The sequence below is a fragment of the Syzygium oleosum genome, unplaced genomic scaffold (assembly GCF_021117445.2).
Source record: "Syzygium oleosum isolate NSW1041296 unplaced genomic scaffold, Sole_v2.1 Sole_v2.06, whole genome shotgun sequence".
NCBI lineage: Eukaryota > Viridiplantae > Streptophyta > Magnoliopsida > Myrtales > Myrtaceae > Syzygium > Syzygium oleosum.
In genome coordinates, this window is record NW_026607490.1 from 3,023,761 (window position 1) to 3,094,414 (window position 70,654).

Below are 70,654 nucleotides of genomic sequence, written 5' to 3' on the forward strand. Positions count from 1 at the left end.
TTAGAATTAGGTCATGTAGGATAAATATCATTGTTTTTCTGCGTCATTGCATTTCGATTAAGTTCATATCGTGTGCATTTCATATATCTTAGCTTTCATTTAGATAAGAGAAAACCCAAAAAGAGTTTATTGGAATTTTCTGATAATTAGAAACCATATTTAGGTTGAATATGTGCTTTTAATTAACACTTGTCACGGATGCTTGCGTTGCTTCGAGGTAAATAAATTCCTCTCTATCCTTACAATTTATTTATTGCTTTGTTTATTGACTATTCGTTAATGTCTGTGTACTCGCATGATCACCTCACATGTTAGTAGCTAGATTAAAATAAATCCAAGCTACCTGCCAAAGATATTTTTCATGAAAAGACAAAGTATCGAAATAGCGTTAGAATAATTTAGCGTAATCAAGTCCCCGAATCCATTTAATCTCTACTTCATAAAAGTAAAGTAATCTCCTATACTTTACTTGGGTTTCTAAATCGACCTACCGTAAACTAATTAGTATCGACTCCAAATTGAAAATCATTTGCATGTTAAATATTTGAACCATAAGTTGTGATTGGCAAGGATCCAAGAGAGTCCGAGTTAAGTTTAGGCTTAATAATACATTAGCCAACCTCTAAGGTGGTTCACCGTTTAGGAGAGGTCGCGACAAGCCGAGCATACATGCAAGGAATTTATTGCAAGTTCAAACAAAATCAAAAAGACGGTTGAATTTTGTTTATTTAGTCAGACTTGCTTTGGACCGTGGTTAATCAATGGGCTCAAACTCAAGATATAATTTTAACAATTCTTAACCTTGACTTGATGTTTGTATCCAAGTTATAGTGCTCATTTTATGATGGCTCTCCCTGTAACATCCTGAAATTCGACTCTTTTCGAGATATATGAAATGGTTATTTCATCGATGCATTGTTAGTTAGATTTCGCTATAAATTGATTACTCATGAGAGGACTAACTAATGGGGAAATGCTATTGAGGAATTAAGTGCGCACGACCTAAGAACTCGACCATGGATTTCTGACGAGGAACAATTTTGAGCCATTATAGATCGATCAAGGGATGGTTATAGAATGATTAGCTAATAGTATACAATCGGATCGTGAGTAATTCCGCCTGACCATTGTATGGATTGCGAACGACCCTAAATCAATTCCTAATGATCGTGTATTTCGGAACTAGCGATTGACCCTCGCAATTACATGACAACCGAGGTCACTCATAACTTAAGAAAGCTCAAACGTGAATTGACATTGAATCAACCACGGATCGAATATACGTAACTCCTAAAAGTTGCCCATTAGTTTGGGATATACTAAAGTTGCAATTAATTGATTTTAACCATGAATTGGAGTCCGAATTTGGGTATCGAACTTTCAAGGATTTCAAGACTAAATTATTGGACATCGCCTCATTAAGCCACCTATTTATCGGTTTGCTCAAAATTCTTGGAAAAAGTGAAATTCAGACTGGAATTGGAAAAAGACCTTTTAACCCCAAGTCTTTTTGGATTCCTTTGATTTATTGAAGGGTCAAATGGTCTTTATGCCCCTCCATGATTGGCTGGCCCTACATGGTGGAAAATGACCAAATTGCCCCTCTTATCTTTTCTTTATTACATTTTTGTCCCTAGATATTTTGTGAAGCTTATCTTGGAAGATTCAATCCTAGCCCTTGGATCTTGGCCCTCCATTTTTTTGAGTGTCTTGCCAAGACTCTTTCTCTCCCTTGATCACTCTCTCACCTTGACTCTCCCTCTCATTCTCTTGGATAACTATCTCTCTCTCACTCTCTTGTTCGACCACCACCAGCCTTCACCGCCAACCACCACCAGCCACCGTCGTTGCTGTGATCACCGCCATCTGCCGCTGTGATCGCCGCCGTGACCAGCCACCGTCACCGTCACCATTTTCTCTCTCTTCCCCATTCTCCTTGTTCGGTCACCACTCTCACTACCACCATCTCGCCACCGTCTCAGCCGCCTCCACACCATCCCCGTCGTTGCCGTGATTGCCGCTTCGCCGCCGCCGCTTCGCCGTTGCACGCCGTCCACCGTCGCGGTTGGTTGTTGCCACTTTGCTTGGCTTTTACTTAGGTTTAAAAGTAAGTTACTCTCTAAACCTTGATTAGGGTGATAGGTTGTTGTCATACTTGATTTAGGGGCTGATTAGGGTGATTAATGGGTGGATTAGATTATAGCCTATCTTGATTAGTGATAGCTTATCATGTTTAGTTTGATAGCTTATCTTGAGTTTAGTGATAACTTATCATGCACATTTGTCTTATATGGTAATAAGTTATTATGGGACAAGGTTGAGTTTGTACATGTTTTATGAGGTTAGAAGCTTGTTATGCCATGTTTTATGTGTTGTATGGGGCAAGGATGTTTTAAAATGAGAGTGTGCAAAGTTTGACGGGTTAATTATATGTGCACAATCACGTGTGATTATTTTATTGCATTTTTACATGTGAAAGTCGTAATATTTTGACGAACAAGCACGGATCATGTTTGCATTGGCTAATTGAGAAAGATAAGAATTGGGACTTAAGTGAGTGCTGTGTGTGCATATTCACCTAAAAGTCCCATTTGTGCCCAGTTATACCGAAAGACCGTCAATCCTAATGGTTGTGCCGTGGCCTTGAAGGTCATGCCCAATTTTGGTAATTGGATGCCGTCGCGGAGGCAGGGTGAGACGAAATCGTTTGTGAATCGAATTCGAGACGAACCCATTTATGGGATTTCGTCATTGGCGTGGAAGAGATGATACCGTAGCCGACGTAGGGGAACGATGCCCAGTCATGCCGGAAGACCGCCATCCGTGGGATGTGCCATGGCCTGAGAGGTCATTAATAATCTTGACTATCACGAGTGCGAATTACATCGATGAGTGCTATGTGCCTGAGGGTGATGAATGAGTATGTCTGGATTATTAAATAGTCGATGTGCATATTTATGCCATGATATATGTTGTATGTGATTCTTGGACATATGCGTTGTGATCCCGATGTGTGCTTGTTGGAACGTCCGCATGTTTAGGGCGATCCAAAGGCAACGTATTCTCATAGGCGAGGTTTAGGGAGTTTACTTGCTGAGTTGTTCTTATTGTTGTTGTTTAACTATTTTCAGACCCCCGACTTTGAACCGACCTCCCACTTGTTTTGGAGTGCCCATGGACATGGACACAGTTATATCAGAGTATCCGGTTGGATCGGGTAAAGCCTATCAAAAGCATGCGACCACCGTTTGGGTGGATGAGGGATTGGCGATGTGGAAGCCACATGAGTTCATAGCTTGGTTCATTAGAGAAGGTGATGGGCTGTTCGAGCCTATTAGGGGTTTTGATGGACCACCTAATGGTGGTGTCGGAGACGAGGTGTGGGATCCCGTGGACATCGACCCGCCGGATGGGGAAGTTACGGATCCGAAGTCCGATCCGGACGAAGTGGAGTCCGACCCGGAGCTTCCTCTCGATTATGGCCAGCTTTGGTGATGGGTTTTGGAATGCACAACCTTTTGACTACCTTTTTGGTTAAAGCAGTTAGGTTAACCCGATCACCCCATCTCTTTTTATATGCGTGGTCTTGGTAGGAAGTGGCCTAGTAATAGGCTTGTAATTATGTATCTTCCCAAGGTTAACCAAATGTTTATAATATGGCTTGGTTGTTTCCTATCTTAAATCGTTTTTCCTTGTTATCCCGTTTTGATGATTGTTGATTGGGAGATTTGTGTTCGTTTCCGCATGCATTTAATCGTAAGTTAATTAAATGGGTCGGCGACGCGTCCTGGGACGTCGCAACTAAATGATCAAAGAAGGATGTTGGCGCGCTCGTGGGTTCGGGGCGTGACACTCCTAATGCCCCAACGGGTGATTTTTCTCTACAAACGCCATTTGAGCTCTAGAAAAGCTCGAGCTTCACTAGAAGAACAAATTTCGTTATCATATCTACCAAGTTCTCTGTTGTTGCAATTTTCTTTACGACAACTTTTCCCTTTGCTATGCTATCTTGGATAAAATGGTACATGATATCAATAGGCTTGGTTCTCTCATGATAAATTTGATTACAGGCCAGATATATTGCACATTGGTTGTCACAGTGAATTGTAACGCTTTTCTGGTCCAACTCAAGATCTAAGAGCAAACCCTCCAATCATACTGCCTCCTTCGTCACAAAAGTCAGTGCTATGTACTCTGCTTCACTTGAAAACAAGGCAATATCATCTTGTAAGGACACATTTCAACTCACTACACCACTTGCTAGTGAAAACACATACCCTGCTAATGATCTGCGGCCATCTAAGTTACTAGCGTGATCTGAATCCATATAACCAAACTCGTGGTCTCCCCACCATTACCATCCCTTCAGTACACTATACTTACGTCTACTATCCCATTTAAATATTTGAGCTTCCACTTCACAAATTCCCAATGAGACTTGTTTGGGCACTTGTAATAGCTAACAACGCTCAAAACTTGCGAAATGTTAGCCCTAGTATATACTATAACATACGTAATACTACCCATTGCACTAGAATAATGAACACATGATATATGCTCCTTATTTTCCTCAGTCTATCATGATAATTTATCAGAAAATTTAAAGTGTGAGGTTAAATGTGTACTTATAGATTTCGCCGACTGCAAATTAAAAAGTGCCTCGATCTTATCTATATATTTCTTTTGAGATAGACGTAAAACTTTTGTAGCACTATCACGCAAAATCTCCATACCCTTTATTTAGCAGCACCTAAATCTTTCATTTCAAATGCAAACATATACTTAGCTGTTATCATCATGTCATCAACATATAATAACAAACAAATCAAGATCAATCCTCCAATCTCCTAATATAAACACAGCTATCAAACTGACTTTTTGAATAATCTTGACTAGTCATAAAAGTATCAAGACACTTATACTACTACTTAGATGATTGTTTTTGGCCATATAAAGATTTTTTTTTATTGAGCAAATATGGTCTTCCTTACTTAAAATAGCAAATCCTTCTAGCTATCTCATGTAAATATGCTCCTCCAACTCACCATGAAGAGACATTGTTTTCACATCTAACTGCTTCAGCTCAAGATCTTGTGCAGCAACTAAAGCAAGTAATACACGGATAAGTATGTATTACTATAAGAGATAACACCTCGTTTCAGTTGATGTCCTCCCGCTGGATATACCTCTTCGCAACAAGTCTCGCCTTGCACCACGTTGCCTCGATACTGGGAATGCCTCCTGTTTGTAAGCCCATTTTGCACCCAACAATCTTCTAGGTTTGGATACTTTGACTAGCTCTCATGTCTGATTCCAATGGTGTGACTCTATCCATTCACTAATAATCTCTAGCTGTTGCTACGACTTAACACTAGCCATTGCTACAAAATAAGACGAAGGCTCATCTATCTCCACTTCATCATTTATAATCAATACATAAGCAATATCAACAGAAACGAAATTCCCATTAATACTTAATTTGAACATTCCGTTACAAGCGTACCCTTTCCCAACAAATATTTCATACTTAGACAGAATAAGCTTATCAACCTCTAACACACCCTTGATTCCATTCTTGCACAACAAATTTGCTGATACGAGATTCTTACGAATATCAGGAACATACAGCATATTGATCAAAGTCAATTTCTTTCCAAAAGTGAATTGCAATTCAACTATGCATGTTCCTAGAACAATTGCAGTATTGTTCCCATCAACACTTGTTGCTCCTTCTCCTACACAAATGTATAAGATTTGAATTGCTTCTTATCATTGTAGACATACACGGTTGCACTAAAATCAAACCACCAATCATTTAAATCATTCATAGTTGCCATGTTCAATTCAATCACCATCCCTATTTGCAATTCAGAGAACATAGCAACTAATCCATTGGTGTTTTATTCCACAATATTTACTGTCGTGTCAATCTTTTGCTTTTTCCTGTAGCAACACTCCTTCTTGTAGTAGCATTTTTTACCACAATAAAAGAAAGACTTATCCTTCTTGAATGTGTTGTTGCTAGGTTTGTTGGAGTTGGGGCTCGATTTGTTTGAGGGCTATGACATCCTTCGGCTAGTTTGAAATTGGTCGCCGGCGTCAGGGCTGGCCATGACAAGAGTTGAGGAATGGTGCTCAGCTCGGGCAAGGAGGTGTCGCGGTAGAGCGGTCGGGGGCGGCTGAATCGGGTTAGGTTTGGCGGCTGCTAAGCAAGAGGAATGGGCTGGCTAAGTGTTAGGTTTTCTTAGGAAGTTCTGGGCCGGGCTGGTGTTGAATTGGCTTAGGTTTTTTCTTCTTTTTTCTAGAATTTCTGGGCCGGGCTCGAGGCACGATTTTAACGGGCAACACATTTGTAAATGGATTTGAGTTACAGAATGCGCGCCCCATTAGCCAGCCAGTTGTTTTCTTCTGTCCGTGGAATTAGAAAGGCAAAAATGAAAAGAAAAAGACAAGCGAAAAGTAAGAGTTGTCGTGTCATGGCTTGGACATGGATAGAGGGGGTGATGGTGATGGTGATGGTGATGGTCCGCCACCACTCCTCGTCCGTACGTTTCCATGCCACTCGACCTCAGCCTCAACTTGACGATAACATCAGCTTCTGGTCCACTGTCACTTGTCATGTCTACGACTCTGTTCTATACATAACCAGACTTTCAATTCCTTCTCTGAGTGAGAGAGAGAGAGAGAGAGAGAGAGTGAGAAGCTTCAATGGCATTGATAGGTTTCTTGGAGATATTCTTGGCCGGGGTTTGCTTCGTGGTCCTTCGTCTCCTCGGCAAAAGCGACGATGGGCTCCCCAAGAACTGGCCGCTCGTGGGGATGCTACCGGCGCTCTTCCTCAACCTGAGCCGCGTCCACGACTGGGCCACCGGCATTCTGGAGCGGAGCCGCTGCAACTTCCTCTTCCGGTTCCTCTGGTTTTCCGGCATGGACATGCTGGTCACCGCCGATCCCGCCAACGTCCACTACATCATGAGCACCAACTTCGGGAACTTCCCAAAAGGGCCCGAGTTCAAGAGGGTGTTCGACGTTTTGGGTGACGGGATCTTCAACTCCGACTCCGATCTGTGGAGAACGCAGAGAAGGGTCGCTCAGGTGTTAATGAACGACCCTCGGTTCCACCGGTTCTTGGCGACGACGACAAGGGACAAGGTGGAGAATGGCCTGCTCAAGGTGTTCGGCGAACTGTCTCAGAGAGGTGTTACGGTGGATTTGCAGAATTTGTTCCAGAGGTTCACCTTTGATTCTGCTTGCAGATTCGTCACTGGGTTCGACCCCGGCAGCTTATCCGTCGAATTCCCCGAAGTCCCGTTTTCCAAGGCATTGGATGATGCCGAGGAGGTGATTTTCTATCGCCACTTGTACCCCGCGTGGTTCGGTACTCTGCAGAGGTTGTTGGGGATTGGAGTGGAGGAGAAACTGAGAAGAGCTTGGGAAGATATGGACCAAATTGTAGGGAATTACATAGAGATGAAGAGAGTTGAACTGAGAGAAGGAACCAGTAAAGTGAAGGGAGATGAAACTGGTGCAGATTTATTGACATCATATATGGTGGAAAATGAGACATTGGGTGCTTTAGAATGCAATGACAAGTTCCTCAGGGACACGATTTTGAATTTCATGATTGCCGGGAAAGATACCACTAGTTCGGCTCTCACGTGGTTTTTCTGGGCTCTTTCCACGAACCCGTCTGTTGAAATGAAAATCAGAGAGGAAATCAGATCTATAATCCCGGAAGAAGAACAAAATCATAGGGTTTTCAAGATTGGTGAGCATATGCACAAGATGGTTTATTTACATGGCGCGCTGTGCGAATCTTTGAGGTTGTACCCGTCGGTTCCATTCCAGCACAAGTGTCCTGTAAAGCCTGACGTCCTTCCTAGCGGGCACAAAGTCGATCCCAGCACGAAAATACTCTTCCATATGTATGCAATGGGGAGGATGAAATCAGTATGGGGAGAGGATTGCTTGGAATTTAGACCGGAGAGGTGGATTTCGGAGAGAGGGGGAATTAGGCACGAGCCGTCATACAAGTTCTTGGCATTTAATGCCGGACCGAGAACTTGTCTGGGAAAAGAAGTGGCTTTCACTCAGATGAAAACAGTTGCAGCCGCTGTAATTCATAACTACGAAGTTCATGTTGTGGAAGGTCACCCTGTGAGACCTTCTAATTCTATCATACTTCACATGAAACATGGATTGAGGGTGAAGCTTGCTAGGCGAAGGCTTTCAGTGGACAAATGACCGGGAACATTACCTACAAACTGTAAATCTATGTACACCGAACATATGCGTGTATGTCTTCTGCTTGTTTTTATATTTCCTATCGTATACTGTTATTTGCAATACAACAAAAGTTACAGCTTTACCAAGTCATGCAGCATACATGACCCCCTTCTTTCTTTGCTGGAGAAATTTGTGATCAAAATCAATCACCATAGAGATGAAAAATGGAACTGTAATATATTGTATATGCTTGTATATGCTTGTGGCACACTTTGATGTCTCCTCGCAAAGTTTATAACAGGATCAGTCAAAAATAAGCTCTCAAAAAGATAATTGTGCACCCAAACATGAGCAAAAGAGTTTCCTTTTCAGAGAGCTTTCTTGCGCATTGTGGTAATATCAAGTGCATTTCGCATATATGTCTCAATTCATCTCCTTCTGAGAATATCTAGGGTACCCACCACCTTCTCTTCAGTCAAATCTTTCGATTCACTTTATCAAAAGCACCATATCAGAGAGATCCCAGAACTTACCCAATCAGTATTTAAATGCATTACTGTTGCAAAAATCAATGTATCTGATCTGGACACCCAGATTTTACTCCACGAGAATAGGGGCCATGTGTTGGTGAGGCCGTGTAATGAGATATATAATCAAGTAGAGCTTGTTCCAATGATTTCTCACATTGTACTAACACAGCTTCCTCAGCAACAATCCAGTCCCCACTTCTGAACTCTGCGTTTTGCGAGTCATAACAGCTCTGAGGAATGCAAGGAGCAACAATTACACACACACATTATATATGAGCTTAATGAGTATAAAAAAACTTGCAAAAGTGATTATGCTCGTAAGACTTAGTTATATATCTTTAGTGGAGCAGTTTGGAACCAAAAATCGAAATGAGAAGGGCCAAACCTTTTCCAAATGAAGACTTGAAAGTAGGTGTTTCCTAAGAGCAGCTAGCCTTATAATAAGGATAGTGAAAGCGAACAAAACATGGGGTGTCAAAAGGTAATGAAACTTTTGGGTTTCACTAGAAAAATCCAAAATCAAAAGAAATCCACAAATCTCATCCAACCAAAATAGCGAATCTAGAAAAGAGGTTCTTTCTTTTATAAGGAAAACCATGAATCCCCCAAGTCTCTTTTTTTCATAGACCAGATTGTAGAAAAGAGTGTAAATCCGACATCTATCACTAAGAGTTCGTCACCGCTCTAAGTCATTGTGCTTACAAAACAACATCCAGAAAAACAGCATCCATGCACAACGTTTTGAGGAGGTTGTTTGTACCTCGGAACAAGTATATATAATTGCTGTCATCCAGTTCCAATTCTCCAGTGCATCTTTCTGAGAATCATCAGCAGCTTCATGCAGAAAATAAAACAACGGCGGCATAAGCTGCATCTCAAGTTGTCTTGGACCACCACAGAGCTTGCATCTCCCAGGATCTCCTATCTCTTTACTAGCCAACAGTGGCTTCCCTCCATTTGAATATCTAAACATTCAGTCACGGCAAGGGTATGGCATATCATTTACTTGGACTTTAGATGGATAAGGGTACAATCTTTCCACAAATTTTGAATTCCAAATATACAACAATTATATTGACTGAATTTATGTTTCTGTGCTTACTCCAGAATGTTAGATCTTCCTTTCTCCAAGAAACATCAACTTCCAAAGACGCGGAAAAAAAAATTCCTCTAGATGAAAAACTCGAGTGGTGTTTGGGCTATATATACAGGCCTATTTCTGCTATCAATCAACATGAATTAGATTTATGTCAACTAAAATAAAAAACTAAAACTTTTGTTTAGCAAGATTTCACTGTATCTATTCTACAGAGTCTTCATATTGAAGATGAATTACGCCTTTCGAGGTAAATTGTTCATCATCATACTAGAATTATAAAGCATAAATTCACGAGATTGATTCATAATCTGCCACCTAAGCCAAATCTTCCAAAACAATAACACTGTAAAAAAGATGAGGTGTAATTGGTCTGTAAAATCCAAAGATCCAAGAAGCTCCAAGAGTCCTCATTTTTGGCTAACTTTATATAACACATAGATCGTCAAAAACCCAATCCTATTTATCATAATTTATATGCAACTACAGTTGTTTCTGGCAAGACCAAAACAACAAATTGAATTTTACTTGTTTTAGCCATGTCTCACTTAGTAGAGATGAGCACCTGAAACACTGTTCCGGATTAGCATCCAACCGTTTCTTAAACTTTAAGTAAGTCCGGTCAGCCATTACAGCTCTATCATACTCGTAGTGTTCCTCATCCAATACTTCTTCCTGTACATGATTGTCGACATTGATGGAAAGAGACGAACAGTTCAAACAAACAGATGTGACATCCTTCGAATAAGGCTCTTCCAAGGTATAAATATAAAAGCAAGGCATCACTGCAATCAGCAGATAGGTTATTTCAATTAAGCCATCAGGTGGATAACAATAGCAGCAAAGCCGGTACCATTATAGACTACTTTCATGCGAAATCTGTACCAGGTATAGAATCATCTGCTTGTCTTGATATTGACCTTGAAGGTGACCATTTCGCTACTTTCTCAGAATTCTCATGCCTATTTGGTTTCTTCGAGTTGGAAGTAACAGTTGCAGCTTCTGCAAGTGCCCTTCCTAGGTCCTCTAAATCCACGTCTTCATCATTCTCATCCAAATCATTCCACCAGTCATGTTCCCCGGCTGAAACAGAGCCTGAGGCAGCCATTACCGCATCGCAACAAGTGGAGTTTGATTGTTCGTCTTCACAAGATCTCTGAATACGAATTGCTCGCCAGCTACAAGTCATTTTGCTTAGCGTTGAGAACCACTCAGAGTTTTTTCTTAAAACCAATACTCAAGCAAAGAAATTGCCAGAAATTTAGAGGAGACCTCAAGGGACTGCTCCCACATTTCGGAGCTATGCAACCGAAGATGTAAAGCACACGGTCTTCGACTATCAACTTTCCACTGGTTATAGGAGCAGGAACCTACAAGCACACATGATCTCTCGCTCACAACACACTTCCTCAGCATAATTGTCCTTATAGATGACAGATAAAAATGAAACCTGTCCGACGAGACAAAGTTTATTTCCACATATGCTGCACTTGAGATAATCTAATCCCCAGGCCATCAATGGAGAAGGCCAGTCCTGTGACAGACAAAAAGAATCATACACTTCAAACAGAACATCATGTGACAAACAACAAAATCGTACGAGAAAATCAGAAGTTACTAACAGGTAATCCACCGATTTTCGCCGTATAATGGTCAGATGCTTCGCGATTGTCATCGGCCCATGGTCCTGGCAAGCCAAGAAAGACTCTGCCCATCGCTCACTACAGCACCAAAAAACAGAAAACATACAACTCCCCGGAAAAACACATTCCACAAGCTGCACTGTAGTAGTACAAGGTGATGCATATCAACTTTTCAATATCTCCCATAGAAACAAAATTTGAGAGCCAGGACAATCCAAGAACCAAGTTTTTTTTCTGTGCCACCACAAGACTCTGTCAAGAACAGCCTAACTACACAAGTAACACGCTCAAAATATCAAATATCCTATCACAGAAGAATTCATCAAAAGGGAACATCAAAAAGGAAGAAAGGAAGAATTTTCTTGGTGGGTTCAGAAGAAGCGGGGCAGAACTGTACAGGCACACCCCGCACAAAATCAATGACTTCTTCGGTTGAACAGGAAGAGGGCACACAGCATGAAGACGATTCAAGAAAGCCATGAACCGAGAAGAATCAGATGGATACCTGCTGGGAAGATTGTGGGTGCGCAGCTCTTCGATGTACAAAGCAAGTTGCTTTCTGCTTTCGCTGGGTCTGTCTAGCCCGCGCTGGAAGTATTCCAGCAGCAGAGCAAGACGGTGAAGAGATTTTGATGAGTGTTCTCTCGGAGGAACCCTTCGAAGTGATAAAAAAGAACAATATTTTTTCGGTATACATTAGGTGTGAAATTTCTTTTTGTTCTGACTAAAGATGAAAAAGAAGAATTATATTTTTCAATAGATCTCGCACGATGTTGACCATTTGACCCCTTATTAACTGGAATGAGAATCTTACTAATGACAATGGGCGACACATTAATATACATTTATTTACATGACATGTTATTAATTGAAGCGAGAATTTACTTATTATAATTATCGGGATTTACAATTGCGCGTGAAAATTTACCGAGCACGAAGTATGTAGTAATTTTTAGGGAAAATGATACAAATAGTCCCTGAATTTTGATTTAATGTGCAATGTAATCCCTCAACTTTTAATTTGGTCAATCTAGTCCTTAAATTTAAGCCCAATGTGCAATGTGGTTCCTGAACTTTTAATTTATTCAACGTCATCCTTGAAATTTTGGTACATGTTCAATTTAGTCCATGAAATTTATGAAAATATTCAATATAGTCCTTCCATTAATTCAAGGCTAGGGACTACAATGAACATTTTCATATAATTCAAGGACTACATTGAACATGTACCAAAAGTTTAAGGACCACATTAAACAAATTAAAAGTCCAGGAATCGCATTTAACATTAAGCTAAAGTTTAGGGACTACATTGAACAAATTAAAAATTCATGAATCAAATTGCACGTTTGACCAAAGTTCATGGACTTTTTGTGTCTTAATCCCTAATTTTTAATAAGCAAAGATTGGCCTGTCCATAAAATTTATTAGTATCACTATCACACAGTGTGACCAAAGTCACCTAGTCGAAATCCTTTTTAGAAGTTGCCGATTATGGCAAGGCTTCGGAAATATATCCTAGAGCAATTCCTAAGGTACGATAAAGCTATATTAATGTTATCTAATTAATTCGCTTTTTTATTAAATAGAGCCATCAAGACTTGACAGATAAAAGTGTACCATACGGTACAAGTATCCGATCTCCTAGTCCTTCGCTACTATTGGATGTGCAACCGCCTTTGTGGGAGAATCGAGCACCCAGAGGACCCTAAAAGGGTCGAGTTAAGGGCTAGGCAGTAATTTCAAAACCATTCTATATTTGATAATTACTTGAATACTTTTTCAATATTCACCAAGCACGGTTAATTCATCCTAAAAAAATTAAATTTTACTGGTCGCAGTAGATGAAAAGCTAACTATTTACAGCAGAAATCTACTCGTAGTGACTCTTCGTATGGAAATTCATCCTTGAATATCTCAACTCCTCTTTATCTAGTTACCATTTTAGTAGCTTTCCATATTGAAAAAATATTCAGAATCCAATACCGGTGCTGTACTGCCAGTTTCATGATCACTAGACACTCAGACAGGGAATTATCATCATCTTGTATCATAAAAAAATGGCAATGGCAAAGCCTCCATCACATTGATGACCACTGAACGAACAGCCTCGCCAAGACAATTTACAAACTTAAGCTAATAGATAGAGAGAGGACGTAACGTAAGTTTAAAGCTAACTCCAGTTGAACTAATCAACTACTCAAAATTGCATGCATCCCACTATTTCCTGGTCCAACATAACTGGTTCGCGACAGACATCAGATCAGCACCAGCTGCTACTCCGCACCGAATCATCTGTCAAGGGTTCCCAAAGATTCCCCTACCGTGAAAGTTACACCTTCTTGATGATCTGAACGACGTCTTCATCTTCAAGTTCATGCTCCTAATCCATGGAAAGCATCACCAAACATTTTAATTAGCCACAGCAACTAACTCCTTTTGAAATAAAAGGAAGGGAGAATGAAGTCAAAGATTCACGATTGAGTTGAGAAGTGAAGGTTCACCTTGCCAACTCTCTGAGGCTTGTGTTTGACACTTGAACCCCAGACTAGAGCGCTGCGTATTTAAGCAAAGTAAAAGCTCACATAAGCAGTAGCAAGAAGGCTGAGAAAATCAAATTGAATTTTATACCAAAATGAAGATAAATGTGGGAATCGTCAGAATTTGCACCTAATGAGTTCACATATCAACAAAAGGTTTAAGGATGAAGCTGAAGCCACGGTTTCTACTTACTACTTGAACTGTTTGACCATATCCTTGTGTATCCGGGTGCAGAAATCCTCAATTGTCCTCTTCCTTGATGATAGAATCACGGGGTCTTCATAGTCTGGATTCATTCCTTTTGGCTTTGTATATATACGAGTTAAATCCAAATACTCCCATATTTTCTCCAACAGACCATCAAGATTCCATTCAAGGTGAGCACTGCAATGTCAACCATGAAGCAGTATATGATCAGTTGAAAGAACAAACTAATTTACTATTGGGCAACCTATACACTGACATCAGACAACAGGAGGAAGGGACACACAGAATAACCAAAGAAATAGCTTACAACCATGCAAGTGATTACTATAATCTCCAAAAACTACCCATTCCAAACAAACTTGAACAACTAATCCTTGGTTGGTAAAGTATGAATTGAGGACAATAATCAAAAGTCAAAAAGGACCAGCATAAGAGAATATTTGAGCTACCTGACCGGACAGTAATGAGGAAGTTTGTCCAAAATTTCTAGCTCTTCTAGTGTGATTTGATCAATCTTGTTTATGACATAGATGCATGGAATATATTTCCTACTGCCCTCAATAACATCTATAAGGTCATCTGCAGTCGCATCACATCTAAGAGTGATATCAGCATTATGTATCCGATATTCACTGCAGATGGCCTTCACAGTTTCAAGATCCAGATGAGTGTTTGCCACTGTTGATGTGAAATTAATGCCACCTTTATCTTTCTTCCTGAACGTTAGATTAGGTGGCTCCTTGTTCAGCCTGCAAAGAAGAATAAAGAAAGTAGTTCTCATTTCTATTTATAAACACATAAAAGTCAAGACCGCAACAGCAAAAAAATCTGTGTGATCATCCACAGTTTTAAAAATATATGCACGGCGAATCACCTCTGCAGTAAAAAAAAATGCAGGATGTTCGAACCATATATTGAAGGACATAAATCAATTATTCATCTAAAATTAGCGAGAATGCTCCTGTAAATTTCAATTTGCAACACTGACATAACATAAAGCGTTTCAAAGCATAAGTTCAAACAATTCAGTTCTTATATCAGCATAAGGGCCAATATTCATGTGATTATGTCATCGTGCAAACCCCAAAAAATCCACAAAAAGTACATTCTTTTTAGACTGAACTCACTGACACCTGAATATGACATTATAGAATAAATCCCCACTTGTCAAACTATAAACTCAACCTCACCAGTGATGTAAGTTCCACCATTTTTCCTACTGAAACCAATTTCAAGTACAAGTAACCTTGATTGTCAATCTCCATACATAGGAAAATTTATTAACTCACACGATCTGGTCGTTCAACAAATATTCTTGAGAGGCATACCAGTTAGTCCACCAAATCACATAGATGTACTTACGATAGAAGCGGGACATAAATCATGTTAGTGTCTCATACACATGCTAATTGCCAAAGTATTAATGCATCTCGTGAAACGAGTTTTACTTGCCTTGCGGGAGGGGCAGGACGGGATGGCAAAAGTAGACCCCCTGCAGGCCAGGGAAGAGGAATGCAACCCCCGGCTCCGTCCCGCCCCTTGGACATCTCTAATTATAAAGACTATAAATGAGGGAGACTATTCACAGGAGAAGGAAGTACGCTTGGACATTGAGTACACCTAATAATCTTCATATGGCTACCATGATGGAGGAAGTACCTGTAGCTACTATACTAAAGAACAGGACATTTGCTTCTGTACCCTCCAAAGATGTGAAAGCTTCTAATTTTACTGTTACTTGTGTGGTTACTGTCAAGCACACAAATTTTAACCACATACATACCTGATTCCAAATCCCTCAAGCTCTTTCTCTATCAGACGCTTGTGAGTAATTGGCTTTATCGCATCAAGAACAATCAAAATGCAGTTGCATGTTCTGGCAGTGCTGATAACCTGGAAAGATGAAAGAGCAACTTGTAGTCAAAAACCTAGAAAAGGAATAATAACTAACAAATTAAATGCATTGCCAGCACAAGGAAGACATATTACCTGTCTGCCTCTACCCTTTCCATCCTTGGCACCCTCAATAATTCCAGGAAGATCTAGTAACTGCCAATTACAATAAAACACAAGTATTTAGTATTATGATAGACAATCTCTATGGGAAATCAAGATGATTTCACTGATTCTCAGAAAGGGGAATCTTAATGATCCATGGAAAGAAAATGAGTTAACATCAAAATGTGCATAACAGGTGACCTACATACAGAGAGCATCCATGGCTCATATACATTTTGCAACACCCCAAAACCGGGACTAGTGTTGTTTAATCAACTAATTTAAAGAACATTCACTACAAGGTAAAGTATTGCAATATCTTGAATCAATAAACCATGAAGAGAGATGCCTCCTGAAACACACCGCTATTATCTCATAGTTTTGGTTTTGCAATACCTTATTGTTGAGAAACTCCTAAATATGAAATGGAAAGAAGTTTACCTGAATTTTAGCTCCACGGTACGTGATCACTCCAGGGATACAAGTCAGAGTTGTAAATTCATATGAAGCAACCTTCAAGCCAAAAAGAGTAAAAAATCAGCAAGGATTTCACTGTAACTGCAAGCACCATTGGCTCTAGCAGAAGTTGTAGGGGAAAAACAACCACACTAAGGACAAAGTAACTATGATGTTGACAAAAATATTAACTCGGATGATAATCAAATCTATATAGAGACAACTCATTTAATGTTATCAACATAAGTCTTTACGCACAATCCCTTGAGTAGAGATAAACAATGAAACTGCAAAAGCTCACAGCTATAATGCTAAGTGTACGATTAAAATCATATTACGCATAGAAACAGTCATAAAGAAGACTAGAAAATATATAGGTGCATATTCCCCTAGCCCAAACACATAACAAAAGAATTATTCAGTGCAAGCCTACATGGTTTTAACATATTTTCTAGCAAATTGAGAGATAGCAATTAAGAATTTCAGCTTACAAAATGTTCTTATTCTGCTATCAGATCATTCCCATGATTCATAGCTTTGCTAGAGGCAATGATTTCGTCAAACTGGCAGAATTAAAATTGTAATCATCAAAAATGGAAATAAACCCTGATTCACAGCTTATTATGATAATGGTACAGGAAACTAAGGCCCAACAGTAGGATGATTGAACAAGTAACTCCACACTTCCTCTAGTTCTGACGAGTACGCTGCAAGCTCATAAGTAGTTTGACAATTTGCCAGATGAGATGTCATGCAAACGCAGACACACGCACCCACAGGATTAACCCTCCTCAGCCTCTTGAGCTTCACTTGCCCGCAAATGACTGTGCATGTCCGTGCGTGCACGCGCTTGTGTGTGTGTGTGTGTGTGTGAGAGAGAGAGAGAGAGAGAGGCAGAGGTTGGGGTAATGATCATGGAACATACAAGATGCAACTGCCAAAGAAACATCTAAAATAAAAAATGAAATATACATAACCAATTATTACAACTCCTTGCAAGCTGTTTCTTTGAATTTCAGATAGCATATTACAAACCCTGGTTCATTTTATTTGATCCTTTAGTTAAGTGTCCAAATATATGCAGAATCATCCCATTAAACTAGGAGGAAAGAATCGAGCCAACAACTCTACTTCTACTGTAAAACAGTCAACCAGAGATCAGCACCTCTAGATTCTTCGGAACATGTACCATTGTTATCTGTAGATCTTTCAACTACTGGGAGAAACTGGCACAAAAGCAATTAAAATGATTGTACAGAACTATCATTAATAGGTTATTATCTTTCCTCTTTGATCAGCACCTCTAGATTCTTGAACATGTACCATTGTTATCTGTAGATCTTTCAACTACTGGGAGAAACTGGCACAAAAGCAATTAAAATGATTGTACAGAACTATCATTAATAGGTTATTATCTTTCCTCTTTGATGACCACACGGAGTGCAACAATAGTGATAGACTTAACAAAATAGTAGATTATACATCAAGTGGAAACAAGGCAATAAAACCTTGACATACCTCTGAAAACGTCCCAGTCAGCTTATTCAACAGAGTAGACTTCCCAACTGAGGGGAAACCCACCAAACCAACTCTAGCATCTCCGCTTTTGGTGACATCGAAACCTTCACCAGCACCCCCGCCTCCCTTAGAAGAAGGTTCAAGGAGTTCCCTCCGTAGCTTTGCAAGTTTAGCCTGACAAGACATACTCTCAGAGTTAGCTGTCTCAAAAGATTTAATTACATAGGTACTTAAAGCAGTTTAAAAAAAATGCCCCACGAGACATATACTGTATTCCACAGGCTATCTTTTGGAAATATATTCTCAGAAATAATGCGCAGTATCAAGCAATCAAGGATCATATGCAATTTGAAAAAACAAGTGTACCTTAAGCAAACCCAAATGATGGGCAGTAGCCTTGTTCTTTTGAGTCCTAGCCATCTGCAGTACACAAAAAGCGTTATCCAAACTGTTAGTTGGTTCAAGCTATTCACATGAACGTCTTTTAACTACAAAGATTTACAGAGGACATCCTCTCAAAATATATCCATAATGATTACAGCTGCAGAATTTGTACACAATATCAACTAAAATCGTTGACTGTATAAATCCTTTTCAGTTCAGAAGCAGGTGAAAGTCACGGCACTATAGATCACACCATCTTCTCAGAAGCAATTCCAAGAAAGGTATCAAAACTCGTTACTCAATTGCATTTTTCAAATTAATCAACACATACCCAAGTAGAGGGAGAGAATTTGCAGCAGCACATAGAGTTTTGAGAAATCGTTCGCATTCAAGACTTTATACATAACAATTTCATAATTTAAACAGATCGTTTTTTTTTAATTAAGGACTTAGAAGTACTAAGTATTTAAATCTTTTTTCATTAATTCCTAGTATATAATGAACTGGAGATATATTAAGGAACAAATTATCAAGACCGAAATCAAATCAAATTACCCAAGTTACAGATTTTCTTCTTGCTGTAATGCTTTTTCTAAGTCACGGGTTTTTATAACGATGTAATAAATGTAATCAAATTTGATGAAATGGGTGACGACTGATAATTCTAAATCCTACTCCAACGAGTGAAAAAAGAACCCGAAGTGGCAACCTCTATGCAAGTACAAACTCAATATCAATCTTGTATCTACAAATGCTTAATACTAGACCACCAATGAAGAGTATCCAACCATCTATTCTGCCATTCTTCCTTCATTAATGCGATAGACTGTTTCACTATCGCGCAAAACAACACCTAGGAAGCCTTGCGTTTCAAACTCTACATACATAAGTTCCATTCCAACTTGTAGGGTAGACTTTGTGGACCAATAGAATGTATCAAACCAATCCCATTTATCCGAGACAATTGCTATGCAAATGACTCTAACATCTAAATCAGGGATTACTATGAGAGAGAAAGTAGCCACAAATTTTAGCATCCCTATTTAATCAGAACCAATCAAACCCAAAGGGGCTTCAGTTAAGAACCCTCCACAAAAAATTTTCAAACCTACAACCATCCCTAGCACGGAAAATAAAAGGTGAAGCTCGACAAAAATCGATAGGACTCTGATTTCATTGGTATTGATTTCATCTTACAGATAGGAAAAGATTTCCCTTCACACAGAACCAGCCCTATTACCAGATGGATTGCGCTAAAAGCACTGAAGGGCACAAACAACTAAGAAATCATCACTAAAAGAACTCATGGAAGCCTCACATCTACAAATTGCCATCCCTGTACAATGACAGGAAGGTTTCACGCTCTCGACCCGTTCCATTCTATATAATAGGAGACCCCACATATATCCACGAAACTCGTGCAGTACAAGCACGGATGATGACAATTTCTGCGTCAAAGCCTAGGAGCCATGGTAAATCAAGGATCTTTATCAAACAACATCCGCAAATCCAACCCACAAGGGCAAAAGAACAAGAAAGCATCCGACAAACAAAAAAGGCGATTCATAGCCAAGTAAGTGCGGAGGCCTAAATCGCACAATCAAGCAACATTTGTTCACACAACCACCACAACTAGCCGCGATTTCCGAGACACGGAAACCCCATTCGTATCAATCGGCAATCATCTCCATCAACTGGAAACCGTACGGACAACCATTACCGAGACCTGAAAGTTCTCGAACCACAAAAAAAAAGCACAAAAAAAAAACAAGAACAGAAAACCGGTTCGATGGCAGCTGCGATTGAGCGGGCGATGTAATGAAAGCACCTCATCTTCGATGTCCTTGATTTTCTGCATCACAGTCGCCATTGTTAGAGATGAAGTTATCGGTCAGACGGACGGAGCTCGAGCTATTGGCGGCAGCGCACCGACGACCTCGATGTTCAAGAAGAAGAAGAAGAAGACGGAGCAGAGTGTTGAACGCAGAGGGAGGGAAGAGAGGGGTTTTGCGTCATTGCACGAGGTCTTGATGGGCTTTTCTGATGGGCCTAACCATCCTCTTCGCGTAAGGCCCATCATTAAGCTTACAAGGACGATCCTTTCTACGGTCTGGGCCGTGTCCCGGCCCACCCGAACTCAAGGAAATGCAACGATATGGGCTCAACCACGGATACAAACACAACAAAAGTCGACCCAAGCGATAAAATTTGGAAAAATTAGGTTTCCTTTGTTCCGTGAAAAACGAATATTTTTGGAAAATGTTTTTCCTAGACACGATCACTTAAATTGGTTATGGATATTGAGTGAATAAAAAATATTTTCATCGTCTACGAAAATATTTTTCGGGAAAATGTTTTTCCAAATTATTTATTTTCCGCGAAACAAACGGAGTCAGTGGATACACCGTTAGAGTAAAAAATATTCTACACCATACATCATTTATTCGACCTTGATTTAAGGATTATATGAATCTACGCACTCTTTTTAGATAGAGGATACACGAGGATTGCTTATTGTGAGATTTTTTTTTTTACACCGGCATTATATGCTGTAATGACTAGTAACATTGCAGGCTCTAGACTAAAAAATATTTGTTATAGCGATTTCTCGTGCTTGTTTCACACGAAGGCGTATATAAAGGGCAAAAGGGAAATGGCTTTTGAAGAACGGTCTCTTTCACAGTTCGTGGGCATGCCATTTCACCACCGTGCCGCCAAAATTCCTCTCTTGCGGCCGGGCAGATGCCAACCTCCTTTTGGTCTTGTCGACGATGTACACACTAATCGTATCTAATAAATAAATATTTCAATTTTCAACGTATCGATTATAGGGTTAATTTTTTTTAAAAAGCACCAAATTTAGGTCAAGGGACAATTTTGGCCCGAACTTTTTTTTGTTCCATAAAAAAGCATCAACTTTAGGTCGAGGGACAATTATGGCCCGAAATTTTTTTTGTCCCGTAAAAAAGCACCAATTTTAGGTCGAGGGACAATTCTGGCCCGAACCTTTTTTTGTCTCGTAAAAAAGTACCAACTTTCATTTAAATCCTAAATTTGGCCCCTCATTGACTTTCTGTCTGAAGTTACCCTTGTTTGAGAAAAAAAGTTACGGTGGTGAGCCTGACGAATCTCTTCCATGACGTCTATCGACGGACGGTGGTCTACAGCTTCAGATTACGACAAAACGACGAAGTTTGGCCAGAAAGATTCAATCTGGAGATATTTTTGACTTGCCGATGAAGTGAAAGAAACGAACATTTTCACCGTTATTCTTCAAGCTGTGGTTCAGAGAATAAGACAATGAATAATGCTTTAAATCCAGTCCACAAGTCACGTGGATTTTATTGCTAAGGTGAAATAGTCAAGTTGAAAAATCAATGGTTTTAAGTCAATAAGGGCCATATTTGGGATTTAAGCGAAAGTTGGTGCTTTTTTACGAGACAAAAAAAGGTTCGGGCCAGAATTGTCCCTCGACCTAAAATTGGTACTTTTTTATGGGACAAAAACAAGTTCGGGCCATAAGTTGGTGCTTTTTTATGAAAAAAAAAAAGTTTGGATCAGAATTATCCCTCGATTTAAAGTTGATATTTTTTTTTTTGAATTAACCCATCGATTACATGTAACATGAAAGAATTTGAATATGGTGCGTTCTATTTATTTTAATGTTCGGCAGGTGCTGTGAAGGTACTTGTTGACAAAATCCGTCTCGTTATGGGTTGAATCAAATTAATAAAAAAATAAAAACAAAAGAACATCTTAGTAGGTTACCGCATGTTAATTTAGGAAAACGACAAGAGGAAACATCGTCATCTGGGCCCACGTGCTCACCTGAGCCCCCTGTCCGTGCGATGTCTGCATGTCAAGAGCTAGCCACGAATCCCAATAACAAATATATATTTGTTATTGGGATTCGTGGCATATATATATATATATATATATACACACAAATATATGCACACACATATATACTCTCACATTAATCCCTATATATGTACAAATATGGCGCACACACATATACTCTCACATTAATGCAGACGCAAGCCTTCACATAAGTTGTAGACACATGAAAACAAAAAAGAAATGATTGGATGACAGTCTTTAGTCTTTACTCTACTATAAAAATAACACTCTATTATGGATCACAAATAAATAAATAATAAATTATTATGAAATTTACTTCTTCAAAAATTTATAACTCACAATATATTGTTACTCTCATAATGACCAAAAAATTGTTTTGCTAGCAAAGTCCAAAATAGAATTGCTTCATTTGGCAATTGATATGTGCCTCTCATTAAAACATGAAATAGATCACAAAATATTAACTATGTCATTGTAGGGAAAAAGTTGGATTCTTATTTCATATCTTTCAAGATCCATCGTACTACATGGGGTCGTTCGGCAGCATATCAAGAAATTTCGACGATTTTTGTGAGTACGATCGATGTTTGGTGAACAAATCACTTCCGGGATATATTTAAGCTGTCTCCAATAATTCAATCTCTTTTCGTGAAAACACATGAGGAATGAAATGTAAGGAAATCAACGTTTGCACCAAATCCAAATTTTTGGTAAACAAAAGGAATATTTACACTCCGTTAGATAAATGATGTAGAAAACATTTTCCTAAGAATGATCGCTTGAATTGCTTATAAAAATGAATAAACAACAATATTTCCATCGTTCGCCAAAATATTTAGGCATAAATTGCTATCGATAACGAAAATGGTTTTCATGGAATAATTTTTTCAAGAGATATAAGCGATCATTTTCAGAAAAGAATATCTTCCATAGCATTTATTTTTCGCGAAACAAATAGTGCCCGAGTCTTCTGGAGACAATCATAGTTAATCATAAGGTCATTTGATACTCACGGTGTCAACCAATCATGCTTGTCCTTTCCTTTTATTGCAATGTTTTTCCACATCTTGCTGGTCCAGAAGAAGGGAGATCCTGTTTTGGTCCTCAAGCCGCGTCCTGCTAAGCAGCTGCAGCTATTTGCCTTGCGAGGACGGATGGTCGAGCGGGCGGGAGATGTTCATAACTTCATATGAAGAAACCCTAGTGCCGAGAAGGGAAGCAGCCCCCGATCCCAACTCAGCACCACCCGGTGGCCATCCCTATGGACGGAGAACAAAGAGCCGGATAGTTCATCTCCTATTGCTTAATCGGAAAAGTATGTACATGGCCATGAAATGGATACTAAGAGAGATGATGTTGATAGCGTCCATTATTTCAACTAATGTATCACTCTTTTGAAATCTCATATGTACGAAGCCACATAAATAGGTCACGACTTCAATATGTGCCTCCTATCCCTTAAGGTTGATGTAATTGATTATCGCGTCACAAGATTTTTAGCCCCACGAATTATATGTGCCCTTTTCGAATCCCGCCAAAATTGCACAAAAACTACTTTGTGTGAAGCGCTTCGACCGGTTCACGAGATTTGCGGGGATTTATGGGCCATCAAGCGATCGAATTTGTGCGTTCACATCTACTGGTTATTGAAAAAAAGTCAATACATGAAAATTCTTCTAGCGCACGCAAAGTATATATGATTAAATGACTCATGAGAAGTGAAATGGAGAGGTCCGCACCAAGGAGATGATCGGTTGACGGTGGAGTCAACTTGGACATGATGAACCATGCTCATGGTTGCAGATAAAAACAAAAGGATGGATGATGGGACGTAACTCGCGACAGGAACCTGAGGGAGGCACTCGCGACAGCAACTTGAGGGAGGTACAGTGAATAATTGCCATTTTCACGTGGTTTTGCTCTCCTCTTCGAACTCCGGGCTCTCCTCCTCCATTTCCATGCACTCGCATCTGACACAAAGGCGACATAACAACGACCCCACAGAGCAAAGGCCTTCGCCCGGTACAGGTACACTATATAGTACACAAACCCACTGTGTTGGAAAAACAAACCATTTTTCACGCGGATAGAATCGAGACCAAACCGGGAATTTGACGATTCGTAGATTCCGTGCTCCAGGTCACGATGTTCTTTTCACTGTGCTATGTGTAATGCGAGCAGGAGAAGAACAGCAAATTACGTGATTCGATTGATGTGATTTGCAACTATGGACTGTATCGGGGATTGAATATGTCAATGATGCGAACACTGACAACCTCATCCGAGCTAGCGATTAGAGCAGACAGCATCGCATTGGCCGAGGGCTCGACTTTGGGTTGCCTTTGACTCGCTATTATTTAGAGCCGAAATGGACTCGTTGCTTGCTAGATGTGTCTTCGATGGCACATTGCTCGACTTTTGGTTATTGCTCTAGCAAGAGATAAGTTCCATACAAACTCAAATTATAGCATGATGCCTTTGGATGCATGTGAGCTACCCACGACTACAGGTTGGAGAAAATCTTTAGGAAAATACAAAGGAAATAATGTTTGGTAAATTGTCATTTGAAAATGCATTGAAAGCAATTTTGATTTAAATAGCGTTTGGAAAACCACACTTTTATAAAAAAAAAAAGTGTACTGATTTAAAAAAAAAAATCTCAAAACTAGCAAAGGGTTCAATGGCTAGCGAGGCCAAATCTGGCATTGGTAGCCTCAGCGAAGCGACGTAAGGTCGCGCGACCCACGGCAATAGTCCACCTTACCTAAGGTCAATCTGGCTTGCTGCAACTAGATCTAGCTTCGCCGGTGGCCCCTGGTTGTTGAGCCCTGGTGATGTATCACGGGCTGACACTTGAGATTGCGAACCATGGGGCAATTAGGCTCTTGCTTGGATGCCTAAGCTCAACCTTCGCTCAACTCGCTAACTAGCTCACTCGGAATGTAGAGAGAGAAGCTTTGAGAGAAAATGCACTTTGATTGTTCAAATGTTGGATGATACAAATGAGGGATATCCTATATATATAATAGCTCGTCTAACTACAACTGTTAATCTTACCTCTAATCTAATGGTAGAGATCTATTTTCACGAGTTAATCCCACCTACCAATCTAACGGTGGCGAATCACTCCCACCTGTTGATCTAACGGTAGAGATGTTCAATCCTCAATTCAACCAATTCGATGATAGAGTTACATCTTGGTGGGCATCAATCCTTGTCTCACGATACAATGGTGTAGATTGAGTCCCACCAGCCGATCTAACAATTCTTGTCTCTTTGGATTGATGACGTGGCAATCCGTCTATGACAAAGATCATGCAAGGTGAGAACATTTCCAAAATTACGAAAGTTTAGCGAGGGCAAAGTTGAAAGAAAAAAAAATGTATTAGCATTTCAGAAATGTTCAAAGCCCAAAATACCTCCAAACCTACATTGGACTAAAGGCTTTTGGAAATAAAATTGCATCTCCCCAAAACTCTTTAAAAAATTTACCAAATAATACTTGCATTTGCATAAGGGACTTTAGAGCCCAAAGTCCCTTGGAAAAGCGGTTCCCAAATGCACCAACATGGACCTCTTGAAAAAATTGAGCAATATTAACATGATGGTGCTGTTATCGATTGAAAATGATGGTGCAATTGCAAGCGCTTAATTGTTATGAAAGGCTGGAGTGTTACAAAGTTCAAAGAATACTAAGAAACATTGTAGATTGTGATTTGACCAGTAGTGACATTCGCAACCGCGCGGGCAATGATCGGCAATGTCGACCATCAGCGATCAACGACCAACAGAGGTGGTCAAAAGAATTGTGTTTTTAATAGTTTTGTGGTTATAGAAATGCGAAAATGGAATTGTGTACTAAGTAAAGATAGGTAATAGAATATATCATATCTAATAAAAAATTGCTGATTATAATTACAGTTAACACATAATGTATAACGTGTCAATTAAATCAAGTTTATAGTACGCGTGTTAAGAATATGTTTGTATTTTTTAATATGAGAATATGCTTATTAATTATAGAATTAACTAAAGCTAGATAATTTAATTGCAAAACTAAACAAGAATGCATTTTATGACATCACGTGTACTTGATTATGATCAAACATGATAAATCTTCACAGAATTTCCAAAAGTCAAGGAAGATATATTTTAAATGTTATGTATTTGATCATATCCTAACATAACAAATTCGGAAAATTTGATTTTTTTTTATTTTACATCCATGACTCTAAAATGCATCATGCTAGTTGGTAAAAAATCAATGACACATTTGGTGTCCAACTTGGGTTCATTAAAATTTTATGAAATCTATTTACGTTATCCCGATACCTCCATATAGAATATTCAAATGGAGTATAGTAATTTGACGCAATTCCAATATCATCTGTAAAAACAACTTTTGTATACTTTCAATATATCCAAGTTTTGATTACTTATTTTGTCTTCATCTTTTGTTCTCTTGTTATTTTGTACTTTTTTTTGGTCCAACTGTGCATTTTTTTTTCCCATTTAAACTTCACCACCTTGGAAAAACCATCAAGTGGGATTTTTAGGATCAATAGTGTTTAAACTAAGAGATCTTTCCATGGAAATCGGATACACAAGTCGGCCGGTTTCTGAGGGAAAATTGAAGGTAGAAAAAGCTCCATCACATTTGTGGTAGTGAGAGCGGTTGGCTTCTCATTTTCCTATGTTCAAAGCCTTACTGAGAAGAACAATAATAAAAAAATCAGTAATAAGAGTTATGACTGAGAATATGAGATGGTAAAGAATGAAAACTGTAGATTTTAAGAAGTAAAAGCAATTATGATCCAACTGGAAGAACAAATTTAACCGCAAAACCGGGGGTGGTTTTGTTATCGGATGGGCTGTCCATAAAATTGCAAGATCAATCAACTGTCAAAGGCAATAATCCTTGGGTTATAAGTGTGAAAATAACATATCTAAACAAAAGCCTGTTAAACCATTTACCCTCAATTTTAACACAATTTTCGTTCTAAAAAAGGGAGGAAGTTTAGGTAGGTTACTCATCTAGCATGAAAACAAAAGCCTTTGTTAAACCATTTACCGTAATTTTTAACACGATTTTCATTCTAAGAAAGGGAGGCAGTTTAGATAGGTCACTCTTCTAGCATGAAAGCTAATCATTCTAAGAGATCGGGGGAGGGTGGAGTTTAGGTAGGTCACCCTTCTCGCGTGAAATCAAAAGCCTCTGTTAAATTATTTACCTTCTCAACTTCGTCTGGCAACCTGTATGTACATGCTCCCCCATCTCTCAACAAAAAATAAAAATAAAAAGCGATCTATTTTCAAGCCAACAATGATGCTTCTAGTAGTGCGGCTCCAAGAGGTGCCTTAAGCTTTTCAGACAGCGGATAATAAGGGCTTATTTGGTAACGTGCTAAATAGTGAAAATTTCTGTTCTTTTGTTTTCAGAATCAGTTTGGGAACAGAAATCCGTTTGTTAAAATTTTTGTGACCAGCCACAATTTTGCAAAAAAATTGATCCCAGAATCAGTTTTGGAACAAAATCAAGAAGCAAAAAAAAGTAGCTTCTTGATTCTAGAACAATTTTTCCGGAACTGATTCTGCTTGGTTTTATTCTTTCTTTTTTATTTGTTCTTCATCTTCTTCTCGGCCCACCGCCGGCCCGCCGCCGGCGACCGGCCACCGGCGACCGTCCACCGGTGACTGGCCAGGGCCGGCGACGGTGAGGTCGGCTCTCGCCGCCCCCGACGACGGCGAGGTCGGCCTTGCCCAAATCTAGCGAGGTTGAGCCTCGCCCGGCCAAGATGAGGCCGACCTCACTGTCACGGGGGGTGGCGACGGCGAGGTCAGCCTCGCCAGATCTAGGCGAGGTCGAGCCTCGCTCGGCCATGGCGCGACCTTGCCGTCGCGGAGCCTCGCCCGACCAAGGCGAGGCCGACCTCGCCATCGCCACCCCCCTTGACGGCGAGGTAGGCCTCGCCTTGGCCGGGCGAGGCTCGACCTCGCCATGATCTGGCGAGGCCGACCTCGCCGTCACAACCGGCGAGGCCGACCTCACCGTCACAACCGGCGAGGCCGGCGACGAGGGCCGCGACGCCCTCGCCGGCCTTGGCCTGTTGCCGGTCGCCGGCAACTGGCGATGGCCAAGAAAAAAAAAAGGAAAAAAAAGAAAGAAATATTAAAAAATTCAAAATATTATTAAAATATTATTAATAAAAAGAAATTTTGTATAGTTACCAAACGCATTTCTGTTCCTTTTCTATTCTAAGAATAGAAATTTTAGACAGTTACCAAACGCCTTCAAATGCTTAGAAATTGTTCTTGGGCACAGAATAAAAAAGAATCATTTCCGACCAGAATCTATTCCCAGGCACAGAATGGTTGCCATGCGCAGCCTAAGTATCAGGCTGTAAAAAAAAAAAACAATTGTGCGGGTGAGTATTTACAATTCTTTTAGTCCTTTTTTTTTTGGCTCTTAACGTCGATGTTCTTTTCTATTCTCAGCCCAAACAAACTCGATGATGTTGGGGTAGTGCACACTGCAACCGGGGTGGCTTTGAACCATTGATTTAAATGTTGTTTAGAAAAATCACACTTTATAAAAGACTTTTGCTAATTAATTTTTAAAAAATCTCAAAATTGGCAAAGGGTTCAACGGCTGGTGAGGCAAGATTTGGCGCCGACAGGCTCTGCAAGGTGACTTAGTCACCCTAGGTCACGCGACTCAAGGCAATGGTCCGCCTTGCCTAAGGTTAATCTCGGCAACAAGATTTGACCTCGCCGGTAGCCCCTGATGGTTGAGCCCTTCACTAGTGACGTATCGTGTGGGCTGATACTTGAAATCACAAATCGTGCGGCACTTAGGGTCCCTTTGGCTCTTACTTGGATGCTTGAGCTTAGCCTTCCCCAATAACTCGCTCACTAGCCTACTCGGATCGTAGAAAGAGAAAGTGTTTAGAGAGAAACTATGAAAGAGAAAGTAATTCTATTGCTTAAATGTTGAATGATATAAAAGAAGGGAAGGACACCCCTATTTATACAATAATCCCTCTAATTATGATCGTCGATATCGCCTCTCATATAACGGTAGAGATGTATTCTCACAAGTTAATCCTATCTACCAATCTAAAAGTGGAAATTCACTTACACTTATTGATATAACGGTAAAAAGGTTCAATTCTCGTCTCGACCAATCCGATGATGGAGATATATCTTGGTGGATACCGATGCTTGTCTCATGATTCAATGGTGTAGATTGAGTCCCACCCATTGATTTGACAATTCTTGTCTCTTTGGATGGATGGCGTGGCAATCCGTATGTGACATCGTGCAAAGTGAGGACATTTTTATGGAATTGTGAAAGTTTAGCGAGGGCAAAGTTGAAAGAAAAAAATGGATTAGTATATCGGAAATGCTCAAAACCCAAATCACCTCCAAACTTGCATTGGGCTAAAGGTATTTTTGGAAATGAAATTTCATATCCTTAAAACTCTACAAAAAATTTGTCAAACGATACTCGCATGTGTATAAGGGGCTATAAAGCCCAAAACGTATTGGGAAAGTAGTTCCCAAATGCACCGACACGAACTTCATAAAATTTATCAAATCGGGTCACTAATCATGAAAAATTTATTGAATCAGGTCACCAATTATCGATACATAAAAAATCCAAGTCACAGTTAACACACCGCTTTGATCGAGGCGACATGAACATATAAATGAAACGGTTCGTATGATTTTGACGCCAATTTTCAGGTAATGCGTCTATTCACCTCTCCGAATGATCTTAAATGCGCACTTCTCGCATCAATCTTTTATAACTCAAGTGTTCTCAACAAGACTTCAATTTATATAAAGTTACGAGATCCTTACTCTTGAACTGCTTGGAGAACTCGAAAGGTATTAATGCTTGACATATTGGGAATAAGCAAAAATAAAACGATTAATATCACGAAAAATCTCAAACTAATTTTTTGACTACGAAAAATCCTAAATTGGTACATTGTGATAATTTTACCCTTAACTAATTTTTTGATCACGAAAAATCCCAAATTAGTACACCCATAACAATTTTATCTCGAACTAATTTTTTAATAAAAAAAAATCCCGAACTGGTACACATTTGACATATTTACCCTCTGTTAGTTTCCATTAAATTTTACTATCAAATTGTTGAGTTTGATGACATGTGATAGTTGACGAGTATACCAGTTTGAGATTTTACCCCTCTGTTTGTCACAAATTTACAAATTTGTGATTTTTCGTGATATTAATTCAGTTTAACGGAGTGTAAATTTATCACAAGTATACCAATTTAAGGTTTTTGGTGGTCAAAAAATTAGTTCAAGATAAATTTGTTATAGGTGTACTAGTTTAGGATTTTTCGTGGTAAAAAAATTAGTTTGGAGTAAAATTGTCATAGGTGTACTAATTTGAGGTTTTTCGTGATCAAAAAATTAGTTCAGGATAAATTTGTTACAGGTGTACTAGTTTGGGGTTTTTTGTGGTAAAAAAATTAGTTTGGAGTAAAATTTTCATAGGTGTACCAGTTTGAGGTTTTTCTTGATCAAAAAATTAGTTCGAGGTAAATTTATCATAAATGTATCAGTTTGGAGTTTTTTATTGTCAAAAAATTAGTTCGGAGTAAAATTATTATGAGTATATCAGTTTGGAATTTTTCGTATTATTAATTTAAAAAAAAAAAAGAAGAAAGCTATTGGGGGGAAGTCACAGTGAGGGAGGCCTAGGTTTGTAGGGTTAGGTGTTCAAAAAGACATCAGGAGAAGTCATATCAAGCAGGATTGCGATCATACGGCCTTTGGTCTGACTTTTGTCGGCTATAAGAGACCTGTCGTCCTTCCCCAGCCACACACGCCCTTGCTTGATACATCTTGTCTGTCAGTGCCTCGGTTTAAGTAGTCATGCCCCAGTTAGGACTCAGAAAAATTTAAGATGGTCCAGGCATCAAACCATAATTAATGTGTCAAAGAAAACACAACATATCAGTCACTCTCTTTTTCTCTATTGCATTTTGTTTATTTAGGTGAAGGATGCACGGAAGTAGTTATGACACAAAAAGGGTGTGAACGTTTTTCTATTACACATCGATATGGCAAGGGAAATTAAAGATTATGCTATGTGTCTAGCAATTACAAATTGAAATTAGGGTAGAGACAGATGGACGGGGGTGACATATGGACCTAGAAAACCTAAGTTAAACAAAAATCGTGTGGAAGCAAGACAGGACTTACGTATGCATTCGATGTCAGTTGAGATGTACAAATCGCCCTTAAGCCTCAGTCGAATTATTATCCTCGGTAAAAAGCTACCTAACTTGATTATTTGTGTGGTTTATCTCAGGGGTGTTTTGGACATTTTAATAGATGGACGCTAGTTTTTGAAATTTCCTCGTTTTATATAAGTATGTGGTGAAATTGAGTAAATAACCAACCAAATTACCAACGAAAATTATTAGTGGGGTGTATTACGAATTCATTTGCACTTCGTCTGTTAAATTTGATAGACCCCATTAGCAAATTCGGTGAACTCTTACCAATTAGTCAGTAACGCAGACATACTCTCGTCGCCTTAGCAGTGGTCTTCTTCTAGGGTTTTTTTCTATTTTGTTTTTCGAGTTTGTTTAGAATCTTGTCGGACTTTTAGGCTGCGTTTGATTGTTCGAATTTTTAAATAGGATAAAACTGGATAGGACAAAATAAGAAATCCTGAAATTTCTTTATATCCTATCCACTATTTTGTGAACTACGGATTTAAAGTTGAATAGGATAATTTTTTTTTTGGCTATTCACGGATCCGGAAGAGTCGGTGAAGGAAAAAAAGCCGAGAAATTTTTTTGGTTAAAGCGCACAAGATGTGGAGATGAAAATGACGACGAGTGAGAGCATAGGGTTTCTGAAAAAATAAGCATTAAAAATCCTATCCAGATATATCCCACCCCCCTCGAATTTTTTTATCCGGACTTATATCCAATCTATATCCGACCTTATCATATCCTGGATCACCACCAAACACAGAATAGGATAAAACACATCATATCCTGACTTTTATCCGATCGACCAAACGCAGCCTTATATTCCTTAGCTATTTGTGGGTGTTCGAAATTTGTGTTTTTATTACCTGTCGTTCTTATTTTTGAGATTACATGTTGGGTTGAGTCCCTCGTCACCAAACAAAATATGCAATCCCAAAACAAGAACAAAAGAGTAATAAAAACACAAAGCTTAAAAACTCACAAATAGCTAAGTGATATACAAGTCCGATAAAATCCTAAATAAACTCAAAAAACAAAAGAGAAAAAAACCCTAGAAGAACACTACTACTGCTATTACATAGCGAGCAAAAGTGCTACTGTCTAAAAGCCCTAATTAAGAAGCACCATTTGCTCCATTTCACTCCGCTGCCACGGCGTGCAACGGATGCTTCATCTCGCAGGACAGCTTCAAGACCTCGCTCAGGTCGACTGGGTGCGCCGCGTGCTCGGCCCAGTCGAAGCGGCGCACCAGCTCGGCCACCCACATGTTCACAGTGGCCAGGCCGAGGTTCTTCCCGGGGCAGACCCGGCGCCCGGACCCGAACGGGGCGAGCCTCAGGTCGCCGCCCCGCACGTCCACTTCGAGGTCCAGGAACCGCTCGGGCCTGAACACGTCCGGTTCCTCCCACTCGCTCGGGTCGTGCGTGATGGCCCACATGTTGACCATCGCCGTCGTGCCGGCGGGGATCACCATCCCGTTGCTGAGATGGACGTCCGACGTGGACAGGCGGGCCCACGAGAGTAGCGGGCCCGGGGGGTGCATCCTCAGGCCTTCCTTGACCACGGCCTGCAGGTAGGGCAGCCTCGCCAAGTCCGCATCCGTCAGGCCTCTCCCGCCGACGCGGGAGACGGCGTCGGCGAGCTCCTTCCGCAGCGTCTCTTGGACTCGCGGGTGCAACACCAGCTCGGCCATGATCCACTCGGTCAACAGGGCCGTCGTGTCCGTGCCTCTGAAGATCATTTCCTGCGCAAGCGGACGATTCTCACCTAATCAATTGTAGCAAAAACGATGATTCGAAATAACGGCGGCAATAAAGTTGACCTTTCACATCCCGTGCGTAGTGGATAGCGACACGATGTAATTACCGGCTGAGACGTTACGATCCAATTACGATGTAGCACTTCAATTTGAACCAAACAAAAAGAATGATGGAAACAAACAATCGAAGGCCCCGCAGTGCTAACTAATCCCAATACTATTTTCAAATCTCTACGTTTCTTGGCTTTTCGTGTGATGAATAAGGTTTGGTCACGATGGAAAAATATCATTATTTCATCCGAGATGGTCGGGAGGCCCCCGGAAGAAGGACCGTGCTAATATAAAACAACATGGGCATGTCATGATTATTAGAATAAATTTATTAAATGATGGGACGAATTGTAAGTATGCGTATGAACTTAAGGGCAAATACATACCCATAAGACAGCCACCATGTCATCTTCATCGAGCTTATCGTCACCATCCAGAGAGAGCAAGACATCGACAAAATCAGCTTCGTCGGAGGCAACCTCGTTGTTGCCCTCGTTATTCTTTTGCCGATGCTCTGCGATGATGCCGCGGACGAATCGTTTCACCCTCGGGACGAGCCTCGCGCAGCGCTCGTCCACGCGAACCGGGTCGTACACGTAGCTCAGCCACGGCACGTAGTCGGACCAGTTGAACGCCCCCAGCAGCTCGAACCCTTCTCTCACCATCGACCTCAAGCCCTCCAGCTCTTCGGCGTCGCGACCGGCGTCGTATCGCTTCCCGAACACGCTCCCCATGATGCTGTTCAGCGAGGCCAGCTGGAGGTGATCCCGGAGCGCCACGAAGCCGCGGGCCTTCTGCTCGGCGGCGATGCGTCTCACCATCGCGGCGCAGTCGAGCAGGCGGGCCGGCCCGTGGACCGAGACGCGGCGCGGGGGGAAGAGGTGGGACGCGGCGACGCGGCGGAGGAGACGCCAGTAGGCGCCGGCGGGGGCGAACCCGATGGCCCGCTCGAACATGAGGCTGCGGGCGGAGCGCTTGAGCGGGCGGTCCGCGAAGCCCGGCGAGGCGAGGATCTCGCGGGCGGTCCGCGGGTCGGAGGACACGACGGCGGGGGTGGAGCCGAGGCTGAAGGCCATGAGCTGGGCCCCGGCCGGGGTGCGGGCGGCGGTGGCGGCGAGGACGCGGTGGGGCAGGCAGTCTCGGCGGTGGAGGGCGAGGAGGCTGCCGAAGATGGGGAGGCCAAGGGGGCCGCGGATGGGGACGCGGCCCCTGCGGTTCCTCCCATGGCGCCACGCGATGCCGCCGGGGGAGAGAGCCCAAGTGAGGAGGGAGAGAGCGAGGAAGGCGAGGAAGATGGAAGGAACGACGACGTGCGCATCTTCAAGAAGGCGGTCGGAGCCCACGAAGGCAGGGAGGGCGAAGATCCACCAGCTGGTGTCCTTGCTCATCATCCCTACGTCCCCCATCCTTTTCCTCTTCGCTTCTTTATCGGGGAAGTTAAGGTTTAAGCTTGGCTAGAGAGAGAGAGAGAGAGAGAGGGGGGAAGAGAGAGTATGGTGAAGTTGGAGTGATGGAGAGAGGGAGACGGGGTAAAAGGTGACTCTATATAGAGTGCTTTGTGTAGGAGGGGCGATGCTTGAGGCCGAAGATCTTTTCGTAACGGTGAAAAGAGATGATGGGAAGACTAAAGGGTTTTTCTTTCATGGACAAGGCGTGCATCAAATGGGGTTATTAAAAGGGTAAGGAGAGAGCTCGAAATAAATATCAGAGTTTGGAGTAGTTTCGCGTGAGAGAGAGGGACGGGAGAGTCGTTGGTGGCGGCTCTGCATAGTTCTGCATGAATCCGAGAGAGAGAGAGAGAGAGTAAAAAAAGAATTGTAATTTGTGCGGTTGGGGTGGTGTAAGGGAGCGATATGACAATGAGATATGCAAGCTTCTGAGCGTCGGCGAGGGTAAAAGAGGACTCATTTTGAGAAGGTCCAGAGTTTGTATGCACCTGTCGCATACCCTTTGTCCGAATTGAGTTCATGCGAATCAAATTCATAGGAAGATGAGAATCGCATGGAGTCTTTTAGGTTGTGATAACAATTTACTTCTCATGAAATCGATGCCTTGACATTGGATTTCATCGACTTGAAAAGGAAGTATCCGGATAGAGTGAAAGCAATCCAACATAAATATAAATATATAATCATTACCGATACCACGAACGAAGCCCTCTCTCGACTAATTAGCGTTTTGAAAAATCTTAACCCGATTGACGTTAGATGCAAAAATATATAAGAAGTCGGGTTCACACCTGATTTAACTCAAGTGTAATTTTTTTTAATAACGACGATGTTTACTTTAGATAAATAAGTATTGAAATCATGAATTCCAATATAGGTCCTGTTTTCCTCATCTCCAGAACCTCAAACTGGCAAGTTACAAAGATTGACATCGCTCGCACTTATCTACGTGGGTGATGTCCATTTTTATAACCCATCAGTCTAAGCTTATCCTAAGAGAGACTATGACGAGAACATGGATTTCGAGGGTTAGAACGGGCTTCAAAACGCAAATTCAAATGTGAAGTTGAAAGTTGGTAAAGGTGTGAACGTGAGCTTTATCCATGGCGGAAGCGATGCGGAAGGCGAAGGGGTGGCAAGAGGCTTGATGCTTAAGTTACGCATTGGAAGACGTGAAGGTTTGAATTGAATGCTTCGTTGGAGACCGACTTTATTCATGTGTCTTTTAGGGACAAAAAATTCAGAAGAAAATTCATTTTATTTTATTTCTGTCAGTATAGAAGAAATTCATTGCATTGTATCGTCCAATCATATTCTTGGGATGTCTCGGATGAACATGTCCTATAGTTGTCTCCCACACCGTTATGTGTTCTTTCTTTTTTTCAGCTAGAATAAGACCAACACCTAAGTACCACCGACTGTAAATGTTCATCTCAGAAAGCATCCACAGATGGCTTGCCAGATTTTTTGTCTCTTGAATCTCCATTTTTGTGCATGAGAGAGTGGTCTCTGTCCGTGAACAATCTCGATGAAACCCTAATTCGTGTCTCCCCCACTTGGACGGTGCCGAAACCAGAACTGCCCATTGGCTGTACATGTCGAAAGGATGAAACACATTTGGATTAGTATAACGAAAAACTCAAATTAATACACATATGACAAATTTACCCCAAAATTAATGTTTTGACCATAAAAAATCACAAATCGGTATACCTACGATAAATTTACCCTCTATAAATTTCTGTTAAATTTTACAGTTAAATTGCTGAATTGAAAGACACATGACAGTTGTCGAATGTATCAATTTAGGGTTTTACCTTCGTTTGTCTCATGAGTACTAGTTTGTGATTTTTTATGGTATTAATCCAATTTAATAAAAACTAATTGAGGGTAAATTTATCATAAATGTACCAGTTTTGTATTTTTTATGATTAAAAAATTAATTTAAAAGAAATTTGTCACAAATGTATCTGTTAAAATAATTTTCTCGAAATTTAACAATATCCGTATATGCCACCCGACGTGCACATTTCATAGTAAAACTCTTTAAGAGCGAAAGGGTGACGTTAGGGATACCGACTCCATACGAGATCCAACTAATTTCATTAACGTTTTAGATGATTGGATGTTTTAATTAAAAAAAATTGTTTTTTGGGTACGGTGCATTGTAGTTACATGCTCGATGTAGAGTATTCACGAGGTCCAAGATTCTCAAAATTAAGACATTCTTATTGGAAGGGACCGCTCGTAGCCTGAATTAGGTTTTAGGTAGCTATTAAGTTTGATTTAAGTCTAGCTACATGAACAAAACGTGCGTACAATTATTAACGTGATTGGGTACTTTATCCGGGTCGTACTCAAGATAATTTCGCCCCTAATCACGGTCAATCGCTAATAGCATTGATAATCCAAATGCCTTTCTAATGTTTATATTTTCTTTTATAGGAAACCAATAGTTTTTGTAATGCAGAAGTATATGTAGTATGACCGGACAGATTTGTCACAAAATATAGGTTCCAAGGCTCCCCAAAAATAACATGGTGGACACCAATTTGAGTCATAGGAAGAATTGAATCATTGATTAATCAATTGGGACTTCCAAGATTCCCAAAAATAACATGGTCAATACAAATTTGGGTCATAGGAATAATTGAATCGTGGGAAAATGACACAAACAGAAATCCCTGAACTTTAATTTAATGTGCAATTTGATCTATGAATTTTTAATTTATTCAATATAGTCCCTGAACTTTAGCCTAATGTTCAATTTGGTCCCCGAACTTTTAGTACATGTTCAATTTAGTCCCTGAACTATTTGAAAAATATTCAATATAGTCCTTGAACAAGTGTTCAAAGAAGAACTATTTGAAAATGTTCAATATAGTCCTTGAACAAGTGTTCAAATAGTAGTCCTTGAACTTGTTCAATGACTATATTGAATATTTTTCAAATAGTTTAGGGACTAAATTGAACATGTACTAAAAGTCCAGGGATCACATTGAACAGATTAAAAGTTCAGGGACCAAATTGAATATTAGGCTAAAGTTCATGGACTATATCGAACAAATTAAAAGTTCAGGGATCAAATTACATATTTGGTCAAAGTTCAGGGATTGTTCATGTCATTATCGCTTGAATCATTGATTAATTAATCAGAACAAGAACCTAACGCTGCATTCTCCTCCACATCAATTAACAAAGAGTTATTGTAGAACAGAGCCAAAGCAACAAGACTAGATGAAATCTTCCTGCGTAGTCAACGAGATTCTCAAGCTTTGATCCTCCAAGTTGGCCGCTTTCATACCTGAGATTCCACGCCAAAATTCGACATCTCGTACGATATTCTGCATTTGTTTACGGTCGTTGTTTCCTCGGACTGATTAAGAAACTAATAGTTTGATACTTGCAGAGTGTCCCCAATGAAGCCCTTTGACCGCAACCACTTTCATTTAATTACGAGTGCTAATGTTTGATTGCCGTCTCATATCCCGACACGTCGGTGCGATTGAGGTGTTCTTCTTTGGTACTTTAGTTGATACTTCGTCTGTGTTCATACTGTGAGTTAACCACGTCACTTGCTTTAACCCTAACGTTGTTATGCCGTGTTAGGTCTTATAGGATGGTTTTGTCGTTGCAGACGTCGAGGTTCATGCATGCTTTGGGCGATGTTAAGATTGTTTAGTGCTTTGTTTAGTACTGATTATCTCTCGCTTAATTCATGTGTGGTTTTTAACACGTGGAAAACCGGAAAGTACGTGAAGAAGACGTGAAATGCCAGACTGTTTCATATGTTTCGACTTCGAACAAGGCTTGTATTAGCGCAAATTGCCTAAGTTGATGGTTAGATTTCCTCTTGTGAGCATTTCTTTGGCTTTCTTGTTGCACGGGGAGGCGAGGACGGCACGCGATTTCTCAAGGAAAAATTGTTTAAAAGGTCCTAAACCTTTCAAATTTGTCAATTTAATCCTAAACACTTTGAGGATTTGCCAATTTGGTCCTAATCTTGTAAGGAATTTTGCGAAAATTTTATTGTACTTCTGCATGCGTAATTATAACTAGGGAAAATTTCATTTTGGTACCCAAAGTGGGGCCTTTTTCTCAATTTGATAACCATAGTGGACATGTCTCAATGGTACCCAAAGTGCCCATTCGGTCTCAATTTGGTACCGAGTTCGCCGGGCGGTCAAATGCTCACGGCGGCAAGAAATTTTGTTAGATAGCTCGAACAAGATTTTTTTACTTTTTTATTTTTTTTTCCTTTTCTGTTTTTTCTTTTCCTTTTCCTTTTCTTTTTTTCCTTCTTCCTCCCTCCAGGCCCAGCCCACGGCCGGTGAGGTCATCACAGCGCGCCTGCCGGCGTCGGGCAGGGCCGCCTCGCTGGCGAGCGGGCCGACCCTCGCCGGACTGGCGAGGCGGCCGGCCCTCGCTGGGCCGAGGCCGACCTCGCCGGTCGGCGAGGCGGCGCCGGTTGGCCCGCCGACGCGGCGAGGCGACCCTCGCCGGCTCGCGAGGGCCGCCTCGACCGACGCCGGCGAGGTGACCTCGCGCATCCCGGCGAGGGCAACCCTCGTCCTTGCTCGGATCCGGGTGAAGGTCGGCCCTTGCCCGCCCAGTGAGGGTGGCCCGCCCGACGCAGCGGGCGACCCTTGCCCCGCCGTGCAAGGGCCGCCCCGCCCGACGCCGGCGAGGGTCGGCCCTCGCCCGCCCAGCGAGGGTCGCCAGATCGGCGAGGGCCGACCCAGCGAGGTGGCCTCGCCCGACGCAGCGAGGCGACCCTCGCCACCCAGCGAGGCGGCCCTCGCCCGACGCCGGCGACCTCCCCGGCCATGGTCAGTGGCCATGCGGAGGGAAGAAGGAAAAAAAAGAAAAGGAAAAGGAAAAGAAAAAAACAGAAAAAGGAAAAAAGAAAATAAAATAAAAAAGTAAAAAAAATACTGTTCCGGTAGCCGAAACAGTAAATTTCTTGCCGGCCGGCGAACTCAGGTACCAAATTGAGACTAAATGGGCACTTTGGGTACCAAATTGAGACTGAATGGGCACTTTGGGTACCAATTTGGGACTATGTCCACTTTGGGTACCAAATTGAGAAAAAGGCCCCACTTTGGGTACCAAAATGAAATTTTCCCTTATAACTATAAGTATAAACGGAAAGGACATGTATCGCGCGTGACATTCTGGGTGTCACATAGATGGTTGGAGCTAATTGATCGCCGCGTCCACGAATTCTGGCCAAAATTAGTCAGAATGACTATGTTGGTAATTTGTTAAAATATTTAAGACTAAATTGGCCAATCGTCAAAAGGTTTAGGACTAAACTGACACAATTGAAAGGTTTAGGGTTGAATTGACTATCGTATAACAAGTTTATGACTAAATTGACACAATTAAAATATTTATTAATGAATTGGCCGTCATATAATAGGTTTAGGAATTTTTAGATAATTTTCCCTGATTTCCCACCTCGTTATCGAAAAAGAAGAGGGATCGATGTCCGGGTTTGTGAAACGACTCGGGGAACGTAAACTTACAAATGAAGGAACTCATAACTATATTTATATTCACGAGTGTATTGGTTTGGTACTTTTGTCCAAGTCAAAATTAGACCATCATATACGTCTCCAAGTTAACTTAACTAGAAATGGAACTTTTGTTAATACAATTCTTTCTTTATTTTGACTAAACTATGCAAATACTAGGTCATGAGACCAGTTGGTCAACTATTTTTAGGAAGAACAAAAAATTAGGCAAAAACCACAAAAAACCCTAAATTATATACCCACTGCGACATATTTACTTTAATTTTTTTCTCTGACACAAAAATCCCTAACTTGTACATGTATGACACATTTACCCCTCATCAAAATTCTATCAATAAGAACCATTAAAAATCTGCATACATGAAGGCCAGAAAGCAAACGGTATTGACATGTCGCCCATATGACTTAAGTGAAATAAAAAGGACATTGTTTTGTGTAAAATATCATCTAACAGTACCTTAACGAAGGGTAAATGTGTCATTGGTACAAGTTTGGGGTTTTTTTATGTCATAAAATTTTTTTAGGGTAAATATGTCACAGTGGGCATATGACTTAAGTGAAATAAAAAGGGCATTATTTTGTCTAAAATATCATCTTGACGGAGGATAAATGTGTCATAGGTACAAGTTTGGGATTTTTTTACGTCATAAAAAAAATTTTAGGGTAAATATATCACAGTAGGCATATTTTGAGGCTTTTAATGTCACAAAAAAAAGTTGAGGATAAATGTATCATAGTGAACATAGTTTTAGGGTTTTTTGTGGTTTTTTTCCCAAAAAATATCATTAATTTTTTAAATTTCTTATCAATTCAATTTGAATTAATAAAAGCGATCGCCAAACGTGTAAAGTAAAAGGGATTTCCCCTTCCATGTGCCTTCAAGTGGAACAAAATAAAGTAGGAATCTCTATAATAATATTTTCAGTCTCTCATTTAATCAATTGCTTGGAAAATCATAGTTAAAGATCAATGTTTCGATGCTGGGCTCTGGCCCAATAGCTTCTATGCTTATTCCAATAGCTTGAGTGTGGTCAATGAATTGGAAAACAGGCGAAGCCCAGCATGGCTGAATCATTTTCCATGGCGCAACCTGTCAGAGAAAGCCTATAAGCTGTCTTAGAGAGGAGAAAATATTCAGTGGTATGATACTGCCACGTCACTTGCCTATGTGGCATACATGTTCCATTAAAAGAGTGACATGTGTCACTGACGACGTGGAAATTAAAAAAGAGGAAAATTTGTCAGCGCCCCCCTCCTCTCTCTCTCCTCTTTAATTACGCGCGCTCTCGCTCTCTCCTTTTTGTGTCTTCATCCCCACTCTCTCTCTCTCTCACTTTATTTCAAATTTCACACCTCTCACCTCTCTCCTCTCTCAGTCTTGAAAAATCCTCCGACCACCTCCGACGAGCACCGCCAGACGCTCCCTCTCAGCTGCAACGGAGGCTTGGTGGAATGGAGTCGGGGTCGGAGGGCTCCCTCTGAAGAACAGGTCATCGGAGAGAGATCGAGCCGTGGTTCTACCCGGAGGACCCAGAAGATAGGCGAAGTTGAACTCCCTGTCGACGGCGTCGCCTTGCCATCCTCGTTGCCATCTCCGCATTCACTCTCCCTCCCCCATGAGTCTCCATGAAAAGCCAGGTCAGCTCGGGCGCAGATTCCAATTTTTAAATGTTCGTTGAAGCAGCGCTTCCCGCTTTGTTCGCGACAACTCCGAGAGCGCCGCGGCAGCACCTCTTTGCCCTGCTCTGGAGCCGCGGCGCCCCGAGGAGCCTCCCCCAGATCCACGCCCAGGTAGAAAGCCTATAAGCTGTCTTAGAGAGAGAGAGAGAGAGAGAGAGAGAGAGAGGGGCAGGGAGACTTCAGAAGGGGAGGGGAGAAGAGGGGGAGGAGTGGAGCTGCATAACCCTTGCCATTGCCTTCAAACGTGCATCAATGCCCTCCTCAAGTGCTTGGGTTTCGAGCTCGACCCCGGTTCGACCGCCGGGAGATCGCCGGATGGTCACAATTCGCAAGCAACGTGCCATGAAACTCTACTAGTACTACATCAGCTCAACTCTTTCTCTGTCTCTCTACATTTATACTCTAGTGTACAAGTTCTTGTGTTTGTGTTTACGTGCGTGTGGACTTTGTAGTTGATGCCATGCATGTAGTATAAGTTTCTGTGATTTAAGAACAGTGTGTCAAATCATTTATATAAACCAATCTTGCTGTACATGGTGATCTTTCTTTGATTGGAGTAAATGCATGTAGGACGAAGGAGAAGGAGAGTATTACCAAGAAGAGAGGCGGTGGACGCCCCGGCAAAGGCGGCCGACAAGACCGCCCATAAGCACCGGCAGCGGAGGTCAAACCAACTAATCGTAGCCTTTTATTGCATGCTGATGGCTGCTTTGCTTAGATATATGCAGGGTCATGTTTCTTTTTCTTCATTGTTTTTTCTATTTTCCAGTTTGAATGTACGTATTCAAATCTCCTGTTGGATGCTAATCTAGCACTGGAAATCCGCACGTGCATCATGCATGTAATGATGCACCTCTAGGAATTTGATTCAGTTTACCCAGTCAGGTTTTTATTCATTATTTTGTCCATGATTCGAGTATATTTGGGTAATATTGTCTAAGAAGTTCGTCAAATGTTTCTTTTACCCTAGTGATAGAATGGAGCAGCATAAAGAACATTGGGTTGAACCAACTCATGCAACTTAGGAAAGGACGACAGATCATTTCTTGGCTTACGCAATTGCACTCGGTACAATGCGAGACAATCATACTTCGAAATTCATATTACCGTATAAAGCGAGTAATCGACATTATCCAATCTGATAAATTTGGAAACAAAATCTCAAGAAATGATAAGTAACTTAGTTGTCGAAACATGGAACACGTCTCGAGACAAAGGGAGGGGCGATCAAATCTGTGCAGCAATCCTCGTCGGACATGACCATATGGGCACCCCGCACGCTACAAAATGTTCGATCAGCCTGTTCCGCGATTGCAATTCATTGGAGTGCCCCCTTTCGTTCAGCGCCCGATCGATACATCACTATCATAAGCAAATTCGAACTTAAGACGGAGGGGGCGACGAAATCTAACTCTGCACCTTTAAACCTGGCAAGCTCAAATGGTTCATACAATTCATCGATCAAACACTGACCATATTGTAAGAGAAGATGGGCATTACGCACACTTCTATAATTTTTTTTTTAAAGTTGCACCGACTCAACAGAGCTGGCGGAATCGAGGACGAGGGTGCAGCATTCGTCGTCTTTCGATTGTACCGTAGTTGGTCTCAACATTCGCACGAACATTAATGTCTCTCGCCACTTACCCAGCAGCAATTAAAGAACTGTGTATTCGAATTGAATGCCGATTCAAGTTTCCAACACACGTCCTGCGCCCCATCCCATATCGTGTCCCGTCTCTATCAGGGCTTTCATCACTGCCTTTTGCCATCGACATTTGGTTGCATAATATTTATATTTATGGTCGGTCAATTCCCGTAGACAAATTACTAACTCCATTCACTGCTACCACGTGTCTATGTCCACTGTAAAGCCGCCGAACATCGGCATTCTTTCCTATTCTTTTGCCGTCTCCGAACCGGTCCGACCATTTGAACCGCTCAAAGAAATCAACCGGAGACTCGCTTTTAACGGCACCAAAACACAATTTCATGTAACCAGTTCAGTCTGATATGAACATTAGCAATTATTTGAAATATAGCTGATGACAAGACGTGGCAATTTATTAGGACCCAAAGAGGGGTAAATGTAAAAACACTTTATGCGATGGTGATAAATACAAACCATCCAGGAAAAAGACCAAATCTAGAGACAATTTGCCAAACTTCTCTCTGTCCTAAAGCTTCTCAGAAGTCCCCCGCGAACAGAGAGTTGAGAGAGTCTGGAATTTTACTTTGGGTAAGAGTCGACGCAAGATTCTCCTTGCCCCCTTTACAACTCAGTATTTACAAAAGGAAACGCCCTTCGATTTTTCTCTACAAAATTTCCACTAAAGTCCAGCGCCGTTCGCGGTTCTCTGATATGACATATACACAGGTATAAATGCTTGAATTGAATTAACTTTCCTAGGTAGTTCTTTCCCCTCTCTACGTAAGTTGGATTCAGAGAAGTCTGGCATCAACACCAGGCAGCAGGCAACTATGCAATAGTCATCGGCCAGCTAAATCTGCACGACAACATATTATTCTTGTGCCAAGAAACAAGAGGATACCTCCTTTTCTTTTTCTTTTCTACCTTATCTAAATTAAGGGAAGATGCTACCTATCGTTTTTCTCCTCTCCAATCTGTACGACCTCCGAGATGCTGGCTTTGCAGAAGAAGCATCTCTGGCAATTGAGGAGATGTCTGGTTATGCAGCCATAGCATGATTTGTGGCTGCAAGGCACTAATCGCGCATTTGCAACGGATTCATAACAAATACAGCACATTTCATCGTCAGAGTCCTTCTCTTCCTCCTTGTGTCCAGCGCGCTCGGCTTCCTTCAACTCGGACTGGCAGATGAGCTGACTTATGAAACTGTCTAGCTGTGCAATCTGTGGGATGTAAGCATCGCTTCGGAAGGACTCGGCCTGCAAAATGGTAAAGTCAGCAGATAGCTAAAACCTAGATCGAAGCACAGTCGAGGTTGGCAATAGCAATAGAGTGAATAATCAGTCAGAGAAAGGTGAAGATTTATGCATCTTAACAGCAAAACATACCATCGCGTCAACCTAAAAACTTGATGAAAAAAATAAAACAATAGCATGAAAAAGGCAACAAGTATTCTTAGTTTATCATGGGAAGGGACACGATGCAGACACCTCCACATGACATGCACAAAAGCAGAAAAGAAAAGGGATGGTTTGGGTGGAATCAACAACTAAAATTAGCCATTACAAAATACAAAACCCTGCATTTACATTATTTATTCCTAACTTAACAGCAAAGCAACCACTGTTTTGACAGCACAACCAAGCACTGAATTTGTAAGTTGGAGATTGTGACCCCAATAGTTAAATTATCCTCGCCCAACGTGCCAGCAAAACAAGCACTGGTTTTGCAAGTGGGAGATCAGGTCTAATCAAACCCAAAGTGATTAGGCTGTTTAGATGACATTGCCCGCTCAGTGATACTACTTATCATTCACAAGGAATGACTAAATGTTAAGGAATATCTGCTTAATTTTGAGGTGTGACAGAAACAACGGTTAGACTTGCAAAATTACTCACCCAATTGTACTGCAAAAGAAATCGGAATCCATGATGAACTGTGTTGGAGCAGTCTGCACTCGCAAACACACTCACTACATCGTTGTGATCCCAGCAAGATTTCTCCCCACTAGCATCCAACAGATTTAAGATAATCCCTACAAGAGGTGCCAAAAGCATCCCCCGGTTCACTTTCTCCGAAGATTGAATGTGTTTTTTATACGACCTACAAAAGACGAATAAAAAGATTAGGAAACTCTTTATGTACTGAATTCTATATCCAGACTTCTATTCAACTGAATTTTATGCCTGGCTCTAAAATAAAATACGGAAAGCCAAGTAAAAAATTACTTGGCTGGAGAAACAACCATCGCTTGAGAGGCCCTTACTCGAAGATTCACAGTCCTCAACAGACAATCAAGTAGACAATACAAATAATGTAAATAAATGGCCTAAATAAGAGAACAAGAAGAGGTGAATGAGACATCAACGGCACTAAAACTTACAGATCAAACTCAGCATATGCCTTAGAAGATATATGGTTCAAGCTGAAAACAATTAACTCAGTCAGCCTTCGTAGATTTGTATCAGTTCCAGACAGAAATGCTTGAGGAACTTCATGAGTGCAGAACTCCAAAACCCTCGCAAGATTGCAAGAAAGATCAAATATGACACTGCACTTTCGCTGATGGAAGTCCAATACCTGCAGAATGTTCCCCAACAGTGAGTAATGAAGCTTCTCAAATCATTCTGCACGAATGCGAGAGAGAGAGAGGGCAGCAATGCTTGTAGCAATGAACCTATCAGAAACACATAAAAACGACAAAGCTGGTGGTCTATTAAGAGCATTATATGACAAGAAACCTAAATATTTACTGAGGATCCATTTTCATATCACCAAAAACTTAGCACAAGAACTGAATCTGGCAAATTCATTTCAGTAACAAAGTACAATTAAGAAACGCAATGAACATGGCCAAAAAGAAGTTTGCACCAATGGTTCAAGCATATCAATATTCTCCCCAAAGGATGAGTGACAGTTACTTTATAGATTGGTTCATGGATATATTACAGATCATACTCTATTCATCTGCTCACTGCTGTAGCTTACCAGCTGCACCTCAAATGAAGAGGTGCTGACATACGTAGTGGCGATGAGTATTGAACTCAAGGTTAGAGGAAGGACGTGAAATTTGTACTAAGATTAAGATGAAATTAAGCACTGACAGCACCGTTTATATTCGACTCAAAAGTAAACATTAAAATAGGATTGCCCATGATAAGACAAAAACAGCAGAACGATCTGCAGAGTCCTTGGATATGAGTTGACCTTGGTTATCTGCCATCCACCAACATATACTCAAGAACTTCAGAACACTCCCGTGAAGAAGCAACAGACAAGCAGAGCCCATGAAATCCATCTGAATATAATAATTGAGAACATTTTCCACATAAACCATTAGAACTATATGTCGCATTTAATAACATGATATCACACCTAGAGTCTGAGAATTCTTAGTGATGTCCAGAAAGAGACCTCTATTTAGCACTGCAGCTCCAATGTCTAGCATATTGGATAGAATGTGAAAAGTTACTATGCAAGAGAACCCAACTTAACTTACACCAAAGTGCACATGTAGGATGCTGCATATAACTTACTTTCAAACAACCAATGCAGGGAAGTATAAAATCTCCATTTCTCTCACAACAAAGTGAGGTCTGCACTGTGCCTTCCAATTAACAGAACAGTATTGGTGGATTTTCTAAAGTCAGGGACTGAAAGACAGCACAAATCCGACATGACGTGATTCCACATTTCAGATTGCCAATTTACAGACTTGATTAATGCAACTACAATAGAACACAATATGGTATTGCTAAATCAAATTAAGCCTCTAATTTACTGGTGTTTTATCTACTCCATTCAATAATCTAATTTGTAGTTTTTATCTACCTCATTCACACATTGCAAAGTGAAACCAAGGTTGCCCAAGATGCAGATCCTCACAGAACGTGGAACGAAAAAAGAACCACAGAATCGAGTTACCTAGAACTCGGTACATTGTGGGTAGACTTATTTGGAATGTTTCATTAGAACACAATACGTTTTTTCAGAACGTGGAACAATATAGAGATCAAACATAAGTACATTAGAATATAAAACATATTCTTACGACATATATTATGTAGATAGTATTTTCCACTTTAGCTAAATTAGCTTGTAATAAGTGTTTCTACATGTATTTACTTTTTGGGCCTTTAAAATTTGGACAGTAGACTTTAGCCCATCTAATGTTTTTTTCTTTTTCTCTTCTCAGAACTTGTATTATATTATGTTGGGCCCAAGTTCTAGAACCCATACTATAACATAATTTGCATGCGAGTCTTCCTATTCTATTGTAGGATCTAACATTCCAGGGTTTGCCTCTGAGTTGCACACAGCTTCACCTCTTCCTATTATAGTTGTATTTACTTGAGAAAAGTTTCTTCATCTCGATGGCAAGACAACTCAAGTTCCTGCATCCTGACGTAGTTCTCGACTTGATTTCCTTCTTCATTGATCAATGATCTGCTCTATGCTGATTGTTCATTTTTCTATCGGCTGACTTTGCCGATCGTTCAAAATACCACATTTGGCGTTCTAAGTAGCTGGTGAGCTGTATTGGTGTCATGTTCCAGACTGCAGTTCACCAGTTGACTACATTTTTTAGTGACCTGGGTGAAAGATCAAAATTCACACTTCAAACTGTAGACTTGAATTAGTGATCCAAATTGTACTATGAAGGCGTACCCCTCAAGTACCGCCTCTTCGACTACAGCCATCCACCGTTGCACACACCATGATCTACGACATACTACAAACTAATCGTCCTTTCCAAATTCCAAACTACTACTTCTAAGATTCTCTGCATCTCCTAGTGTATTTTTTCTTTTGATTTTGCAGTTCTCCAACTGTTTCGCCTCTGCAGCACCACATACTATAGGCATGTTATAAACAAGGCTAAAGATATCTATCAGATGTCTAAATTCAGATGATAAATATCCACTAGTACAGTTGTTAACTTAAGCATCCACATCAATAACCTATATAAGCCGAACAGACAAAGCATAGATGTTTGATGGTCAAAGGAAATTTCTTTGAAGTACCTGATACTTTTCTTTGACTTCACGAATTGAGACAGAAAATTCTGTCATTGTCCAGCTCAAAGTATTAAATAGCTGATTAAGAAAAGTTGAGAATAGGACTTGATCATTGACACAAGCTTCTCGCAGCAATCTCTATTGAGCAAGAGGCAAGAATTTTAGTCAGAAAGAAGTCTCACAGGGGACAGAGGGAGGGACGGAGGGAGAGAGAGAGAGAGAGAGAGAGAGAGAGAGAGAGAGAATTTAACACTCACCTGGAAAACAACTGATGATGATGATGATTCTCCATTCTTTGAAAAACCAAAACCAGAGCCCTTGCATAACCTTAGAAGAATGTTAGTTACTGGAATCCAACATCTGTTGTCAAATGATGACAGCAACGCAGTTGGTAGCTTTTGGATGGCGGCCTCATTGTTCTCAAAGTCATCCAAGAATTCCTTGTATTGTACCAAGACTGAAATAGACTGAAGAAGAAGATCCTTGAGATCTGCACTTGATATTCTTGGATCGTTGAAATGCATAACAAGGAAAGTGACCTGATCGACACAAGCAAACAACTTACTACCACTCGATAAACAAAGATGGACATATAAAACTCAAGAATAGCAGTCCTATAATAATATTCTGCAAAATGCCATAGCTGTTAAACAAAGACGCACATTAATCATTTCCGACATCCAAAAGCCCTCTTCAAGGCAAAATAATGAGAATACTCTTCAAATGGGTGTATGTGTTTGGCTTGGCTTAGTTTTTAACTTTTACTGATACGTTCATATGTGTGACATTTTTTTAACACTAAACAACTATTATCTTTAAAAATATATCAAAAGTAGTGCTGTCAACCGCGATTTTTTCTTAACTTGTTATAAGTAAAAAATTGTTTCTATCTAGGCAGAAAATTCCCGTGCGGCTCTTTGAATTGCTCAAAGCCACCCCAAAGCCCATCCAAACAGATTTCTGACATTTGGACAGTCTGAGTCAAAGAAGTAACTGATCGAGAACTGCAGGAGAGCTTTTTATGAAATCTAAAGAGCACGCTCAAGAGATATAGTTCAGAATATATATTCATGACCTAACCTCATCTATCTCAGCCCCACCATCACAACAACCTCTTATCTACATCCAATAATTGGTTTGTTCAGTTGATTCTTGATTGATCTATGTTTTCTCATATCTTGGCTCTGACAAGCTATGAATTTACACACTTAAAATCATCTATATAAAACTTTTTCGAATAACACCTCCTTTACCCAAAAAAAATCATCTATACGACAAGCCCATTGCCCAAACAAACCCTCCTTGATCACATAAAAAGTATTATCATATAACAATCTGTTTAAAAGAATTTCGACAGGCCCACAAAAGTACTAGATGCTCTAACTATAAATCAATTGGAGGAAAAGATCTATTACTTCATGTGAAAAAGAAACAACAATAAATAGAAAGTGCTGCTTGACATTATCCTGACCTAACGAGTAATTCTCTTCAAACACGACTGTGCTTGCATTGTCCAAGGATTTTCTATAACTGTGTGTATATGCACATGCACACTTTATGTGCACATCCCAATAGGGTGAAAGCAAACCATATATCAAACCAGTGACAAGTCAATGAGTTACTTTGCTCCAAATTTTCAAGACTCTAGAGCCACGAGAGTAAGTCATTTACAGATAATAATTTTTAAATAGTATGTACCGTGCAATACAATAACAGCAAACAATCAGGCTACAGTTTAAGCACAGCACATACATAATAACAAACGCAGCCCCAGAAATTTCTTATCAATAGTTAAATGAAACATTGAATGCACTAGAATGTGAAGGAAAAGTAGGAAAAAAGTGGAGCAGAACATACAAATGAAGCCAGTCCTTGCTTAATAAATATAGCTGGGGGGACAAATGGTGTATCGCTCTTACGCAAAACATGAAAGCAGTCAACCTGCAACAACAGTGGCAACTGTTAGCGACTCAAACATCTCACAGAGCATTGTCAGAGAACATGAATCTGAATTTCGAATTAAATACTGTATTTTCAAGTTAGCTAATCGATATCCTATGTGTACAGCGATCCTCACGAAAAACTCCCAAGAGAAAAACCAAAGAAATTAAGCAACTACTCATGAGAGAACATGCGCAATGATACAACAATATACTATATCAATTATCAGGGTATCACACATCTACAGGTTCACTTGCATTATTACAACAAAAGATAAGTGAAAATAAATTGCCCATGTATTCACAAATTTCTAATCAAGACGTCAATCCTCATTTCTATTTAAGCTTGCGCAGATACGACTGGGATGTCATGGATGCTCTCACGAAAATTGTCTCTGAAATGCTAGCAGGCCACAATGTCCTTCCTCACAGGGCAGGAGCTTGTGTCCTAAGATGTCCTTTTACTTTGTCTATTCATCAAGCATGGATGAAAAGATGAAGATAACAGGTAACAAAAGTACTGCTACTAAAGGAAATGCATAATGCAAGTAACAAGTTAGTTCTGAAGTTGAAAAGATACATAAAAGGTCACTGAGAACCCAAGCTGCCTTTGTTAACATCCAAATTTGAAGTACAAATCCAAAATTCTATTAAGATGCACATGAAATATACCAGCAAAGCTGCAAATACCAAATTAACCGGATAGTGAATAGACCAAATAGAACATAAACATTTGAGTTAAAAGAAATTAAGATCTTACAAGAGATTCGAGATAAAACTCGGGAACATATACGAACACAGAATCCACTTTGCTAAGAACTAAAAGTAGTTGTGCAGTCCACATGCAGGCAGCAAACATGCCTCTTTGCTTCCATCGTGAAAATAGAGAGATCCTGTACCTGTAGATAATGATTATAACAATCAGGAACTAATGACAACAGCATGGATGATACATTGAAGAATTTCTGCTTGATTTACAGAACCGGCATGTCAGGTTGGCTCAATCCAATAAAGAATCCTTGGGAAATCCTCTGACACTATACAGACCAATCATATGAAAGAATGCAAGAATTTGAATTAGCCACAATGACAAAAGACAAAATCTTATTAGGTGCAATAACGAAAAAAAATGTTTGAATAAACTGAAGCCTCAAAATTTTTTCTTGCTCAATAAAAAAAGAAGCTGTTATGAAAGTTTTGTTTGAGAAAGAAAATTCCGTAGACCCGAACTTCTCTTGTTATGGAATGATAATGCCGATGCTAAAACAAATACAAGAAAGATCAAATGTCTTTACAAACAGAATGATATTCCCAACATTCTCAGATCACACTCTGCAGTAAAAGCAACCACATTAGACGCGATCTAGTGACGAGGCAGTACAACCTGCATAAACTAAGTTACACGAGACACTGCATGTTTCTCATTAGAGAGCAAAATTATAGGATTTAGGACGTGATAAGAGTACAAAACAGTCAAGTCTAGTATGCACTTTAAAACTTCCCCATAAACAAGGATTCAGTGGCTAGTCGTCTCAAGCAACACACATTGTATAGTTTAGAGCACAGTTACTTTGAAATGTATATGAGATAATGAAATCATTAGTCTCCTTGTCCTCTTACCAAGCACAATGTCTAACACAGTTAGCAACTTCCTCCCGATAACCATTCCTAACTTCCTTTAAGCGCTTCAACTTTTCACCATACGCTTGCTCTCTTATTTGTTTGTCAGTGTCTTCCAAGAGAGAGATAAATTGGGACTGGTGTGATGTGTAATATGATGCCTGAAAATAAAGCAACGAAAATTTTAGTTCAAGAGATATTACCATATACAGAAAGGCACTACTCGATCATCTTGAAACATTTAATGCATTAGCTAACTCCTTATCTTAAAATGAGTCTATCAAGTTCCATGAGCCATAAGGGTAAATCATACTATCCTTAAATGGTTAACATCACATCACTTATGTTTTCACCATTTAATTTGTACTACATAGGAAGAGAAATTTCCTAGAAAAGTTCTTTCTCCTGGAAAAGCACAATCGATCATTTTGGCACTAAAAACCACAAGTACTATATGAGCCATTTGCTTAATGTAAATTCAAAGCTTTTCTAGCCAGTGCATGAGTTGCTTCACAATAAAAGCTTTAGATGTTAACCAGCCTACAGAGATCTAAATAAATAAAAAGGAACAAGGCACCAACTACTAACAGTGCTATCTACGTTTAAGGCTCAAGATAAGATTGCAACTTGATGCAGGAGCATAGGAGAATATTTTTAAATTATTTATTTTTCGAGTTACTGTTCACGGTTATGGTAGTTGAGTTTTATTTTGTTTTTGGGGTCTTTTTTGGTCTTTTCTTATGTTTTAAGAGTCCTAGTGGTACTAGTTTTACTTCCTTAGGTAGGAATCCTACTAATAAAGGGTCTTTATGCCTATTTATTAGTCTTAGAAGGCTGTTTTGAGATTAGAGAGTATTCTTCATTGTTGAGTACAGTTTCTCTCAAGAGACTTCTTTCTTAGTCCTGGATTTGAAGTCTAGAAGGCAATCTTTTAGATTGTGTGTTTCCACTTGAATTTTTCTTTTGTGCTTCTTCAATTCTGTTCTTGATGTCGAGTACCTTGTTAGGTTTTTGCTATTCCCTACGTCAATTTGGTATCAGAGCTTTCTCCAATCGGGAAAGAATGATGCTCACTAAGAGATCGGACAAGATGATTGTGGGGCCCATAATCCACAGATCCCAAGATCGAAACCTGGCAGTTGATGCCGAATTGATATATGGAAAGGAATCCTAACAAGGTATGTCAACACCAAGAAAATAATTGAAGAAGCACAAAGGAACAATTCAAATGGAAAAACACAATCTAAAAGATTGCCTTCTGGACTTCAAACCTAGGAGCAACGAAGAACGGATTCCTTAAAACATACTTTTTCAACAAAGAAAAGTAATTTCTAATCTAAAAAAAAACCCTCCAAGACTAATAAATAGGCATAAAGACCCATTATTAGAAGGATTCCTACCTAATGAAGAAAAAGTAGTACCACCAGGACTCTTAAAACATAAGAAAAGACCAAAACGGACCCCAAAAACAAAATAAAACTCAACTATCGTAACCATGAACAGTAACTCGGAAAATAGAAAATTTAAAAATATTCTCCTATGCTCCTGCATCACAACCGCTTGCACAGTAGATAAAAAGAAGGACTTCGCACCATCCTTGGTCAACGGCACACTCAAAAATCATCTTTAAGCTTCGTGAGAATTTCTAACCACACAAAGCCAACTTTTACAAAGGTCCTGCCATTAGCTTTCAATCCTAGACGCAATAAAGTTTTAAGAGGTCTGAGATTTGAGGTGTTTAAATTAGACTTTAATTTATGTCACAAACTTCTCTAACAAACAACTCAACTTCCAAGCACCAAAATATCCTCAGAAAACACAAAACCCAAGTCTTAAAGAAAAACGAAAGCAAGAAGATTTGATAAACAATTATTAATCCATCTTTTTTAATTTTTGATAGGTAAGAGAAAATATTAATAAAGGGCACCAAGGGGTGCAAAAACGTTCTTAATCCATCTTATCCCAAAGATGGGAGACTATCTCGTGGAAACTTGACAAAATGAGTATGTTCCAAGCATCAACAGTTGGTTTTACATGTACCATTTCAGCCGGATCAGTTGTCGTTTGGGAGAAACAAAATGAGAAACTGCTACTTTGGTCAACGTATCTCCATCTTTATGTAAAATTAATCTAAACAAAACGAATATTTTCTGCCAAAAAGGTAACAAAGCATTATGTGCAAGACCTGATCTTCCTAGCCAAGCTAATTTCCTAAGCTACATACACAATCCACCAAGCTAATTTCCTAAGCTCCATACAATATCCGCCTTTTGTACAAAAGCATTTGATCATCATAGCTGTATATTCAACACAAAATTATTATCACAAAATTCAATTGGCTACGTGAGAATTCAAAAGATTTGTAATTTTGCTCTTCTATCAAGTAGCTGAGTCCTCACCTGCTTAAAGTTTGGCGCAAGACCGATATGATACAGCAGCAACAAAGCATCCAGAAGTTCTTCTTCTCTTACTGTCGCTGAAGACATACTGCACTCTATTGGTAAACTCCTGATATTCTGAACCGGCCGATAACCAAATTCTGGTTCAGTTTGATCGCTAGTGCTAGGCTTTTCTGCTATTTGATCATTTAAACTTCCTGCACTGCACTCAGCAGCAACATGAGCAGATCTCTCTGGAATAGAACTACAATGGACACGAGAACCTTTGATTCTATATCTAATTGGACATTTGGACATTCTTCCATAATCGACATCATAACTGGAGCAACAACACGGTTTTTGGATTGTTGAATGGGTTATTCTGGTTTCTTGGTCATCCATACATCCCTCCTCCCACCGAACTACTTCAGCTTCTTGATCATATACAGGGTGAGATTTTGACAGATGACTAAAGGACCCTCCAAGCCTTGAAATGTCACACCAATGCGGATCGTCTTTAAGGAACAGACCGACAGGGAAGCTTTGTTGTCCCCCTCTATGAAGAAAAGCCAGGTTAGAACCATCAGTCTCACTACTCCTCAACAAACTAAACATTTCCCCTAAGGCAAACCCTTCTGACAAAAAGTGAAGGATGACTGTGAATAGAGAAACAAGAACAGAATTGCTTGAAACTCCAGGCGGAGGAACATCTCGGTCTGCTCCCCTGTTCTTTAATAAAAGATTCTGTATGAATGTCCTAAAAACTGAACCTGGCAACTGGGGAGGTGCTGCAGGAGGTATAAATTGTATTACCAGTCGACAGAGCTCCCTATGCTTTTCCTCAATCTGCCGAGATAGAAAATAAGCAAGCATTAGTTTCTACACTACCAATTGACCTTATATCAATACGATCTATGTCAGCACAAGGTTCAGAAATGAGATACCATTACCCAAACATTTCACAAAATTTGTTGAAGCATGTGCAAAGTTAGCCTAACACTGACATGATAAACCACTTAATACCTTAATCGAAGAAAATAAAGTTAACTAACACTGAATTGATTCCATGGTCCAGATCACGCCAATCAACAGCAGCCAGCATGCAAATGTGTGGCATATTGTGAGAATCAAAATCCATTCCTCTGCAGTTCCATTAGATACTATGCCCTAATTGACTAGAAGAATCAGAAGCATGAATTTAAGACAGCACAAAGGTTATTTTGGACAGTAAACAAATATTCATGGACAACAAAGCACCAGACACCCCGACTTTGCTGTAGCTACAGGATTCTTTGATGGGAGCAGAAAGCATGAGAGAAAGCCCCGCAAGGCAAAACACCCATGAGAAATCTCAGTCCAAGATTTTCGGACAAACTATACAGTAACACTACCAAATCGTCGATTGCGTTTTTAGAGACTCGTATGAGAGATTGTGATAAGTTATGAGATCCCTAAACTAGGAATAACCATAAATCTGAAGGAAATCAAGTCAATGTAGCTCAAAACTAACAGTTGAGACTGTAATGCGTACCTTACTTATAGCTTCACAAAGAGCCGTTGTTGTCAAAACCATGCTACTTTCACTCGAAACATCTTCACATGATCCTGGCCACCAAACAGAAGGCATCAAGCACTGAAGATCCTCTCTGTTTGGAGGCTTGCGGGACAGAAAACCCTCGTATAGAGGTTCAAAATTCAAAGATTTCCACCAAAGCACCATTATTTCCTCTCGTCTGAAAAAATGACAGGCCAGGGCAAGGTAAGGGTAGGATCCAGAATATGGACATTCTGTTAGGACCAAACATGCCGTTTTACAACAGCGTGAAAGAGCATTTATTATGTGCTCAAACATCAAACGCGAGGCTTGAAATTCTAGGAAGATATCGAGAACTCTATCAAAGTTCAAATTGTCATGGGGCGCTTGCACCCTGAACACGTCCATCATGAAGGAAAGAAGTGGTCCATAGGCAATGTACTCAGGGCTTCCATCATCTGCTTCAAGCTTAGAGAAAAATTCCTTACATATAGCTTGAGATACGGGCACAAAAAGATCTTCAAATGGAACAAATCTATTGAGCCTTCTCAATTTCTCAACTGAAGAACACTCGGCTCGCTCCATACGATACATGTCCAAAAGCCTTGAAAAGTAATGCAATAGACGAGAAGCCCATATATTGGTGGAAGGTGGTGCTTGAAGAGGAAGATAGCCTCCAATGGGGTATCTAAAGGGACGGGCGCCAAAATTTATATCACAACGTTCACCTTGAGAAAGTGAAATGGCAGGATAATACCCAGCTCCAGGGCCCATTTTCCGAACCCCATGAAACGCAGCCCCCAGGGAAACTCCATTTCTGAAGAAGGAAATCTGATCATCATCTAAATCTATGCAGCATCCAATGACATCACCAATGACCCACGACTGACCATATGGCTCCGCTTCCTTATTCCATTTTTTTACCCTTCTTCCATCAAATGCATATGAATCATCCGCATCTCCCACACCCTTCTGGTCAGTGAAAGGGCAGGATACAGTTGCCCATCCAAGCTGCTGTATGCCAGAAGTTTCCAGAATAACTTCATACATCCATTTTCGTTTCCACACATAGGCATTAGCCCTCGCGCTGCTGAACATTGCCAAGCTCTCAACAAGCAATGGTGGAACTAAGGTTGTAATTTCACCACAAATGCTGGAAACATCGAGAGCAACAATGTTTGGACCATGTCCACTATCAGTTATCCATATGCCATCTCTATTATGATCCTGCGATTTCAGATTTGCGTCAAGCTTCGAAAGCTCACTCCTTATAATAGCATGAACCAAGTCGCTCTCGACCGGACGACGAAGTGGACCGAGTGACTTGCACGGAAGATCGAATATCTGCTCCAAAGTGTGCTCAACAGATTGATTCCGGATCTCATCACGGTAAGAGACTAGACGGCCTTTCGAAAAATTATCAGCCCTATCCTCCTCGTCCAACAGCACTGCCAAACCAGAAGAAAGCCCACCGATCCGCAGGCCGTCTTCTGCCATTCGCAATAAGTGCCAGCCAGCAGTAGCCGGAGCCCTCGCTAGACCATACTTAACTCGGCATACTCAAAATCCGACCGGACGCAGCTCCAAGCTCGTAGTACTCGTACGACTCCAATCCTAAAGCACAACCAGACCAAGTCAAAACACAGATTCAAATCCCTACAACAGCCTGATCCTTGCGAAATCTTAAAGGAAATCACACAAGCGGCCTTCGAATGCCACGGACATAACCTCGCAAAGATGCACAACAGGCTACCCCAACAGCAGCTGCACTACACTAGACTGACGGCAGCTCAACGATACAATCTCCGAAAGCAGCATCCCTCCGCCGAAACACAAAAGGCACGAACCATTTCAACCTCCTCCCTTCTCTCCTCCTCCCCCAAAATTCTCCTCAAACTCAAATCTCTCCATCGCATCAAAAAGCAAACAACAACTCCTCAATACTCACGCACGGGGACACACACACACACTCTCTCTCTCTCTCTCTTCTCTCTCTCTTCTCTCAGCAAATCGAAACATCCGCGAAGGGAGAATTAACGAACCGAATCGAAACTTACGGCCTCGGCAATCGAAATTCCACCAAGACGCCTTCGCGAAGCAGCGAGAAGGCGGCGGCGGCGGGGAGGCCGACCGCTAGGGTTTCGCGGGGGGGCGCCGATGGAGGAGCGGCGGCGGCGGCAACTCGACGGAGGGAATCGAAATTCGACCGAGCTTCGGTAGAGAGAGAAAACGGAACCTGTAGAGAGAGAGAGAGAGAGAGAGACAGAGAGAAAGAGGGGGGAGAAGGTGGCGTGGGGTTCTACGGAAGATGGAGAAGGAGACCGCCCCCGGCCCAGTGTCGTTTGGGGGAGAAAAAATGGGGGAAGAACGAAATAACAAATTGAAGCACCCAAAGGGACACACCACCCCACACACACCCGGTTGCAGCTACGTTCCAATACGCACGCCCGTTTCCGATCCCCGCCCCGCCCCCCCCCGATTTTCGGGAAATTTCGCCTTTTCCTCTTCCGAATATTCTCTCAACACTCCTCCAACATGGATGGCTCTTCTGCCTCCTTCTTCCTTCTTTGTTTTTTTTTTTGGTCCTTTCATTTTCACCGGATCCTTCGCTCTTCTAGTTTGGACCTTCATTCGTATTGATTATTATTATTTGCTGAAGAAAAAAAAAATGAACGCGCGCTGCTTCCTCACGGTCGGAATCTCGGTGGAGGCATGGAGTAGTTATAACTCGATACGGCTCATGAAAAAAAATATGCATTTCCAGAATTTAACGGTGCGATCGAGACTCTAAGTCTAAGCAGTGGAGGCCCTCTTTTTAGACCTCCACAGATTCTACCGCCCGGCTCGAAATGCAGAGACCCCCCCCCACCAATCAATTTCGGGACTCAGCGTTGCAAAGCGTAATGCTTTTTCATTGCTCATTATGGCAATATGGGCGAGATATAGGAATTTCGGACATCACGCGTCTGTATTCACGAGAGAGCACCCATTGAGTTTATTTTTCGCACGGTATTCTCTCCGTATCCATACATTCAATTCGATTGATTTCGACAGATACCCACAAATAGCTCTCTACACTTAAAGTAGAAGACATGGCTCTAAGTGGGATAATAATGACATGAAACGAATCATTTGATGTCTCAAATATGAATTTACATAATTTCATTCTCATCCATAAAAAAGGGAGTGTCATCCTGTCAATTAACTCGATTTTTCTTCTTCTTCTTCTTCTTTTTTTTGGCAATAATTAACATAATGTGATTTTTTTTTTCTATTTTTTGTTTTGGTGGGAGGTGGGGACGTGTGGTCAACGGAGGCCACCGAAGCGCGAGCTGAGAGCGCACGCCGACGGTGGTGGCGTCAGCTGTTGCCGGGTCAATGGCGTTGGGTAAAAAGCTGCGCTCCATTCGGGCCTCCACGTGGCGCTCGCTCGTCCCTCCTCTCGTGCGCTTTTTTCTCAAAATTCAAAGCCCCAGTTGATAACGGTTTATCCGGAAAACGAAAAAAGGTGTTTGACATGGAAGACTGGAAAAGTATCTAGATTTTTTTTTGCTAGAAAAAAATTTAAAAAAATATCTAGATTTATTATATTAGCTTCTTTTTTTCCCTCCATATAAAGAGATAACAGGATATATATATATATATCTAAATATTATTAGAGAAATATATAGGTTCCCGCACATCTTATACAACACGATCAATTTCGAGTTGATGCGATTTAAGTATTAAATATGTATCGCTAGGCATAATGTTCGGACCAAGTTCTGATTTTTCAGATTCAAGTTCAGCTTAATAAGCACAGGATATGTTCTAATATAGCGAGACTCCAATCAATATCCGGAATCTAATGATGCAATGAACTTGAGCTGGATCAAGCTCAAACTCCAACACAAACCCCAACGATTCGATGTATTTTCAGTGATTTCCTGCATGCAAATGTAAAACATGCGTAAAAAGAAGTACATTTCAATTGAATTGAGGAGAAAATTCAGAAATAGAAATATTTTAGAGAAACAAATTTAAAGCAACAAGAAAATTTCTTTATTATTATTATTGTTATTATTGATTGAAATTGAAATGCAGATAAGGAAGGCCAACTTCCAAATTCCTTGCCATCGATTGTTTAGAGCAAGAACAGAAGCCAAACTTAAGGGTACATTTGTTTCACGAAACATATATACTTCGAAGAATTTTTTTTTTAAATAATCGCTTATAAAATAAATTAATGAATTATATTTTTATCGTTCTCAAAACTAGTTATACATAAATTATTATCGATAATGAAATTTTTCATTAACTAATTATTTCAAGCGATTACAATTATTTTTTTTTTCTAAATCAGCTCAAGAACAACTAATTTTGTTACATGTGATGCCATAAAGTCACGAAACACGTGATGATCATTTCACGACTCACGGATGGTAGGATGCGATCCACGCAATCAAAACCCCACGTGAGATATTATTGGGCCAGGCTACAGTGCACTGGAAGCAAAACGGCGTTATCATTTATCCGGCTACGTCGTTTCGCTCGTCGTGTAGCTTTTATCCTTTGAAAGTTACAAAATCCCTTGAATACTCTCCTCTCTTTTTTTTTTTTAAAGTTCCTTGGAACGTAAGTAACCTAAGCTAGATTGAATCATACAATAGCTAGCTAGTTGCACCTTTCTTAAATGCATGGGCGTAACATGGTCGCTAAGACTAAAATATGTAATGACTATGATCGTCAAGAGATTCGATTGGCTTTGTGCCGGTCAATTCTTAACATATGTTGTGTCCATAGAATTGTTTCGAATTCTTTTAATTAACGAACTAACAGCGAGTCTAGTGATCATATGTACCTTTGTAACATCACGACATTCGAAAGGTGGATGCCCAAAGCAAGAATTGAAGATGGTATGTGGTCGATTCAAGAATTTCATTGATTGTACCAAATGCGTTATTATAGAAGATACCCGTTTCATCTATCACGAGTAAGAATTAAGATTGATGTTTTTTCGGTGTAAGCGCTCTCGGTTCCCTCTTAAGGTGCGTTTGGAAGAGCTCGCATTTTCTCAAAAGTCTTTGACTCAATGTGTATGTGCCTAAATCAAATAGTGTTTGGATAATTGATTTTGGTATTTTTTTTGTAAAACGAGGCCGCGAGATCTGCGGGCACCGCGGCAGGTGATGAGAGGCAAGCGTCCATGCTAGGCGATCGAAGGCGACTGTCAACAAGCCTCGACAACCCACGATGAGGCTCGCACGACCCTCGACGAGCCTCGCAACGAACAATTTTAGAGCAACCATCGATCCTTGGTGAGCCTTGCAACCTTTGACCACCGTCAGCCCTTAGTGATTTCTAACGAAAATTGATCGAAAGTACTATATTGGAATTTCGCATAAAGATTTAGGATTTAATTGGCAAAATTGAAAAGTGTAGAACTTAATTGGTATCCGCACAATAAATTTAAGATTGATTAAGTAATTTTCTACACACAAGGGCCTTCATAGGCCTAAAGGACTTTGAGAATGCTCTCCCATGCGCACCCTACACTTCAACCCCAAGGTGTAGTTTTATTAACTAGCAGTCTAGCCCTACTAATTAAGAATTTCCTATAACGAATGAATTCGATCAACGAATCCCGTGTCAATGTCTAATGCCAAAAGAACAAGTGCAATTTTGCTTCTTTCTCTTATCTTATCTTAACGCTAGACTTTGACCAATTGGCCCCACGGACAATTCCCATTCATGCCATGCCAAATATTCGAGTTCTTTCCTGTTTCAATCGGCTAAAGAGCCCCCTAACATATCCAGTTCGTCAATCGATGTAGAAAGAGACGTACCGTGTGGATCGTAGATGACAATTGTTGCAAATCTGATGGCAATATCATGCAGAAGGTTCGAGTGCCGGTATCAAGTAGAGCCGAATCTTACTTCTACGTAGACTCGATCGTCTTGGCCTAGATAGCAAAAGAAATGTACCTAATCACGAGCCTGATAGACCGGGGGGGTGGCCCGATCCCTCTCGCATCATCGGGACTCGAAGACAGGTGCGAAGGGCCTGGACAAGGGCTTTTAGTTATACGACTTGTGCCGGCACGATTGAGACCCAAGATGAGCCCCCATACCCTGAAAATTATTATTATTATTCGTTGATAGGTGGGACTAGGTGATAAGTTAGGTCCGACCCAGCTCGACCTTACCCCAATCTTTACCTCTGCTTCCAAGCTCATACTTCAAAAGCTATCCCGATTTAGCTCCCAATTCTCCTAACATTTTGTTCGAAGTGCATTGATCGAGGACACGTGCATCTCAATTTCAATGGGTCCTGTGTGAAATTTATATTATCGACGGTTTTCACGAAGTAGATATTGTTGTGAAATCTTGAGAAGCGCAGATTAGAAATGTAGAATTTGCAATGTGTGAGATAAGCAAATACTTTCCAAAATGAAAAAGAGGGAATTCCATGCCCCGCAACGATCAACAATGTACACCACATAAATCTTTTTCATAGTCAAACTAATGAAAAAATAACATCAAAAAAAGAAATATAAAATCTCAACTTTAGAAAAGAGAGAAATGACAAGTAACCTACCTAGTCACGAGCCTAATAGACTGCGGGGGGGCCTGAGCCCTCTCGCACCATCGGGACTCGAAGACAAATTCGAAGGGCCTGGACAAGGGTTTTTAGTTATACAACTTGGCCGGCACGATTATCTCTACTTCCAAGCTCACACTTCAAAATCTATAGTACATTGAGGACACGTGCATCTCACCCTTTGATTTTAATGGATTTCACGTGAAATTTATATGATCGAAAGTTTTCATGATATAAATAATATTGTGAAATATTGAGAAGCCTAAATTGAAAATGTGTGAGACAAGCAAGTACTGTCCAAAAATGAAAAAGAGGGAATTCCATGCCCCGCTACGTCCAACAATGTACACCACATAGTCAAACTAATGAAAAAATAACATGAAAAAAAGAAATATAAAATCTCAACTTTAGAAAGGAGAGAAATGACAAGAACTTCTATGGGGGTCACATTCCTCCAAATCGCTCCCATACGGTGGCGATGAACAGTAGCAAGTGAGCAACGATGAGCAAAAGCGACATCAACACCAGGAACAGCCCCAGTCTCCACCATTTGTTCCTTATTACTTTCAAGAACCCATCCTTGCACGCCATGCAATCGTAGCACAAGACGTCCTCGTCGTTTTGCCACGCGTCGCAGTCCTCGTCGTCCACCTCGTCAGAACCGGCACCAAGGTGGTCGTTTCTTTTCCAGTACGTGGCATTGACGCAATCCATTTCGCAGATCACGGGAGGTCTGCAGCAGCCGAACTTCGCAGCGGAAACATGAAACATTACATAGATTGAGCACTAAATGCAGAACACATAATTGACTGAGTGAAACATAATTGTTAAACCTAGTTTTGGCTGAAGTAAACGAAAATAACGACCCTATACCTCGATCGGGGACAACTTCCTCGCGCTAAAGTCGAACGACTTGAGGCTGAGAGATCGGGCCACCAGATCGTCACACATCCTCGAGTCGTAGATGCACGACTTGATGTAATTCCAGTTGTTGTCATTGTAGACCTTGTCCTTGAGCCACGTTGCGGACCCTATCACAGCCTTGCTCTCATTCTTGTAAGCACCCACCAAAGCAAGGCCCATGGTGAGCATCAAGATCAGAAACACCATGACCACGAGGAGGCCTAGGGCATGCACCTTGGCCCTCAAGAACAACACAACGTTGCTGATCAGGAACACGAATACCAGTGCGATGCCGATCCCGATTTGGAGCTTCGGCAGCCTCAAGAGGCTCTCGCAGTCATAGCCCTTCATGTAGAGAAGCCATATGATCGAGGCTAAAACGGGTAGTGAGAGAAGGAAGGTGAGGATGGCTATTGCGCCGACAATGATCCTCGCTAGCCTGGTCTTGTCCACCATGATTGGAGCTTCTTTAGAAGCTTCTTGCGGTGGCTTCATCTCTTCTTGGACTGCGGCTACCCTGGTGGTCACGGCTTCGGCAGCAGTGGCGGCAGTGGTGAGGTTATTGGTGTTCTCAGCCATCTTATTAATGGAAACAAGTTTGGTTTTTCATGTGAGAAATTAGGCTTGTGTAGGAGATGCGTATAAATTGCAGTTTTTGTTGCATGTGTTGTTCATGCCTCTCTCTCTCTCTACTTTCACAAGTATTTACTAAGTCAAGTCCAGAGAGCTGGAAGTTTGGTGAGAGAAAAATGGAGGGAATCAGAAATCTTAGGGATGAAGTTGTCACTCTCAGTTTGACATCATGAATATCTGTTGTTACATAGTGGAAGTTCCAAACACCCATGTAAAGCCAATGAAAAATAATATTCTTCCCATGATTATAAAAAATTAAGAACATAGTAAATATGATGTTTTGATAGGATATTTTGAACGAATTCAATTTATAGGTGATGGGGCAATTGACATGGATAAAGTTTATTTTACATGTTCTAACATATAATAGCTTAACTGAAGTGATATTTCCTTAAACGTGAGGAAAGTTGAGCGCATCACAATAAGATAAGTTCCCAAAAGTTTAGTTTACCATAATAATGTACTATATAATGCTTAGATTCAAGAGATAAGAGGACATAGCAAATATGATGTTTTGATAGGATATTCTGAACAAATTCAATTTATAGGAGATGGGGCAACTTACGTGAATAAAGTTTATTTAACATGTTCTAATATATAGGATGCGTTTGGTTCAGCATTCCCAACTCTAGGAAAAATACCGAGGCATTTGGCGAGCATTTCTAATGGGCTTTTGGCCGAAAGCCAGCATTAGGAATGCTGAAACCAATTTTTTTTTCCAAACTACCCTTACTAATTCTTTAATATTCCAATTTTGCCCCTCGTGATTGTTCATCTTCTTTGGGCCGAAGGAGGCCGGCCAGAGCCGCTCGAGGCCAGATTGAGACAACGAAGCTTGGGCGAGAGGCCAGCGAGGTTGCCCGACCCCGGCGACGGTCGCCTGAGGTCCAACGATGGGCTACGGCCACCGGCGAGCCAAATCTGGCGCCGGTGACCATAGCCCCTCACCAGCTCCAGTGAAGGGTAAGATTTTTTTTTAATAAAAAAAATCTCAAAGCCCTTTGCAAAATAAAATTTGCCAAACACTACTGGGGCCAAAGTAGCTTTACAAAGGATTTTTTACCAAATGCAATTTGCATTCCCTAAGAAACTTTAAGTTAAAGGTATTTGCATTCCCCTAAAGTCCCTTAGTAATGCTGAACCAAAAGCACCCATAATAGCTTAACTGAAGTGATATTTCCTTTAAGGGATAAGTATATTGGAAGTTCTAAAACTTGTCACAATATGCAATTGAGTCTTAAAACTTTCAAAAAGTGCAATTAAGTCATAAAACTTTCAAAAAGTGCAATCAAGTCTTATAACTTGTCAAATTGGTCAAATCAAGTTTTTTTCGTTAATTGCACTTTTTGTATATTGTAAGACTTGAGTGCACTTTCATGACAAGTTTTAGGACTTGATTACACTTTTCGAAAGTTTTAAGACTCGATTGTACTTTCATGATAAGTTTTAAGACTTGATTATACTTTTTAAAAGTTTTAGCACTCGATTACATATTTGTGATAAGTTTTAGGACCTTTGGTGCCTTTATCCCTTCCTAAAACCTTAGGAAAGTTAAGCGACTCACAATGAGAAAAGTTCACCAAAGTTTAGCTTACCATACGAATGTACCATATAGTGCTTACTTGGATTCAAGAGATAAAACGACATGCTTCTTTATGTAACTCTAGCTCTAGGTTTTGAAACATCATATCCTAAGTTACCCTATTTTTATCTTATCATGACTTGGAGTATGCAAACCTTTCGGCTCGGCTATTATGCATATGAAGGGACAACATTGATGGTTACACATACGATTTCAGATCAAATGTACCGTGTACAGAGTAAAAAGTCGTAAAGAATCTAAACACATGGGGCAGTTAATCTTGAGATGACTGAATCAGAAAAAAATCGGCAAAAGGATATTACAAGTGCCATAAGTTGTGTACGGAGGTCACTTTGGTGCCATAACTTTTTTTCGAATCACTTTGGTGCCAAGTCGGAGGAAAAGAGATCATTTAAGTGCCAACTCCGGTAAGTTTGGCCGGAAATCCGACGTAGCATTTTTTTATTAATTTCTGACGCCGACGTGGCTCGCCGAAGGATGAGTCAGCGTGTACAGTCAGCATTTTTTATTTTAAATAATTTTTTTCCTTTTTTTCTTTTCTTTTTCCTTTCTTTTCTTTTTTTTTTCTCTCCTCGCCGGCGACAGGCGAGGCCGCCCCTCGCCGGCCATGGGCGAGGCCACCCCTCGCCAGAAGAAAGGAAAAAGGAAAGAAGAGGAAAAAAAAAAGAAAAAAAAGAAAAAATTTATTTAAAATAAAAAATACTGACTGTACACGCTGACTCATCCTCCGGCGAGCCACGTTGGCGTCAAAAATTAATAAAAAATGCCAGGTCGGATTTCCAACCAAACTTACCGGAGTTGGCACTTAAATGATATATTTTCCTCCGACTTGGCACCAAAGTAATCTGAAAAAAAGTTATGGACCAAAGTGACCTCCGTATACAACTTATGGCACTTGTAGTGTCTTTTTGCCGAAGAAAATCCATTTTGCTGCCTTGTTTATGCAGATTGCACGTATTTTACTGCACAAACACCAGGGCAGAGCCAGCCCGATGATCTTGAAGATAGCGCTACATGCTCGGGAATCAGGAGACAGGTCAAAGGAACCAGAAACTTTTAACCCACCATCTCATGGGACAACAAGATCAGATTAGGTAATATTAAAGTTTTGTTAAGGGTGTTGCTCCTTGATTCAAAGCAGTCAAAATAACACAACAAGATGGTTCTCTGATCCTCTCTCTCCCTCCTTCCTCCCTCTCTCCCTCTCTCTCTCTCTCTTTATATATGTGCGTGTACATAGAAAGTGCAACAGAAAGGTCTTGTTTCCATAAACAACCAGAAATGAGGTGTTCAATCAGTAGCTTTCTGTCTCTTGCTTCTGGCTTCCTTCTTGGGCGTGGTGTCTACTGTTTGTGGCAGATGTATAATGAAGTTGGAGCTTCCTCAGACTCCAGCAACATGGTGGTTCTCATGATTACTCTCTCTCTCTCTCTTAACAACCTGTAGTACCTGAACTGTGCAGAGACGAAGCGCAGAGAGTGGCAAAGCAAGAGGTGATTCGGAAGCCAGACATGGCAAGGAGGCTGAAGAGGAGCTTGTTGAGAATGCAGACTACATATACACCAACTCTCTCCCTTAAATCTTGTAATTTCTCTGTAGATCAAGGCATGGGCTTGCTTCAGGATTGTGGTAGTAAGAGTTTGTGCCTTGAACTTATCGATCTTCGATTATTTTTCGATCAAATTTTCGGCAAATCGTTACTATGCTCCAAAACTGAGCTCTCAACTCCATGATTTTCCAGAACAAATGCCCTTGCTTTTGCCTTGTGAACAAACTTCCAAACACAAGCGCACACATTTTTTCAGGAAGTTATTTGGCCATTCCAACTGAAAAGTTCAATTTTAGAAGATGAATGGTTGATCTTAACTCACTTTCTGTCTTAATTATTCCCTCAATTAGGGACGTTTGGAAAGTTATTGATGAAGTGAAGGTATCATCACCAAAAGAAGAAATTTGCAAGTGAATTAGGCGATTAGTAACTGTCGTGAAATATGCTATGGTAGAAGATCTTCATTTCTGTCATAAACACAACCCCTTGAAAGATGGCGAATGCTGAGAGTTAGAGGACTTCAAATTTCTGTCCCAATCAGGATCATTTTGGTGCTATTGTCAACAATAAAAAATGTTATCTTAGTATGAATTCTGGGATTTCTAATTTCTGTTGATTTAATTCAATTCCTGTCGGAAGAAGCATCCGCTCTCTTGATTGCTTCGCTATCAAGCAAATCAAAGAAGGATTGATATTTTTTCACTTGTGGCTAAAACGAAATACTGAAAATGGACATAATTGGCTAGAGTTCACCAAATAGGAATAATTGCAGCAATTACTAAGCATTGACCCTTTCACATACTAAACTCCGCGAAATCAAGTGGGGAGCGGCGCGGGTCCTGGGCGAGGAACCGGTCGACGACGAACTCCCGGATGACCAAAGGAGAAGACCTTGCTGGCGGGAGAGAAGACTATGATTCCGATATCAACCCCGCAAAGAGTGCAGAGCTCGCTCGCTTTCTTGAAAAGCCCGGATCTCCGTTTTGAGAATGTCACTTGGAGATGGTTTTTCTTGGGAATTTTCAAGATGGCGATTTTCTGGCGACCCAGGCTCGGTTTCTTTGCCACGGGGTATGACAAGAATCAAGCAAGACAATCCAAGGTAGACTTAGAAGGTAGAGAAGACTGTAGTCCTTGACTCAAAGGGAGTTTATATAGAGAGTTTGATATGCAAAGTTTCAATGTCCAAACTAGCCAAGATTCCTCAGTTTTGGCCATGTCATTTCTAAGCATTACAGCATGGGATTGGAGTGGTGATTCATAGGTTATGATATCTCGTCGTAATGTCACCTTATTACTACAACTTTCTTTTACTGGTTGGCGACATTAAAGAACATAAACAACAGGTTTCCTTGTATGCTGGTGCTTGCAAGGCCACTAACTAGTTGACCTTTTTAGGTGAGAAAGTTCATGGGGATGGCCATTCTTTAATCACACAATATGACAAGTAATTACTAAGCATCGTATCTGTCTTATGTGTAGATTTGGCAAAGACATTATGAAATAGTACAATTTCATGAAAAAATGAGAAGCCGGTGCTTTCTTCATATTTACCGGATTCTTTTGGGTGTGTATGAGCATGTGTTTGAGTCATAGAAACGAGGATATCTTTCTAATCTTCAAGTCTTGCAATTATAGCGAAGGATATGATTCCTTAAAGATTGATGTAACTGCTATTCTGATGATCAATTTTCTTTTAATTGGCATTGGCTATTTCCTTTTCATACTTTCGTAGGTAACCACGCACCATTTAGCAAACATTGAGCGGGGTAAAGTCAATCAATTTTTTTTTCTCTTAATGTCAATGTTCTTTTCTATTCTCAGCCCAAACGAGGACGCTGGGTAAGTGCGTACTGTGGCGAGGACGGCTTTGATCTAGATTGGGCTTTGAATCATTGGTTTAAATGCTGTTTGAAAAATCATACTTTATAAATGACTTTTGTTTAAAAAAAATTCAAAAAAAAAATCTCAAAACCAACAAAGAATTCGGTGGCCGGTGAGGCTAAATCTGGCATCGGCAACCTCGGCAAGGTGACTTAAGGTCACGCGACCTAGGCGATCGTCGCCTTGGGTTGCATGACCCAAGGCAATGGTTCGCCTTGCCTAAGGTCAATCTGGCTTGCTGGCAACTATATCTCGCCTCGCCGATGGCCTCCTAGCGGTTGAGCCCTTCACTGGTGACCTATCACAGGCCGATACTTGAAATAGCGAATTGGAAGCTCAACGTTGACTCAAATAGTAGAAAGAGAAAGTGTTTAGAGAGAGCTCAATGAGAGAATGAACTTCTATTACTCAAATGTTGGATGATATAAATGATGGGAGAGTACCCCTATTTATATAAGAATCATTCTAATTACAATCATTGATTTCACCTCTCATCTAACGGTAGAGATCTATTCTCACAAGATAATCCCGCCTATCAATCTAACGCGTGCTCAAGACTTGGGTTTGCTTCAGAATTGTGGTATTTAGAGTTTGTGCCTTTAATTTATCGATCTTTTTTCAATCAAATTCTTGGCGAGCCGTTGCTATGCCCCAAAAATGAGCTCTCAACTCCATGATTTTCCAAAACAAATGCCCCTGCTTTTGCCTTGTGAACAAACTTCCAAACACAAGCACCCACATTTTTTCAGAAAGTAATTTGGCTATTGCAGCTGAAAAGGTCAATTTTACAAGATGAATGGCTGATCTTAACTCACTTTATGTCTTAATTATTTCCTCAATTAGGGACGTTTGGAGAGTTATTGATGAAGTAAAGGTATCATCATTCATCACCAAAGAAGAAAGTTGCAAAAGAATCAGGCGAATAGTAATTGTCGAGAAATATACTATGGTAGAAGATCTTTATTTCTGTCATAAACACAGCCCCTTGAAAGATGGCGAGTGTTGAGATTTAGAGGACTTCAATCGTTTGTCCCAATCAGGATCATTTTAATGCTACTGCCAACAATAAAAAATGTTATCTTAGATGTTGATTTAATTCAATTCCTGTCAGAAGAAGCATCCGCTCTCTTGATTGCTTCACTATCAAGCAAATCAAAGAAGGATTGA

The 70,654-nt window shown here is 40.6% G+C and overlaps 6 protein-coding genes across 9 annotated transcripts; 1 reads left to right on the plus strand and 5 right to left on the minus strand.

The window, feature by feature from the left end:
* The first annotated feature begins 6,511 nt into the window (after window positions 1-6,511).
* On the plus strand, window positions 6,512-8,372 carry LOC115682972 (alkane hydroxylase MAH1-like). The gene has a single exon (XM_030607342.2). The coding sequence runs from the start codon at window positions 6,709-6,711 to the stop codon at window positions 8,242-8,244; it is 1,536 nt and encodes a 511-aa protein (XP_030463202.2). The 5' UTR covers window positions 6,512-6,708; the 3' UTR covers window positions 8,245-8,372.
* A 104-nt stretch (window positions 8,373-8,476) lies between these two features.
* On the minus strand, window positions 8,477-12,148 carry LOC115682973 (uncharacterized). 3 transcript variants are annotated; one of them, XM_030607343.2, is made up of 8 exons: window positions 12,001-12,148; window positions 11,475-11,573; window positions 11,303-11,386; window positions 11,125-11,222; window positions 10,738-11,030; window positions 10,418-10,637; window positions 9,517-9,721; window positions 8,477-8,986 (listed from the first exon to the last, which is right to left on the minus strand). In XM_030607343.2, the coding sequence occupies exons 2-8, from the start codon at window positions 11,565-11,567 to the stop codon at window positions 8,795-8,797; spliced, it is 1,185 nt and encodes a 394-aa protein (XP_030463203.2). In that variant the 5' UTR covers window positions 11,568-11,573; window positions 12,001-12,148; the 3' UTR covers window positions 8,477-8,794. The 3 variants fall into 3 exon arrangements, with proteins under 3 accessions (XP_030463203.2, XP_056168367.1, XP_056168368.1); XM_056312392.1 differs by having other exon boundaries at window positions 11,475-11,634; window positions 12,001-12,142; XM_056312393.1 differs by having other exon boundaries at window positions 11,475-11,539; window positions 12,001-12,136.
* Window positions 12,149-13,514: 1,366 nt separating this feature from the next.
* Window positions 13,515-20,561, minus strand: LOC115682974 (developmentally-regulated G-protein 3). Its single transcript, XM_030607344.2, has 10 exons — window positions 20,425-20,561; window positions 18,579-18,632; window positions 18,213-18,386; window positions 16,680-16,751; window positions 16,230-16,289; window positions 16,024-16,133; window positions 14,690-14,989; window positions 14,226-14,417; window positions 13,997-14,048; window positions 13,515-13,875 (listed from the first exon to the last, which is right to left on the minus strand). The coding sequence occupies exons 1-10, from the start codon at window positions 20,464-20,466 to the stop codon at window positions 13,825-13,827; spliced, it is 1,107 nt and encodes a 368-aa protein (XP_030463204.1). The 5' UTR covers window positions 20,467-20,561; the 3' UTR covers window positions 13,515-13,824.
* A 12,174-nt stretch (window positions 20,562-32,735) lies between these two features.
* LOC115666922 (cytochrome P450 78A7-like) lies at window positions 32,736-35,193 on the minus strand. The gene is made up of 2 exons (XM_030588563.2): window positions 33,916-35,193; window positions 32,736-33,463 (listed from the first exon to the last, which is right to left on the minus strand). Exons 1-2 carry the CDS (start codon window positions 34,933-34,935, stop codon window positions 32,858-32,860), a joined length of 1,626 nt encoding a protein of 541 aa, XP_030444423.2. The 5' UTR covers window positions 34,936-35,193; the 3' UTR covers window positions 32,736-32,857.
* Window positions 35,194-44,237: 9,044 nt separating this feature from the next.
* Window positions 44,238-58,532, minus strand: LOC115682977 (E3 ubiquitin-protein ligase RKP). 2 transcript variants are annotated; one of them, XM_030607348.2, is made up of 11 exons: window positions 58,393-58,532; window positions 56,333-57,949; window positions 54,823-55,647; window positions 52,424-52,584; window positions 51,564-51,702; window positions 50,721-50,804; window positions 49,121-49,402; window positions 48,870-49,001; window positions 46,229-46,425; window positions 45,744-45,948; window positions 44,238-45,104 (listed from the first exon to the last, which is right to left on the minus strand). In XM_030607348.2, exons 2-11 carry the CDS (start codon window positions 57,830-57,832, stop codon window positions 44,793-44,795), a joined length of 3,837 nt encoding a protein of 1,278 aa, XP_030463208.2. In that variant the 5' UTR covers window positions 57,833-57,949; window positions 58,393-58,532; the 3' UTR covers window positions 44,238-44,792. The 2 variants fall into 2 exon arrangements, with proteins under 2 accessions (XP_030463208.2, XP_030463207.2); XM_030607347.2 differs by lacking the exon at window positions 58,393-58,532 and having other exon boundaries at window positions 56,333-58,310.
* A 4,674-nt stretch (window positions 58,533-63,206) lies between these two features.
* LOC115682999 (tetraspanin-15-like) lies at window positions 63,207-64,441 on the minus strand. The gene is made up of 2 exons (XM_056312765.1): window positions 63,789-64,441; window positions 63,207-63,662 (listed from the first exon to the last, which is right to left on the minus strand). Exons 1-2 carry the CDS (start codon window positions 64,395-64,397, stop codon window positions 63,360-63,362), a joined length of 912 nt encoding a protein of 303 aa, XP_056168740.1. The 5' UTR covers window positions 64,398-64,441; the 3' UTR covers window positions 63,207-63,359.
* Window positions 64,442-70,654: the final 6,213 nt, after the last annotated feature.

Excerpts from the sequence above, each read along its gene's own strand:
- LOC115682973 (XM_030607343.2), bottom strand. The coding sequence starts at position 11,567 with ATGGGCAGAGTCTTTCTTGGCTTGCCAGGACCATGGGCCGATGACAAT. Across the intron at positions 11,387-11,474 it reads CGAAAATCGGTGGATTACCT|GACTGGCCTTCTCCATTGAT; the intron begins GTTAGTAACTTC and ends TGTCTGTCACAG. Across the intron at positions 8,987-9,516 it reads TTATATATACTTGTTCCGAG|AGCTGTTATGACTCGCAAAA; the intron begins GTACAAACAACC and ends TGCATTCCTCAG.
- LOC115682977 (XM_030607348.2), bottom strand. The coding sequence starts at position 57,832 with ATGGCAGAAGACGGCCTGCGGATCGGTGGGCTTTCTTCTGGTTTGGCA. Across the intron at positions 50,805-51,563 it reads AGTTTTATCTCGAATCTCTT|GTTGACTGCTTTCATGTTTT; the intron begins GTAAGATCTTAA and ends CTGTTGTTGCAG. Across the intron at positions 45,949-46,228 it reads GCATATGCTGAGTTTGATCT|GTCGTATAAAAAACACATTC; the intron begins GTAAGTTTTAGT and ends CGTCTTTTGTAG.
- LOC115666922 (XM_030588563.2), bottom strand. The coding sequence starts at position 34,935 with ATGGGGGACGTAGGGATGATGAGCAAGGACACCAGCTGGTGGATCTTC. Across the intron at positions 33,464-33,915 it reads ACATGGTGGCTGTCTTATGG|GAAATGATCTTCAGAGGCAC; the intron begins GTATGTATTTGC and ends CCGCTTGCGCAG.
- LOC115682999 (XM_056312765.1), bottom strand. The coding sequence starts at position 64,397 with ATGGCTGAGAACACCAATAACCTCACCACTGCCGCCACTGCTGCCGAA. Across the intron at positions 63,663-63,788 it reads GGAAGTTGTCCCCGATCGAG|TTCGGCTGCTGCAGACCTCC; the intron begins GTATAGGGTCGT and ends TCCGCTGCGAAG.
- LOC115682972 (XM_030607342.2), top strand. The coding sequence starts at position 6,709 with ATGGCATTGATAGGTTTCTTGGAGATATTCTTGGCCGGGGTTTGCTTC.
- LOC115682974 (XM_030607344.2), bottom strand. The coding sequence starts at position 20,466 with ATGGCGACTGTGATGCAGAAAATCAAGGACATCGAAGATGAG. Across the intron at positions 16,752-18,212 it reads TGACTGGGACGTTTTCAGAG|GTTGCTTCATATGAATTTAC; the intron begins GTATGTCAAGGT and ends TTTGGCTTGAAG. Across the intron at positions 13,876-13,996 it reads AGCCTCAGAGAGTTGGCAAG|GAGCATGAACTTGAAGATGA; the intron begins GTGAACCTTCAC and ends TCCATGGATTAG.